General features: G+C 45.4%; 2 protein-coding genes across 2 annotated transcripts; both read right to left on the bottom strand.

Annotated features, from left to right (window-relative positions):
• Positions 1 to 349: 349 nt before the first annotated feature.
• Positions 350 to 26,147, bottom strand: LOC139228661 (zinc finger protein 3-like). Its single transcript, XM_070859890.1, has 2 exons — positions 26,048 to 26,147; positions 350 to 1,154 (listed from the first exon to the last, which is right to left on the bottom strand). The coding sequence occupies exons 1-2, from the start codon at positions 26,145 to 26,147 to the stop codon at positions 517 to 519; spliced, it is 738 nt and encodes a 245-aa protein (XP_070715991.1). The 3' UTR covers positions 350 to 516.
• A 1,578-nt stretch (positions 26,148 to 27,725) lies between these two features.
• On the bottom strand, positions 27,726 to 39,734 carry LOC139237932 (zinc finger protein 271-like). The gene is made up of 2 exons (XM_070867256.1): positions 39,687 to 39,734; positions 27,726 to 29,269 (listed from the first exon to the last, which is right to left on the bottom strand). The coding sequence occupies exon 2, from the start codon at positions 29,158 to 29,160 to the stop codon at positions 27,871 to 27,873; it is 1,290 nt and encodes a 429-aa protein (XP_070723357.1). The 5' UTR covers positions 29,161 to 29,269; positions 39,687 to 39,734; the 3' UTR covers positions 27,726 to 27,870.
• Positions 39,735 to 60,948: the final 21,214 nt, after the last annotated feature.

Below are 60,948 nucleotides of genomic sequence, written 5' to 3'. Positions count from 1 at the left end.
ACCACATTTAAAAAGTACTTGGATGTGCACTTGAAGTGCTGTAACCTGCAGATTACGGACCTGGAGCTGTAAAGTGGGATTAGGTTGGATAGCCTCTTGATGGCCAGCACGATGGGCTGAAATGGTCTCCTTCTGTGCTGTAAATATCTATATTTCTATCTATGATTAACCCGAGTCACTAATTTTAGTGATGTGTATTTGTACTTTACTTGTGTTAGCCACTTTCTCGTCATTTAGCGCTAAACCCAACATAAAAGGAGCATTTCTTTTTCAACAGACGTATATACAGAATATTAAACTCCAGCATAATTATTCGGGTTTATTATCAGCATCAACAAACCCCCTAAAATACCATAATTATCATGGATCATTCCTATGTGTGATTAATTGCAGAATCAGACCACTGCAGTGAAGTGTGAACTCGCTGGGGTCTCAGCAGGTCAGATGGATTGGTGAATCGCTTTTCACTCAGGACACAGGAGAACAGCCTCTACCCAGTGTGAATGTGCTTATGTTTCAGAAGGTGGGATGATTGCGTAAACGTCTTGCCTCAGTGAGAGCTTTGGAGCTTTCGAAGCTCTTCTCACTGTTGGAACATTTAAACGGTTTGTCCTCGCTGTGAACTCGCTGGTGTCTCACGAAGTTCAATGACCTCCAAAACTTCTTCCCGCAGTGAGAGCAGGTGAAGGGCCTCTCCCGGGTGTGAACGCGTTGATGCACCTTCACCTCCTCAGTGCTTTTAAAGCTCTTCTTGCACTCAGGGCATTTAAAGGGTCTCTCGTCAGTGTGAACTCGCTGGTGCACACGCAAGTAGGATGAACGAGCGAATGCCCTCCCACACACGGAGCAGGTGAACGGCCTCCCCTCAGTGTGAATCTGCTGGTATTGCAGCAGGGCGGATGACTGAGGGAATCCCTTCCCACACAAGGAGCAGCTGAACGGTCTGTCCTCAGTGTGAGCACACTGGTGTATCACCAGGGTGGATGACTGAATGAATCCTTTCCCACACATAGAGCAGCTGAACGGCCTCACCCCGGTGTGAACTCGCTGGTGCTGCATCAGGTTGCTCGACCTTTTAAAGCTCTGCTCACAGGTCTCTCCTCGCTGTGAACCCGCTCCTGTGACAACAGATTGCAAGACTGGGTAAACCTCTTCTCACAGTGAGAGCAGGCGAAGGGCCTCTCCCCGGTGTGAACTCGCTGGTGTCTCAGCAGTTTCCCCGAGTGGTTAAATCCCTTCCCGCACACGGAGCAAGTGAATGGCCATTTTCCAGTGCAACTGTGTTGAGTTTTCAGCTGAGATGCAGAATTTACTCCTTCCCACATTGACAGAGTCTCTCCACAGTGTGACTGCACTTGTGTCTCTCCAGGCTGGACGATCGGCTGAAGGAGCATCCACACAGGGAACACGTGTACAGTTTGTCTGCTCTCTGATTGCTGCTTTCCCCTTCCATATTCCGACAATATTCAGGCCCTGATGATCGAGTGACTCTGTCAGCTCTTGATGTGATCTTTGCTTCAAGCTTCCCTCCTGCACATCCTCTACTTGCAATGCCCTGACAAGTTAATATCACGAATTACTGTAAGTGCAGGAGAGAATTTCAGAATAAACAATTTTCAATCTTACATTTTCTTTTTGTTCCGCCCTAAATCGCTCTCCCTCCTCTCTGCGCTGAAATCAAGATCTATCACAAAGCCACTGTCCATTTAACAACAACAACTTGTATTTATATAGTACCTTTAACATAGTAAAGCATCCCAGGCACTTCTCAGGAGTGTTACAACACAAACAATTTGACACCGGGCCACACAAGGAGAAATTAGGGCAGTTGAGGTAGGTTTTAGGAAGCATCTTAAAGCAGGAAAGAGAGGTAGAGAAGCAGAGAGGTTTAGGGAGGGAATTCCAGAGCTTAGGGCCTAGGCAGCTGAAGGCATGGCCACGAATGGTTGAGTGATTATAATTAGGGATGCTCAAGAGGGCAGAATTAGCGGAGCGGAGATATCTCAGTGGGGGTGGGGGGGGGGCGAGGGTTGTAGGGCTGAAGGAGATTACAGAGAAAGGAAGAGGCAAGGCCATGGAGAGATTTGAAAACAAGGAGGAGAATTTTGAAATCGAGGTGTTGCTTAACCGGGAACCAATGTCGGTCAGCGAGCACAGGGGTGATGGGTGAATGGGACTTGGTGCGAGTTAGGACATGGGCAACCGAGTTATGGATGACCACAAGTTTATATTGGGTAGAACGTGGAAGGCCAGCCAGGAGTGCATTGCAATAGTCAAGTCTAGAGGTAACAAAAGCATGGATGAAGGTTTCAGCAGCGGACGATGTTACGAAGGTGGAAATAGGCGGTCCTAGTTATACTGCGGATATGTGGTTGGAAGCTCATTTTGGGGTTAAATATGGCACCGAGGGTACGAACAGTCTGGTTCAGCCTCAGACTGATGCCAGGATGGAGTCAGTGGCTAGGGAGTGGAGTTTGTGGCGGGGACCGAAAACAATGGCTTTGGTCTTCCCAATATTTAATTGGAAAAAATTTCTGCTCATCCAGAACTGGATGTCATGCAAACAGGCTGACAATTTAGAGACCGTGGAGAGGTTGAGAGAAGTGGTAGTGAAGTAGAGCTGGGTGTCATCATATGGACACTGTCGCTTTATTTTTGGATAATGTCGCCAAGGGGCAGCATATAGATGAGAAATAAGAGAGGGCCAAAGATAGATCCTTGAGGGACACTATATGTAATGATGCAGGAGCAGGAATTACAAAGGATATACAACACAGAAACAGGCCATTCAGCCCAACCAGACCATGCCGGCATTTATGCTCCACTTGAGCCTCGTCCTGTCTTTCCTCATCTAAATCTATCAGTATAACCCTTTATTCCCTTCTCCCTCATATGCTTGTCTAGCCTCTCCTTAAATGCATCTGTTGTGGGAAATCACCACTCAGAGTCAGATGTTAAGTCCAATTGAACCAACCTTTATTACAAGTTAGCAGGGGAGCGGTATGACTGTCTGCCTCCACCGTCTCAAACACAATTATAGCTTCATTCTTATAGAGATTACACTGTACATTTTCCATACCATATATGGGCACGTTCCAGTTGATTGTGTGCACAAATAAGTTTTGAGTGCAAAAGCTAGGTGCTGTCCAACAAGCTGTCCTTGGAGCTGGTGAGCCCATCACCAACTGTCATGGTTGAACAGCTGATTCCTTACACTTTGACAGTCCCTGTCATTCTGTACTTGTCCCCTGACTCCACATTCTCTGATCTTGTTCATCTCTCTATTATGGGGCACCTTATCGAAGGCCTTTTGAAAATCTAGATAAATTATATCTGCTACATTACCATTGTCTACTCTCTGTTAACTCTTCAAACAATTCAGTGAGATTGGTCAAGCAAGGTTTTCCCTTTTCCAGCAGCGGATAAAAGAGCAGTGGCGACCAGCGCAGGACCAGCAGGGGAAAAAGAGCAGCGCCAACGGACCCACGAGGGGTGAGAAGTAGAAAGAAATCAAAGTGTGACATCACAGGAAAGCACGTAAGTGATTGGTTGGTCAGTATTTGTCTCTTTTTTTCTAAACTTGGGCAATGGTTTAAATTAAGGGCCAGGATTAAAAACTAAACATAGATAATTGATATTTCCAAACTTGAAAACTGAATTAATTCAACAAAAATATATTAGAGATGCCAGGGCAGACGATGTGTTGCAGCTGCAGCATGTGAGAGTGGGTGGACACCAGTGTGACCCACGGCGACCACATCTGCAGTAAGTTTTGGCAGCTCGAGGAACTTCGGCTCCGAGTTGCTGAGCTGGAGTCCAAGCTTCAGACACTGCGATACATCGGGGGAGGGGGAAGAGTTACCTGGACGCTATGTTCCAGCAGAGAGTCACACCCCTTCGGTTAAATAATTCAAATTTGGTCCATGGTCAGGGACAGGAGGATGTGACTACGAGTAAGGAAGGTATGGGGACTCAGCATGTAATGATGGAGGAGCCTCGGCCCTTGCTCTTGTCCAACAGGTAGGAGGTTCTTACTCCCTGTGTGAGCGAGAGCAGGGGCTGCAGGGAGCATGAGCAAACTGACCACATCACCATGGTACAGGGGCCATTCAAGTGGGGGGAGTAAAAATAAATTTTGTAATGGCAGGAGACAGTATCATTAGGGGGATAGATACTGTTCTCTGCAGCCGAGAGCATGAGTCCCGAAGACTGTGTTGCGTGCCCGGTATCAAATTTAAGGGCATTTCCTCTGGGCTGGAGAGGAACTTGGAGTGGGAGGGGCAAGATCCAGTTGTCGTGGTCCACTCAGGTACCAATGACATAGGTAGGATAAACAAAGAGGTCCTGCTGAGGGAATATGAGCAGCTAGGGGCTAAATTAAAAAGCAGAACCACAAAGGCAATAATTTCTGGATTACTACATGAGCCACAAGCAAATTTGCATAGGGTAATTAAGATCAGAGAGATGAACGCATGGCTCAAAGATTGGTATGGGAGAAATGTGTTTCGATTCATGGGGCACTGGCACCATTCTAGTATAAGAAGGAGCTATTCCGTCGTGATGGGCTGCACTTGAACCAGGTTGGGACCAGTGTCCTGGCGATTCGCATAATTAGTGCTGTAACTAGGGCTTTAAACTAAATAGTGATGGGGGTGGGATCAGGTGAGTGGAAATTTAAAAAGTCAAAGAGAAAGGAGAAGGTAATAGTGCAGGGTAGCGATAGGGGTAATGATAACCAGAGTGTGACAGGAAAGGACAGAGCGTATAAACATAACAGTGCATCAGAAAGTGGGGTCAGAGCAGGGATAAATGGTAAAAAGACAAAATGAAAAGCTCTTCATCTGAATGCATGCAGCATTTGTAATGAGATAGATGAGTTGACGGCACAAATAGAAATAAATGGGTATGATCTGATAGCCAACACAAAGACAAGGTGCAAGGTGACCAAGGCTGGGAACTGAATATTCAGGGGTATTTGCCATTTCGGAAGGATAGGCAGGAAGGAAAAGGAGATGGGGTAGCTCTGTTAATAAAGGATGAGATCAGTGGAGTAGTGAGAAATGATATTGGCTCAGATCAAGATGTAGAATCAGTTTGGGTGGAGATAAGAAATAATAAGGAAAAGAAGTCACCGGTGGGAGTAGTCTATAGGCCCCCTAACAGTAGCTACTGTGCTACACTGTCATGGTCCACGTCGGTACCAATTACATAGGTAGGGAAAAAAAAGAACTTCTGCTGAGGGAGTATGAGCAGCTAGGGGCTAAATTAAAAAGCAGAATAAATGTAGCACAAAGTATAAATCAAGAAATAATAGAGGCTTGTAAGAAAGGTACGGCAATAATCATGGGTGATTTTAATCTTCACATTGATTGGACAAATCAAATTGGCAAAGGTAGCCTTGAGGAAGAGTTCATAGAGTGTATTCGGGATGGTTTCTCAGAAGAATACGTTGAGGAACCAACCAGGGAGCAGACCATTTTAGATCTGGAATGTGTAACGAGTCTGGATTAATTAATGATTTCATCCTCTTGGGAAGACCGCCCGAAGTGGAGGAAGAGCATCCGGGAGGGTGCTGAGCACCTAGAGTCTCGTAGCCGAGAGCATGGAGAAATCAAGTGCAGGCAGCGGAAGGAGCGTGCGGCAAACCAGTCGTCCCACCCACCCTTTCCTCCAACAACTGTCTGTCCCACCTGTGACAGAGACTGTAATTCCTGTATTGGACTGTTCAGTCACCTAAGAACTCACTTTGAGTGGATGCAAGTCTTCCTCGATTTCAAGGGACTGCCTATGATGATGATGTCATTGGAAAATGCTGGAGTCCATTATTAAGGAAGTAGTAACAGGACATTTAGAAAATCATAATACAGAGTCAGTATGGTTTTATGAAAGGGTAATCATGTTTGACAAATTTGCTGGAGTTTTTTGAGGAAGTAACGAGCATGGTGGATAAAGGAGAATCAGTGGATGTCTTATATTTGGATTTACAGAAGTCATTTGATAATGTGCCACATAAATGGTTACTGCACAAATCAGCGTTCATAAGAACATAAGAAATAGGAACAGGAGTAGGCCATTTGGCCCCTCGAGTCTGCTCCGCCATTTAATAAGATCATGGCTGATCTGATCATGGACTCAGCTCCACTTCCCTGCCCGCTCCCCATAACCCTTTATTCCCTTATCGCCCAAAAACCTGTATCTCTGCCTTAAATATATTCAATGACCCAGCCTCCACAGCTCTCTGGGGCAGAGAATTCCATAGATTTACAACCCTCAGAGAAGAAATTCCTCCTCATCGCAGTTTTAAATGGACGGCCCCTTATTCTGAGATTATGCCACCTGGTTTCATGTTCCCCTATGAGTGGAAATATCCTCTCTGCATCCACCTTGTCGAGCACCCTCATTATCTTATGTTTCAATAAGATCACCTTTCATTCTTCTGAACTTCAATGAATATAGGCCCAACTTACTCAACCTATCTTCATAAGTCAACCCCCTCATCTCCGGAATCAACCTCGTGAACCTTCTCTGAACAGCCTCCAATGCTTCCTTAAATACGGAGACCAAACCTGTACACAGTATTCCAGGTTTGTCCTCACCAATACCCTGTACAGTTGTAGCAGGACTTCTCTGCTTTTATACTTCATCCCCCTTGCAATGAAGGCCAACATTCCATTTGCCTTCCTGATTACTTGCTGTACCTGCATACTAACTTTTTGTGTTCCATGCATAAGGACCCCCAGGTCCCTCTGTACTTCAGCACTTTGCAATTTTTCTCCATTTAAATTATAATTTGATTTTCTATTTTTTCTGCCAAAGTGAATAACCTCACATTTTCCCACTCACTTATCCTGTTCCTTTGCAGGGTTTTTGTGTCCTCCTCACAATTTGCTTTCCCACCATCTTTGCATTACACTCAGTCCCTTCATCCAATCATTAATATAGATTGTAAACAGTTGAGGCCCCAGCACCGATCTCTGTGGCACCCCACTTGTTACTGATTGTCAACCGGAAAATGAAACATTTATCCCAACTCTCTGTTTTCTGTTAGTTAGCCAATCCTCTATACATGCTAATATATTAGCCTCAACCCTGTGAACTTTTATCTTGTGCAGTAACCTTTTAGGTGGCACCTTATCAAATGCCTTCTGGAAATCCAAATACACTACATCCATTGATTCCCCCTTATCCACCCTGTTTATTACATCTTCAAAGAATTCCAGCAAATTTGTCAAACATGATTTCCCTTTCATAAAACCATGCTGACTATGCTTGATTGAATTCTGCTTTTCCAAATGTCCTGCTACTGCTTCCTTATAATGGACTCCAGCATTTTCCCAACGACAGATGTTAAGCTAATCGGTCTATAGTTTCCTGCTTTCTCACTGCCTCCTTTTTTAAAATGGGGGCGTTACATATGCGGTTTTGCAATCCACTGGTACCTACCCAGAATCCAGTGAATTTTGGTAGATTACAACCAATGCATCCACTATCTCTGCAGCCACTTCCTTTAAAATCCTAGGATGTAAGCCATCAGGTCCAGGGGACTTGTCCGCCTTTAGTCCCATTATTTTACAGTGTATTACTTCTTTAGTGATAGCGATTGTATTAAGTTCCTCGCTCCCTATAGCCCCTTGATTATCCACTATTGGGATGTTTTTAGTGTCTTCTACTGTGAAGACCGATACAAAATATTTGTTCAAAGTCTCTATCATTACCCTGTTCCCCATTATTAATTCCCTAGTCTCATCCTCTAAGGGACCAACATTTACTTTAGCCACTCTTCTCCTTTTTATGTTCCTATAGAAACTCTTCCTATCTGTTTTTATATTTTGTGCTAGTTTACTTTCATGATCTATCTTCCCTCTATTATTTTTTTTCGTCGTTCTTTGCTGGCTTTTAAAAGTTTCCCAATCCGCTGGCCTACCACTAGTCTTGGCTACTTTGTATGTCCTTGTTTTTGATTTGATACCATCCCTTATTTCCTTAGTTAGCCACGGATCCCTTCTCTTACAGTCTTTCCTGCTCATTGGAATATATTTTTGTTGAGGGTTATGAAATACCTCCTTAAAAGTCTGCCACTGCTCATCAACCATCCCACACTTTAATCTATTTTCCCAGTCCACTTTAGCCAACTCTGCCTTCATACCTTTGTAATCTCCTTTATTTAAGCGTAGGACTCTGGTTTGAGAACCAACTTTCTCACCCTCCAACTGAATTTGAAATTCAACCATGTTATGGTCACTCATCCCTAGAGGATCCTTTACTAGGAGATCATTTATTAATCCTATCTCATTACACTGTACCAGATCTAAGATAGCCTGCACCCTGGTTGGTTCCGCAACATACTATTCAAGGAAACTATCCCGGATGAACTCTTCCTCAAGGCTACCCTGGCCAATTTGCTTTGTCGAATCAATATGAAGGTTGCCCATGATTATTGCCCTTCCTTTTTTACAAGCCTCCATTATTTTCTGATTTATACTCCATCCTCCAGTGTAGCTACTGTTAAAGGGCCGATATACTACGCCCACCAGCGACTTTTTTCCCTTATTATTCCTTATCTCCACCCAAAATGATTCAACATCTTGATCTTCTGAGCCAATATTGTTTCGCACTATTGCACTGATCCCATCCTTTATTAACAGTGCTACCCCACCTTCTTTTCCTTTCTGAATGTCCTTCCAAATTGTCAAATACCCCTGAATATTTAGTTCCCAGCCTTGGTCACCTTGCAACTACGGCTCTGTAATGGCTATCAGATCATACCCATTTGTGCCGTCAACTCATCTATTTTGTTACGAATGCTGCGTGCATTCAGATAAAGAGCTTTTAAATTTGTTTTTTTACCATTTTTTGCTGCTTTGACCCCACTTTCTGATACACCTTTATGTTTATGCATTCTGTCCCTTCCTGTCACACTCTGGTTTTCAATTACCCCCAATTGTGCCCTGCTCTATTGTCGTCTCCTTCTTCTTTGACTTTTTAAATTTCCGCTCACCTGAACCCTCCCCCTCCCCCAACTAATTAGTTTAAAGCCCTCTCTACAGCCCTAGTTATTCGATGCGCCAGGACCCTCATCCCAGTATGGTTCAAGTGGAGCCCAACAGAACAGTGGTGCCCGTGTCCCACAAACCAAAACCAATTTCTCCCACACCAGTCTTTGAGCCACGGGTTTAATTCTCTGATCTTATTTACCCTATGCAAATTTTCTCGTGGCTCAGGTAGTAATCCAGAGATTATTACCTTGGTGGTTCTGCTTTTTAATTTGGCCCCTAGCTGCTCATAATCCCTCAGCAGAACCTCTTTGTTTGTCCTATCTATGTCATCGGTACCCACGAGGACCACAACAACTGGATCTTCCCCACTCCCACTCCAAGTTCCTCTCCAGCCCAGAGGAGATGTCCTTAACCCTAGCACCAGGTCGGCAACACAGCCTTCGGGACTCATGCTCTCGGCTACAGAGAACAGTATCTATCCCCCGAATGATCCTGACCCCTACCACTACAATGTTTCTTTTTACTCCCCCCATTTTAATGACCCCCTGAACCACGGTGCTGTGGTCAGTTTGCTCATCCTTCCTGCAGTCCCTGCTCTCGTCCACACAGGGAGTAAGAGCCTCGAATGTGTTGGACAAGAGCAAGGGCCGAGACTCCTCCATCACTCCATCCTGAGTCCCCATACCTTCCTCACTTGTAGTCACATCCTCCTGTCCCTGACCACGGATCGAATTTGAATTAATTAATCTAATTGGTGTAACTTGCTCCTGGATCACACGTCCAGGTAACTCTCCCCCTCCGTTATGTGTCGTAGTGTCTGCAGCTCGGATTCCAGTCATCAATGCAGAGCCAAATTTCTTCGAGCTGCAGACACTTGCTGCAGATGTGATCACCGTGGACCTCAATGGGGTCAACCAGCTCTCACATGCAACAGCAGAAACGCATCTCCTGTCCTGCCATCTCTAATGTATTTAATTAATTAAGTTTTTAAGTTTTGTTTTTAATCCTAGCTCTTAATTCAAACCAATGCCCCAGAAAAGAGAGAAAAACTCACCAACCAATCACTTCCCTTCTTTCCTGGGACATCAGACTTTGATTTTGATTCTTTTTACTTCTTATCTTCAGGCGAGTTGATGCTGTTTGGGCTGGCTGCTTGTTGTGCTGCTCCTGCCAATTTCACACCCTTTTATCTGGGCCCTGATCTCCCGCTGCTTGTTGTGCTCACGGGGTTGGGGGTAATATATTAGCATGGATAGAGGATTGGCTAACTAACAGAAAACAGAGAGTCAGGATAAATGGGTCATTTTCAGGTTGGCAACCAGTAACTAGTGGGGTGCCGCAGGGATCAGTGCTGGAGCCTCAACTATTTACAATCTATATTATGACTTGGATGAAGGGACCGAGTGTAATGTAGCCAAATTTGCTTATGATACAAAGATAGGTGGGAAAGCAAGTTGTGAGGATGTAAATAATCTGCAACGGGTAATAGATAGGCTAAGTGAGTGGGCAAAAATTTGGCAGATAGAGTATAATGTGGGAAAATGTGAGGTTATCCACATTGGTAGGAAAAATAAAAAAACAAATTATTTAAATGGGGAGAGATTACAAAATGCTGAGGTACAGAGGGATCTGGAGGTCCTTGTACATGAAACACAAAACGTTAGCATGTAGGTACAACAAGTAATTAGCAAGATAAATGGAATGTTGGCTTTTATTGCAAGAGGGATAGAGTATAAAAGTAGGGAAGTCCTGCTACAACTGTACAGGGCATTAGTGAGACAACACCTGGAGTACTGTGTACAATTTTGGTTCCTTATTTAAGGAGGACTATAATTACATTGGAGGCAGTTCAGAGAAGGTTCACGAGGTTGATTTCTGAGATGAAGGCGTTGTCTTATTGATCTTATTGAAACATAAGATTATGAGGGGGTTTGACAGAGTAGATGCAGAGAGGATGTTTTCCCTCATAAGGGAATCTAGAACTAGGGGGCATAGTTCAAGAATAACGGGTCACCCATTTAAAACAGAAATGAGAAGGAATATTTGGAATTCTGTGCCCCAGAGAGCTGTGGATGCTGGGTCATTGAATATATTGAAGTTGGAGATATAAGATTTTTGAGGTATAAGGGAGTCAAGGGTTATGGGGGTAGGCAGGGGACTGGAGTTGAGGCCCAGATCAGATCAGCCATGATCTTATTGAATGGCGAAGCAGGCTTGAGGGGCCAAATGGCATACTCCTGCTCCTATTTATGTTCTTATGAAAAGTTTCCTCATGATGACCTGCAGTGAAGTGCCTGTTTGAGTTTCTAACTTGGGCTAACTTCTCTTTCCCAGAAGGGCCACATTACAATTCTAAAAGAACAAAGAGTGTTAAAAAAAACAAGCCTAAAGGCTCTGTGTCTCAATGCGAGGAGCATTCTTAATAAGGTGGATGAATTAACTGCGCAGATAGCTGTTAACAGATATGATGTAATTGAGATTACAGAGACATGGCTCCAGGGTGACCAAGGCTGGGAACTCAACATGCAGGGGTATTCAACATTTAGGAAGGATAGTCAGAAAGGAAAATGAGGTGGGGTAGCATTGCTGGTTAAAGAGGAGATTAACGCAATAGTAAGGAAGGACATTAGCTTGGACAATGTGAAATCTGTTTGGGTAGAGCTGCGGAACACCAAAGAGCAAAAAACACGAGTGGAAGTTGTGTACAGACCACCAAACAGTAGTAGTGAGGTTGGGGATGGCATCAAACAGGAAATTAGGGATGCGTGCAATAAAGGTACAGCAGTTATCATGGGTGACTTTAATCGACATATACATTGGGCTAACCAAACTGGTAGCAATACGGTGGAGGAGGATTTCCTGGAGTGTATAAGGGATGGTTTTCTAGACCAATATGTCAAGGAACGAACTAGGGAGCTGGCCATCCTAGACTGGCTGTTGTGTAATGAGAGAGGATTAATTAGCAATCTTGTTGGTGCGAGACCTCTTGGGGAAGAGTGACCATAATATGGTAGAATTCTTCATTAAGATGGAGAGTGACACAATTAATTCAGAGACTAGGATCCTGAACTTAAAGAAAGGTAACTTTGATGGTATGAGACGTGAATTAGCTAGAATAGACTGGCGAATGATACTTAAAGGGTTGACGGTGGATAGGCAATGGCAGACATTTAAAGATAACATGGATGAACTTCAACAATTGTACATCCCTGTCTGGCGTAAATATAAAATGGGGAAGGTGGCTCAACCATGGCTAACAAGGGAAATTAGGGATAGTGTTAAATCCAAGGAAGAGGCATATAAATTGGCCAGAAAAAGCAGCAAACCTGAGGACTGGGAGAAATTTAGAATTAGCGGAGGTGGACAAAGGGTTTAATTAGGAGGGGGGGAAATAGAGTATGAGAAGAAGCTTGCAGGGAGCATAAAAACTGACTGCAAAAGCTTCTATAGATATGTGAAGAGAAAACGATTAGTGAGGACAAATGTAGGTCCCTTGCAGGCAGAATCACGTGAATTTATAATGGGGAACAAAGAAAAGGCAGGCCAATTGAACAAATACTTTGGTTCTGTCTTCACGAAGGAAGACACAAATAACCTTCTGGAAATACTAGGGGACTGAGGGTCTAGCGAGAAGGAGGAATTGAAGGAAATCCTTATTCGTCAGGAAATTGTGCTAGGGAAATTGATGGGATTGTAGGCCGATAAATCCCCAGCGCCTGATAGTCTGCATCCCAGAGTACTTAAGGAAGTGGCCCGAGAAATAGTGGATACATTGGTGATCATTTTCCAACATTCTATAGACTCTGGATCAGTTTCTATAGATCAGAGGGTAGCTCATGTAACCCCACTTTTTAAAAAGGAGGCAGAGAAAACAGGGAATTAAATGTCGGTTAGCCTGACATTGGTAGTGGAGAAAATATTGGAATCAATTATTAAAGATGTAATAGCAGCGCATTTGGAAAGCAGTGACAGGATCGGTCCAAGTCAGCATGGATTTATGAAAGGGAAATCATGCTTGACAAATCTTCTGGAATTTTTTGAGGATGTGACTAGTAGAGTGGACAAGGGAGAACCAGTGGATGTGGTGTATTTGGACTTTCAAAAGGTTTTTGACAAGGTCCAACACAAGAGATTGGTTGCAAAACTAAAGCACATGGTATTGGGGGTAATGTATTGTCGTAGATAGAGAACTGGTTGGCAGACAGGAAGCGAAGAGTCGGAATAAATGGGTCCTTTTCAGAATGGCAGACAGTGACTAGTGGGGTACCGCAAGGTTCAGTGCTGGGACCCCAGCTATTTACAATATACATCAATGATTTAGAAAAAGGAATTGAATGTAATATCTCCAAGTTTGCAGATGACACTAAGCTGAGTGGCAGTGTGAGCTGTGAGGAGGATGCTAAGAGGCTGCAGGGTGATTGGAACAGGTTCGGTGAGTGGGCAAATGCATGGCAGGTGCAGTATAATGTAGATAAATGAGGTTATCCACTTTGGTGGCAATAACAGGAAGGCAGAATATTATCTGGATGGTGACAGATTAGTAAAAGGGGAGGAGCAACGAGACCTGGGTGTCATGGTACATCATTCATTGAAAGTTGGCATGCAGGTACAGCAGGTGGTGAAGGCGGCAAATGGCATGTTGGCCTTCATAGCGAGAGGATTTGAGTATAGGAGCAGGGAGGTCTTACTGCAGTTGTACAGGGCCTTGGTGAGGCCACACCTTGAATATTGTGTTCACTTTTGGTCTCCTAATCTGAGGAAGGACATTCTTACTATTGAGGGAGTGCAGCGAAGGTTCACCAGACTGATTCCCGGGATGGCAGGACTGACATATGAAGAAAGACTGGATCCACTAGACTTATATTCACTGGAATTTAGAAGAATGAGGGGGGATCTCATAGAAACATATAAAATTCTGACTGGATTGGATTGGATTGGAAAAATGTTCCCGATGTTGGGGAATCCAGAACCAGGGTCACAGTCTAAGTGCCCTCCGTCCCGCTGGGGAGGGACACTTCTGTGGAGACTGTCCAGGGCGTGTCTCTTCCACCATTGCACGCGCCGCGCAAGCTCCAAACCCAGCCAGGGCCCGCGCCTGCGCACTGAACTCCTGTAGTCTGGGTGCGGCACATTCTGCCCCGCAGGGCTTGCTGGGTACATAAGACCATGAGAAATAGGAGCAGGAGTGGGCCACCCGGATCCCTGAGCCTGCTTCCCATTCAATAACATTTGACGGGACAGTCTAGAGGGAGCTTTACTCTGTATCTAACCCGTGCTGTACCTGTTCTGCAGTGTTTGATGGGACAGCGTACAGGGAGATTAACTCTGTATCTAACGAATGCAGTATCTAACCTGGGAGTGTTTGGGACAGGCTAGAGGGAGATTTAATCTTTATGTAACCCGTGCTATACCTGCCTTTGAATGTCTGATGAGACCGTGTAGAGGGACCTTTACTCTGCATCTAACCTGTGTTGCAACTGCCCTGGGATTGTTTGTTGGGACAATGTAGAGGGAGATATTACTCTGTATTTATCCCGTGCTGTTCCTGCCCTGGAGTGTTTGGGGTAGATATACTCCATGTCTAACTGTGCTGTACCTGCCCTTGGCCTGTTTGATGGGACAATGTGGAGGCAGCTTTATTCTGTATCTAACCTGTACTGTGCATGCGCTGGGAATGTCTGGTGGGTCAGTGCAGAGGGATCCTTACGGTGTATTTAACCTGTGCTGTCCTGCCATGGGAGCGTTTGATGGGTCAGCTTACAGGGAGCTTTAAATTCCTTGCCGTACCTGCCCTGGGATTCTTTAGGACAGTGCAGAAGCAGCTTTACTCTGTACCTGCGCTGGGACTGTGTAGAGAGAGATTTACTCTGTGTTTAAACTGTGCTGTACTTCACCTCAGAGTGTTTGATGCGACAGTATAAAGGGAGCTATACTCCGTACCTAACCCGTACTGTACCTGCCCTTGGAATGTCTGGTGGGACAGTGTCGAGGGAGCTTTACTCTGTATCTAAGCAAGGCAGGTGTGTCCTTCCTTCGATGGGGAGACTGGGACTGTGCACAGTACTCCAGGTGTGGTCTCATCAAGGCCCTGTACAATTATAGAGAGAGATTAGAGAGAGAATTACACTGTATCTAAATTATGTTGTGCCTGCCCTTGGAGTGTTTATTTGGACAGTGCAGAGGGAGCTTTAATTGTATCTAATCAATGCAGTACCTATCCTGGGACTGTCTGGTGGAATATAGAGGGAGATTTAGTCTGTATTTAACCCGTGCTGTACCTGCCCTGGGAGTATTTGATGGGACAGGTTAGAGGGAGCTTTACTGTGCAACCGAGACTCCAGGATGGTATGTTGCCTCCCTGGTGCAAGGGTCAAGGATGTCTTGGAGCGGGTGCAGGACATTTTGAAGAGGGAGGGTGAACAGCCAGTTGTCGTGATGGATATAGGTAAAAAACGGGATGAGGTCCCACAAGACAAATTTAGGGAGCTCGGAGCTAAATTTAAAAGTAGGACCTCAAAAGTACTAATCTCAGAATTGCTACCAGTGCCACGTGCTAGTCAGAGTAGGAATCGCAGGATAGCTCAGATGAATCCGTGGCTTGAGGAGTGATGCAGAAGGGAGGGATTCAAATTCCTGGGACATTGGAACCGGTTTTGGGGGAAATGGGACCAGGACAAACCGGACGGTCTGCACCTGGGCAGGACCGGAACCAATGTCCTCGGGGAAGTGTCTGCTAGTACTGTTGGGGAGGGGTTAAACTAATATGGCAGGGGGATGGGAACCTAGGCAGGGAGACAGAGGGAAGTAGAATGGGGGCAGAAGCAAAAGATAAACAGAAGAAAAGTAAAAGTGGAGGGCAGAGAAACCCAAAGCAAAGAGCAAAAATGGCCACATTACAGCAAAATTCTAAAGGGGCAAAGGGTGTTAAAAAGACAAGTCTGAAGGCTATGTGCCTCAATGCGAGGAGTATTCGGAATAAGGTGGATGAATTAACTGCCCAGATAGCAGTTAACGGATATGCTGTAATTGGCATCACGGAGACATGGCTCCAGGGTGACCAAGGCTGGGAACTCGACATCCAAGGGTATTCAACATTTAGGAAGGATAGACAGAAAGAAAAAGGAGGTGGGGTGGTGTTGCTGGTTAAAGAGGAAATTAATGCAATTGTAAGTAAGGACATTAGCTTGGATGATGTGGAATCTGTATGGGTGGCGGTGCAGAATACCAAAGGGCAGAAAACGTTAGTGGGAGTTGTGTACAGACCACCAAACAGTAGTAGTGAGGATGGGGACAGCATCAAACAAGAAATTAAGGATGCGTGCAATAAAGGTAAAGCAGTTATCATGACTTTAATCTACATATTGACAGGGCTAACCAAACTGGTAGCAATGCAGTGGAGGATTTCCTGGAGTGTATTAAGGATGGTTTTCAAGACCAATATGTCGAGGAACCAACTAGAGGGCTGGCCAAGTTAGACAGGGTGTTGTGTAATGAGAAAGGACTAATTAACAATCTTGTTGTGCGAGGCCCCTTGGGGAAGAGTGACCATAATATGGTAGAATTCTTCATTAAGATGGAGAGTGACACAGTTCATTCAGAGATTAGGGTCCTGAACTTAAGGAAAGGTAACTTCGATGGTATGAGATGTGAATTGGCTAGAATTGACTGGCGAGTGATACTTAAAAGGGTTGACGGTGGATAGGCAATGGCAAACATTTAAAGATCACATGGATGAACTTCAACAATTGTACATCCGTGTCTGGAGTAAAAATAAAATGGGGAAGGTGGCTCAACCGTGGCTAAAAAGGGAAATTAAGGATAGTGTTAAATCCAAGGAAGAGGCATATAAATTGGCCAGAAAAAGCAGCAAACCTGAGGACTGGGAGAATTTTGTAATACAGCAGAGGAAGACAAAGGGTTTAATTAGGAGGGGGAAAATTGAGTATGAGAGGAATCTTGCTGGGAACATAAAAACTGACTGCAAAAGCATCTACAGATATGTGAAGAGAATAGGATTAGTGAAAACAAACGTAGGTCCCTTGCAGTCAGATTCAGATGAATTTATAATGGGAAACAAAGAAATAGTGGACCAGTTAAACAAATATTTTGGTTCTGTTTTCACGAAGGAAGACATAAATAACCTTCCGGAAATACTAGGGGACCGAGGGTGTAGTGAAAAGGATGAACTGAAGGATATCCTTATAAAGAGGGAAATTGATGGAATTGAAGGCCGATAAATCCGCGGGGCCTGATAGTTTGCATCCCGGAGTATTTAAGGAAGTGGCCATAGAAATAGTGGACGCATTGGTGATCATTTTCCAACAGTCTATCGACTCTGGATCAGTTCCTATGGACTGGAGGGTAGCTAATGTAACACCGCTGTTTTAAAAAGGAGGGAGAGAGAAAACGGATAATTATAGATCTGTTACCCTAACATCAATAGTGGTGTAAAATGTTGGAATCAATTATTAAAGATGAAATAGCAGCGCATTTGGAAAGCAGTGACAGGATCAGTCCAAGTCAGCATGGATTTATGAAAGGGAAATCATGCTTGACAAATCTTCTGGAATTTTTTGAGGATGTAACTAATAGAGTGGACAAGGGAGAACCAGTGGATGTGGTGTATTTGGACTTTTGACAAGGTCCCACACAAGAGATTGGTGTGCAAAATCAAAGCACATGGTATTGGGGGTAATGTACTGACGTGGATAGAGAATTGGTTGGCAGACAGGAAGCAAAGAGTCGGGATAAATGAGTCCTTTTCAGAATGGCAGGCAGTGACTCGTGGAGTGCCACAGGGTTCAGTGCTGGGACCCCAGCTCTTTACAATATACATTAATGATTTAGATGAAGGAATTGAGTAATATCTCCAAGTTTGCAGATGACACTAAGCTGGGTGACGGTGTGAGCTGTGAGGAGGACGCTAAGAGGCTGCAGGGTGATTGAACAGGTTAGGTGAGTGGGCAAATGCATGGCAGATGCAGTATAATGTGGATAAATGTGAGGTTATCCACTTTGGGGGCAAAAACACAATGGCAGAATATTATTTGAATAGCGGCAGACTAGGAAATGGGGAGTTGCAACGAGACCTGGGTGTTATGATTTATCAGTCATTGAAAGTTGGCATGCAGGTACAGCAGGCGGTGAAGCAGGCAAATGGTATGTTGGCCTTCATAGCTAGTGGATTTGAGTATAGGAGCAGGGAGGTCTTACTGCAGTTGTATAGATCCTTGGTGAGGCCTCACCTGGAATATTGTGTTCAGTTTTGGTCTCCTAATCTGAGGAAGGATGTTCTTGCTATTGAGGGAGTGCAACGCAGGTTCACCAGACTGAATCCCGGGATGGCAGGACTGACATATGAGGAGAGACTGGATCAACTGTGCCTTTATACACTGGAGTTTAGAAGGATGAGAGGGGATCTCATAGAAACGTATAAGATTCTGACGGGACTGGACAGGTTAGATGCGGGAAGAATGTTCCCAAGGTTGGGGAAGTCCAGAACCAGGGGACACAGTCTTAGAATAAGGGGTCGGCCATTTAGTACTGAGATGAGGAGAAACCTCTTCACTCAGAGAGTTGTTAACCTGTGGAATTCTCTACCGCAAAGAATTGTTGATGCCAGTTCATTAAATATATTCAAGAGGGAGTTAGATATGGCCCTTAGAGCTAAAGTGATCAAGGTGTATGGAGAGAAAGCAGGAAAGGGGTACTGAGGGAATGATCAGCCATGAACTATTTGAATGGTGGTGCAGGCTTGAAGGGCCGAATGGCCTACTCCTGCACCTGTTTTCTATGTTTCTATGATAAGGGGTAAGCTATTTAGAAACATAGAAAATAGGTGCAGGAGTAGGCCATTCGGCCCTTCGAGCCTGCACCACCATTCAATAAGATCATGTCTGGTCATTCACCTCAGTACTCCTTTCCTGCTTTCTCTCCATACCTCTTGATCCCTTTAGCCCGTAAAAGCATATCCAACTCCCTCTTGAATATGTCTAACAAACTGGCATCAACTCTCTGCGGAAGAGAATTCCACAGGTTAACAACTCTCTGAGTGAAGAGGTTTCTCCTCATCTCAGTCCTAAATGGCTTACACCTTAGCCTTAGACTGTGTCCCCTGGTTCTGGACTCCCCCAACATCGGGAACATTCTTCCTGCATCTAACCTGTCCAGTCCCGTCAGAATTTTATATGTTTCTATGAAATCACCTCTCATTCTTCTAAACTCCAGTGAATACAGGCCAAGTCGATCCAGTCTCTCCTCATACGTCAGTCCTGCCATGCCGGGAATCAGTCTGGTGAACCTTCGCTGCACTCCCTCAATAGCAAGAACGCCCTTCCTCAGATTAGGAGACCAAACGGAGCATAATATTCCAGGTGAGGCCTCACCAAGGCCCTGTACAACTGCAGTAAGACCTCCCTGCTCCTATACTCCAATCCCGTAGCTATGAAGGACAACGTGCCATTTGCCTTCTTCACCGCCTGCTGTACCTGCATGCCAACTTTCAATGACTGATGTACCATGACACCCAGGTCTCACTGCAGCTCCCCTTTTCCTAGTCTGCTGCCATTCAGATAATATTTGCCTTTGTGTTTTTGCCCCCAAAGTGGATAACCTGACATTTATCCACATTATACTGCATCTGCTAGGCATTTGCCCACTCACCTAACCTGTCCAAGTCACCTTGCAGCCTCTTAGCGTCCTCCTCACAGCTCACACCGTCACCCAGCTTAGTGTCATCTGCAAACTTGGGAGATATTACTCTCAATTCCTTCATTAAATCATTAATGTATATTGTAAATAGCTGTGGTCCCAGCACTGAGCCCTGCAGCACCCCACTAGTCACTGCCTGCCATTCTGAAAAGGACCCATTTATCCTGATTCTCTGCTTCCTGTCTGCCAACCAGTTCTCTATCCACATCAATACATTACCCCCAATACCATGTGATTTAATTTTGCACATCAATCTCTTGTGTGGGACCTTGTCAAAAGCCTTTTGAAAGTCCAAATACAACACATCCACTGGTTCTCCCTTGTCCACTCTACTCGTTATATCCTCAAAAAATTCTAGAAGATTTGTCAAGCATGATTTCCTTTCCATAAATCCATGCTGACTTGGACCGATCCTGTCACTGCTTTCCAAATGCGCTGCTATTTCATCTTTAATAATTGATTCCAACATTTTCCCCAGTACTGATGCCAGGCTAACCAGTCTATAATATTCCGTTTTCTCTCTCCCTCCTTTCTTAAAAAGTGGTGTTACATTAGGTACCCTCCAGTCCATAGAAACTGATCCAGAGTCGATAGACTGTTGGAAAATGATCACCAATGTATCCACTATTTCTCGGGCCAGTTCCTTAAGTACTCTGGGATGCAGACTAACAGGCCCTCGAGATTTATCGGCCTTCAATCCCATCAATTTCCCGAACACAATTTCCAGACTAATAAGGATTTCCTTCAGTTCCTCCTTCTCGCTCGATCCTCGGTTCCCTAGTATTTCTGGAAGGTCATTTGTGGCTTCCTTCATGAAGACAGAACCAAAGTATTTGTTCAATTGGTCTGCGTTTCTTTGTTCCCCATTAGAAATTCACCTGATTCTGACTGCAAGGGACCTACGTCTGTCTTTACTAATCTTTTTCTCTTCATATATCTATAGAAGCTTTTGCAGTCAGTTTTTATGTTCCCGGCAAGCTTCCTCTTGTACTCTATTTTCCTCCTCTTATCCTCCTCTGCTGAATTCTAAATTTCTCCCAGTCCTCAGGTTTGCTGCTTTTTCTGGCCAATTTGTATGCCTCTTCCGTGGATTTAACACTTTCCCTAATTTCCCTTGTTAGCCACCGTTGAGCCACCTTCCCCGTTTTATTTTTACTCCAGACAGGAATGTACAATTGTTGAACTTCATCCATGTGCTCTTTAAATGTTTGCCATTGCCTATCCACCATCAATCCTTTAAGTATCATTCGCTAGTCTATTTTAGCCAATTCACATCTCATACCATCGAAGTTATCTTTCCTTAAGTTCAGGAGCCTAGTCTCTGAATTAACTATGTCAACTCTCCATCTTAATAAAGAATTCTACCATAATATGGTCACTCTTCCCCAAGGGGCCTCGCACAACAAGATTGCTAATTAGTCCTTTCTCACTACACATCACCCAGTCTAGGATGGCCAGCCCTCTAATTGGTTCCTCGTCATATTGGTCTAGAAAACCATCCCTAATACACTCCAGGAAATCCTCCTCCACCGTACTGCTACCAGTTTGGTTAGCCCAATCTATATGCAGATTAAAGTCGCCCATGATCACTGCTGAATCCTTATTGCACGCATCCCTACTTTCTTGTTTGATGCTATCCCCAACCTCACTACTACTGTTTGGTGGTCTGTACACAACTCCCACTAGCGTTTTCTGCCCTTTGGTATTCCGCAGCTCTATCCATACAGATTCCATATCATCCAAACTAATGTCCTTCCTTGGGCGTTAATTTCTTCTCTAACCAGCAACGCTACCCCACCTCCTTTTCCTTTTTGTCTATCCTTCCTGAATGTTGAATACCCCTGCATGTTGAGTTCACAGCCTTGGTCACCCTGGAGCCGTGTCTCCGTAATCCCAATTATATCATATTCGTTAATAGCTGCCTGCACAGTTAATTCATCCACCTTATTATGAATACTCCTCACATTGAGGCACCGAGCCTTCAGGCTTGTCTTTTTAACACACTTTGTCCTTTTAGTCTTTTGCTGTAATGTGGCCCTTTTTGATTTTTGCCTTGGGTTTTTCTGCCCTCCACTTTTACTTTTCTTCTTTCTATCTTTTGTTTCTGCCCCCATTTTACTTCCCTGTCTCCTTGCATAGATTCCCATCCCCCTGTCATATTAGTTTAACCCCTCCCCAACAGCACTAGCAAACACTCCCCCTTAGGACCGAGATGAGGAGAAACTTATTCACTCAGAGAAGTGTGAACCTGTGGAATTCTCTACTACAGCCAGTTCGTTAGATATATTTAAAAGAGAGTGACATGTGGCCCTTATGGCTAAAGGGATCAAGGGGTAGGGAGAGAAAGCAGGAATAGGGTACTGAAGTTGCTTGATTAGCCATGATCATAGTGAATTGTGGTGCAGGCTCGAAGGTCCAAATGGCCTACTCTTGCACCTATTTTTTATGATTCTATGTAGAGAAACAGGGGCACTTCTCATTAGAACAAAGCCAGGTGAGAGGAGATGTGAGCGAGGTGTTTAAACTTGATCAAGGACACAGACCAAAATATGAGAGACTCTCCCTGTCCATCAGGACCTGTGTCTAGAGAAGCTGATGGTTTATCAGATCATCTTTGGGTTACATGTTGTGCTCGTCGAGCTGAGCACCTCGTCTCAGCATTAAACACTTTCCAGTTGGGCACAGCACGGGTTAGATAGAGTGAACCCATCAGCCGCTCCCCGACACAGATACTGAGGGACAGGGAGTGTCCGGGACAATAACATTTCTCACCCAATAAGGTATAAATTGATCCTGTACCTCTCACCATTAATCCTGGGCCCCACATGGGTCGAATCCTGTTCCTGTTTCCCTTCCTGTAACAGCATTGAGCTAAACCCAGCCCATAATGAGCAGGGCTCAGGGAGGTTGGTTACTAGGCATTGCAGTGAGGTCATAAAGTAGGGCCATTCAGCCCAGCTGGTCCTCTCCTTGTTCCTTTAAAGGTGGAGAGCTGGGACATCCTGTCTCAAAACACATCCCACCTGCTCATACTGAGAATCCCCGGGGAAGGGCCGAGACCCAGGGTGTGGAACACAGCCAAGGGGGCAAAGAGGAGAGCTGGTGCAGTGTGGGAGAAAGGGGAGGAGTCTACTCATTCCCAGGGGCAGATCAGACAAAGTGCTTTGAGTGTTAGGTCCAGCAGTGAAACTGAAACCAAACCAAAGTGAACAAATAAAGATCCAATCCAAGGGAACAAGCAACGGGACAACGGGAAAAAACCACAACCAGCCCAAAATGATTCATTAAGCGAGCATTGACTGCTCATTGTGGGAGAGTTCCACACTTCTGCCATCCTTTGTGTGAAGAAGTGTTTCCAGCTTCTGTCCGGAATGGCCTGGCTCTGATTTTAAGGTAGTGTCCCCTCGTCCTGGACTCCCCACCAGCAGAAAACGTTTCTCGCTATCGACCCTAGCAATTGCTTTCAAAATCCTTAACATCAATCAAATCACCCCTTAACCTTCTATATTCCAGGGAATACACGGTTAATTTATGAAAGCTCTCCTCAATAGTTTAACCCTTGGAGCCCTGGTAACATGCTGGTGAATCTGTGCTGCCCTCCTTCCAAACCAGTATATTGGTTGTAAGGTACGGTGCCCAGAACTGTACACAGTACGCGCTCCAAACTGCTCTTCTGACAGTCCCATGAAGTCGGTCTTTTTTTGATTTGCCCACAGTTCCAACCAATCGAGGCTGGAGCTGTGGGCAAATTAAATTTTAAAAACTAGCCACCGCAGCAGCAGAGTCAAAAATGCGGAGGTCGGGACCAACGAGGTCCGGAGGTCGGGACCGGCGAGGTCTGGAGATAGGAAGCAGAGAGGAAGGACGGACGAGACACGGGGGAGCGGAGAAGTCAGAGCCCAGAGGTGAAGCAGCATTGGCAAGACCAAAGGAAGGCGCAGCATGGGCCAATAGCGAGGCCGAGAGGTCGTGAGGCTCACATTGCGTACTATGAATTCCACATAGAGAGAGGTCCTGTGGGAAGGAGGACAGTAGGAGTATGTTTGAGTTTGTGTGTATGTATTGGCACATGCGGCGGAGCCTGGTCTCCAGTCGTCTTGGATGCCCTTGCCACTGGACCAAGACCTTGCTCCATCAAGCCCGTGTGGTGGCTGGTGTACAACGGCCACCCCACGTTAAAAGAATTCACGCACAGGCATCTTCCACCATTTAAAATGAGTTCATCGGTCACCTGGGTACTCATTTTTGGCGTGGAAGCAAGTCATCCTCGACCCCGAGGGACTGCCTGTGGTGATGACACGGTACGCCAGATTGGTTTATATAGTTGTAGCAAAACTTCCTCCCCTTTATATTCTAGTTATAAAGATTCATATTTCATTAGCCATTTTGTTTATATTTATTTTAAAGACTCTCAGAGCAGATAGAGTACAGGTTAGATACATGGTAAAGCTGCTTCAACACCGTCCCATCAAACACTCCCACGACAGATACAGCACAGGTTAGATACAGAGTAAAGCTCCCTCTGCACTGTCCCATCAAACACTCCCAGGGCAGGTACAGGGGTCTGTTACAGATACCTTCCCTGGATACCAAGGCTAGGAGAGGCAATCTGAAATGTATGGGGAGCTGGGATTTTGCATGAGTAACCGAAGGTATGGGAACTGAAATAATCTAGAGTAATGATCAGGTGTTAGTTGTTGCTCAGTGGTAGCATAACACTCTGAGTCAGTCGGTTGTGGTTTGCACCTCCAGAAACGCGAGTCCAACATCTTGGCTGGCATACTAATGCAGTACTCAGGGAGCGCTGCAATGTCAGAGGTGCCACCTATCGGATGAAACGTTCAAGCGAGGCCCTTTCTGCTCTCTCTGGAATGTAAAAGATCCCATGACGTTATTTTGAAGAGCAGGGGAGTTCTCCAACATTTATCCCCGACGCAACATCACTAAAATAGATTATCTGGTCTATCACACTGCTGTTTGTGGGCGCAATGTGGCTGTCGTGTTTCCTACATTACAGCAGTGACTGCACTTCGAAAATACTACATTGGCGCTTTGTGACATCCCGAGATTGTGAAAGGCACTATATAAATACAAGTCTTTCTTTTACAATGGAGAAAAGGCCAAAATGGAACAGGACATCAATTAGTCTCCTCTTATCATAGAAACGTCAAGGACTCGATACACTACGTGTTTGAAACCAAGCATTTATTTGACATATATCCAGAATATTAAACTCCAGCCCAGTTATAGGGTTATCAGCAGAAACAAACTCCAACTGTCAGAATGAACATGTTTCAGTCCTGGATGTGTTTAACAGCAGCAACAGCAGAATCCAACCCTTGCAGTCACTTGTGAACTCGCTGCTGTCTCAGTGAATCCCTTCCCCCACATACAGCTTGTGAACAGCCTCGCCCCAGTGGGAGCTGTATAGAGCTCTGGTTAGAATCCATCTGGAGTACTGCGTCCAGATCTGGGCACTGCATCTCAGGAAGGATATATTGTCCATGGAGAGGGTGCAGCATAGATTCACCAGAATGTTATCAGTGCTAAATGGGTTAAATTTCTTCAAAAACTGAAGCTAGTTTGTAAGACATGACCTTGTTTTCCAGAAGCCATGTGAATATCTCAAATGGCCCCTTCCCTTTCCAAGTGATCATAAACAGCATCTCTTAGGGAAGATGCTTGAAGGGATCCTATGACCAAGGTCACACTGATGAGTCTTTAGTTCCTGGCTCAGATTTGTTCCCGATTTCAAAAATGGAAACTACGTGAGCTGCCTTCCAATCTCATGGTACAATCCAGACTCTATTGAGCTGTTGAAGATATGGCCAAGGGGCTCACAGAGCACCCGTCCCATCACTTTAAACACCCTTGGGTGGGTATCATCTGGACCTGGAGCACCAGTTTATTTCAGATTTCATATTTTATCCAAGATGATAAATATTAAAATAGAACGGGATTGTGATGTTATTGTCGACAGCACATCCCACAACTGGAACCTGAGCATCATCCACAGGAGTGTAGACTGATGTGATAGTCATTTAGCAGCTCTGTCACAGCCTAGGAATCTGTTTCAGTCTGTCCTGAAGTCTTTCAGTGGCCCTAAACCATCTTTAATGGCCTTCTGTCTCCTGACGTAGCTAAAAAAGCTTTTGCTATTATTACCACAATCGTGCACCATCTTCATTTCAAAGATCTCTTAGCTTCTCTAATGGCTGCTTTTGCTCCAATTGTGGGTGATATTTGTCCCTATTCTCCAATAAACTGAATTCATCTTGTTCCAAACTGGATTCAACTTAGGACAGTTCGGGGAGTCAGGAATCACTCTGCCAGAGACCTACGCTGGCCGGTAAAACCCCAGACGGTTCCTTCGTAAGGATTCCTCTGGTTCCTCGGTATATATTTATCAGGATACCGAAAACCAGCTTTCTTACAGTCCATTCCTGGAGGCCTCACTCCCTGAGCCTACAACCTTCAGCAGGGCCAGTGGTGGAGTTCCGCAGCAGGAGTGATCCCAGAGTAACTAACGGGATCGCAGCCAAGTGGATGTTCCTGGTCATGTATTTTTAGTTATCCTGGTGTCGAACACACACACATCAATAAAACAGGGAATTCCTGGAAACATGCTGCAGGTCCTTCTTTATCTCATCATCATCATCAGAGGCAGTCCCTCGAAATCGAGGAAGACTTGCTTCCACTCTAAAAGTGAGTTCTCAAGTGACAGTCCAATACGGGAATTACAGTCTCTGCCACAGGTGGGACAGACAGTGGTTAAAGGAAAGGGTGGGTGGGGAGTCTGGTTTGCCGCACGTTCCTTCCACTGCCTGCGCTTGTTTTCTGTATGTTCTCGGTGATGAGACTCAAGGTGCTCAGCGTCCTCCCAGATGCTCTTCCTCCACTTCGGGTGGTCTTTGGCAAGGGGCTCCCAGGTGGCAGTGGGAATGTTGCACTTTATCAAGGAGGTTTTGAGGGTGTCCTTGAAATGTTTCATCTGCCCACCTGGGGCTTGCTTGCCGTGTAGGAGTTCCGAGTAGAGTTCAGAGTAGACCTAATCCACGTCCGGAGTCAAGCAGGGCTGCGACATCGCGCCAACCCTCTTCTCGATCTTCCTCACTGCAATGCTCCATCTCGCGCTCAACAAGCTCCCCTCTGGCGTGGAACTAAACTATCGAACCAGTGGGAACCTGTTCAACCTTCGTCGCGTCCAGGCTAGATCCAAGACCATCCCATCCTCAATCATCAAACTACAGTACGCGGACGACGCTTGCGTCTGCGCACATTCAGAGGCTGAACTCCAAGTCATTGTCAACATCTTCACTGAGGCGTACGAAAGCATGGGTCTTACACTAAACATCCGTAAGACAAAGGTCCTCCACCAACCTTCTTTATCTGGAGATCAAATGTCTGTTGTATAATTGTACCAGCAGTTAACGGGCTCCTGTGAATTCCTCTGTCTGCTATTTTAGTACAGACTTTAACCAATTTATTTTAAACGGGTTTATTTTAAATAAGTTAACTTGCCTTAAAATGGTAGACTTAGGACTGCCACGCACACGTTATAATTATTCCACAAAGATTTTCAGAGTACATTTTAGACTGGAAACTTAAACCTGCCGTTTCATTTTCAGTTAGGAACAGATCGCAGTTTTACACCAATCTCTGATTTGACAGCACATTTCCAGCATACACTGTTGTTCTTCCTGACTCTAAATACAGTTGTAAAGGAGCCTTCTGTTCCGTGCCTAGGAGCTCTGAACCATGGAAGAGCGCGGCTGGGACACATTTCTTACACACCTCAGGATTAATCCACACGGGGACTTTGTTGTCAGTGAAGAGAGACGAGAAAGACCAAAGTACTGTTTGCCCCTCTCAGTGTGACCCTGAAGGACTGTGACCAGGCTGAAGTTCTGTTCCCGTCATATGATCCTCCGCCCCCCCACCCCCCCCCGCATTGTCCTTTCTGAGCTCCAGCTAGGTGATGCTAAACACTCAAGTGGGAAAGACAAAAATCTGCAAGAATGAATTGAAAATAAAGCTGATTTATTGGACATATATCCAGGATATTAAACTCCAGCTCAGTTATAGGGGTTATTAACATCAGCAGAAACAAACCCCAACTGGTTCAGTCCTGGATGTGATTAACAGCAGAATCCAACTGCGGCAGTCACTTGTGAACTCTCTGGTGTGTCAGCAGGCTGGACCATTGATTAAATTCCTTCCCACACTCAGAGCAGGTGAACGGCCTCTCCCCAGTATGAATGCATTGGTGTGTCAGAAGATCCTTTTTGCTTTTAAAACTCTTCTCACAGTCTGAACATTTAAACGGTTTCTTATTGGTGTGAATAAGTTGGTGAGCGAGTAGGTGTGGTGACTGAGTAAATCCCTTCCCACACACAGAGCAGGTGAATGGCCTCTCCCCAGTGTGAACTCGCTGGTGTGTCAGCAAGTCCTTTTTGCTTTTAAAGCTCTTCTCACAATCAGAACATTTAAACGGTCTCTTATTGGTGTGAACAAGTTGGTGAGCGAGTAGGTGTGGTGACTGAGTAAATCCCTTCCCACACACAGAGCAGATGAATGGCCTCTCCCCGCTGTGAACTCGCTGGTGCGTCAGCAGGCTGGATGACTGAGTGAATCCCTTCCCACACACGAAGCAGGTGAACGGCCTCTCCCCAGTGTGAACTCGCTGGTGTACAGAGAGTTCAGATGATCGCCTGAACCCAGTCCCGCAGTGAGAGCATCTGAACGGTCTCTCGTCAGTGTGAACACGTTGATGGCACATCAGTTCCCCAGAACTTTTATAGCACTTCCCACAGTCCAAGCATTTAAAAGGTCTCTCGTCGGTGTGAACTCGCCGGTGCTTCAGCAGATTTGATGACTGAGTAAATCCCTTCCCACACTCGGGGCAGGTGAACGGCCTCTCCCCAGTGTGAACCCGCTGGTGCGTCTGCAGATCACGCGATCGCCCAAACCTCTTCCCGCAGTGAGAGCAGCTGTACGGTGTGTAACCGGTATGAATGTGCTGATGCTCCGTCAATGCCTCAGGGCGTTTAAAGCTCTTCTCACAGTCGGAGCATTTAAACTCTTTCTCGTCAGTGTGAACCCGTTGGTGCCTCAGCAGGGCAGAGAAATGAATGCATCCCTTCCCACACACAGAGCAGGTGAACAGCTTCTCCTCGGTGTGAATGTGCTGGTGTGTCAGCAGGGCAGATGACTGAGTGAATCCCTTCCCACACACGGGGCAGGTGAACGGCCTCTCCCCAGTGTGAACGCGTCGATGAATATCCAGCTCAAATGGGTAATTGAATCCTTTCCCACAATCGCCACATTTACACGGTTTGTCCCCGGTGTGACTGCGCTTGTGTCTCGACAGGCTTGATGATCGGGTGAAGCCTCGTCCACACACAGAACACGTGTACGGTTTATCCCCGCTGTGAATGGTGCTTTTTGCTTCCATGTTCAAAGGTCGATGATATTCAGGTTCTTATGAATGGAGTGACTCTGTCAGATCTTGATGTGATGTTTGGTTTGAGTTTCCTAACTACAAGTTCTCCCCTTCTCATACCCTGTAAAATTAATTTAAAACAGGAAAGAGAGCGTGAAAGAGACAAAAGTACAAAAGGAGGTTGTGAAATTGAGCTTGATGAATCTGGTCATTTGAGAGGCTGGCACTTGAAAAAGGTGACTGTGAGCTGCCAGATTGTTGTAAAAACCCAATTGGTTCATTGATGTCCTTCAGGGAAGAGAACCCGCCACCCAGTCTAGGCCTACACAAGGCTCTGGCCTCTATGGGAGGAGAGAGGTTGGAGGGGAATGGTGAAGGAGACACTCTTTTTTCATCTGCAACTCAACCAGAACTTTGACAGAACCTCCCAAACCCACGACCTCCACCACCATGAAGGACAATGTGTATGGGGACACCATCACCTCCCAAGATCCCCACCAAGTCACACACCATCCTGACTTGGACATAGATCGTTGTTCCTTCATCCTCAGTGGGTGAAAGTCCTGGAACTCCCTCCCCAATAGCACCGTGGGAGTGCCTTCACCACACAGACTACAGCGGTTCGATAGGCGACCCACCACCATCTTCTCAATGACAATTAAAGATGGGCGCTGGCCTTGCCAGCAACACCCACATCCCGGAATTAAAAGCCTCTAAAGAAATACTTGTTCCTAAAACAATTCTCTTTTACATTGTGCGGACAGTGTCTGTTTAACAAACTAATCTCCCCCAGAATCCACCTCCCTGGATAATCCTACATGGGAAACTGTTGGTCCTACTGGGCTCAGAAATACTGGGGGTTAAACCCAGCAGCTTTTCCTCCATCTCTACTCCAGCTCAAACTGATGCAACAAACAGACCCACACAGGAGGCCAGGGAGCGACTTCCGTATCCAGTGCCCACCCCAATACAGAGCGGCCCGGAATTGCTGGGCCTGCTGTATAAATGCAAGCTGTTGTTTTCCTTGTGTGGGGGAGGCGCTGCCCCCTGGGTTTCCTGGTGCCGTGGCCCTGGCCGCATGTCCGGCGGCTCTGACTCGGGGCCTGAGACCTGCACTCAGTGTTGCTGAGGCCGCTCTCGCTCCGCTCAGTCTCCGGGAGCCGCTCCGCGCAGGAAGGCAGTCTCCGGGGACCAGCCCTTCCCACGTCTGCGCATTGCACCCCTGCTGATGGAGATAGGCAGTACTCCACCGCAAGGAGCACTCTGGGTAAGAGCATCCGCCATTGTAAGTATTACGTTTCCCTGGAGTTCCTATTCTAAGTTTCAGACACTCCTGTGCCACGTGGACCAGGCGTTTAAAGGCCATTAATTTCCCTCGTTCCATGTTGCTGTTAGTTAGTTAAAGGTACAGAGATTGATTTCCCCTCATTGTGTATAGACTTCAAGAGGACATAGACAAGGTAGTGGAATGGGCAGACACGTGGCAGATAAAATTTAGCGCAGAAAAGTGCGGAGTGATAAATTTTGGTAGGAAGAACGAGGAGAGACAATATAAACTAAAAGGTACAATCTAAAGGGGTGCATGAACAGACAGAAGTGCATAAATCGTTGAAGGTGGCAGGGCAGGTTGAGAAAGCAGTTAAAAAAGCATACAGGATCTTGGGTTTCATAAATAGAAGGCTAGAGTACAAAAGCAAGGAAGCTATGATGAACCTTTATAAAACACTAGTTTGGCCTCAACTGGAGTATTGTGTCCAATTCTGGGCACCACACTCTCGGAAGGATGCGAAAAATTTGGAGAGGGTACAGAGATATTTACTAGAATAGTTCCAGTGATGAAGGATTACAGTTAGGTGGATAGACTGGAGAAGCTGGGGCTATTCTCCTGAAAGCAGAGAAGGCCAAGAGGAGACTTGATTGGTGTTTTGAATCATGAAATGTTTAGATATAGTAAATATAGAGAAACTGTTTCCAATGGCTGATGGTTCGATAACCAGAGGAAACAAATTTAAGGTGATTGGCAAAAGAATCAGAGGCGACATAAAAAAATCTTTAATGACACAGTGAGTGGTTAGGATTTGGAGTGCACTGCTTGATGGGGTGGTGGATACAGATTCAATAGTAGCCTTCAAAAGGGAACACCTCAAAAATTGAGTTGATCAGAGAGAGCACCTGATTGAATTTATTTGAGGAGTGGACAGTAGTGGGCAAGGGAGTGTCAATGGATGTTTAAAAGGACTTCCAGAAAGCATTTGATAAAGTCCCACATAAGAGATTGTTATCTAAGGTTCAAGTCCATGCAAATGAGGGCAAATTATTGACCTGGTCAGGAAATTGGCTGAGTGGCAGGAGACAGAGAGTAAGGATAATAGAGTATAGGTACTCAAATTGGCAGGATGTGACTCGTGGTGTCCCACATGGATCTGTGTTGGCGGCCCAACTATTCACAGTATTTATTAACAATTACACGATGGCATAGAAAGTCATATATCCAAATTTGCCGATGACACAAAGATAGACAGCACTGTAGGCAGTGTAGATGAAAGCATAAAATTACAAAGGGATATCGATAGATTAAGTGAATGGGCAAAACTGTGGCAAATGGATTTCAGTGTAAGCAAATGTGAGGTCATCCACTTTGGAGCTAAAAAGGATAGAATAGGGTACTTTCTAAATGGTGAAAAGCGAAAAAAAAGTGGAAGTCCAAAAAGACTTGGGGGTTCAGGTACATAGATCATTAAAATGTCATGAACAGGTACATAAAATAATCAAAAAGGCTAATATAATGCTGGGCTTTATATCTAGAGGACTAGAACACAAGGGGGTAGAAGTTATACTGCGGCTGTACAAAACCACACCTGGAGTACTGTGAGCAGTTCTGGGCACCACACCTTAGGAAGGATATATTGGCCTTGGAGGGAGTGCAGCATAAGTTTACCAGAATTATACCCGGACTCCAAAGGGTTAAATTACGAGGAGAGATTACACAAATTAGGGTTGTATTCCCTAGAAATTAGAAGCTTAAGGGGTGATCTGATCGAAGTTTTCAGGATATTAAGGGGAAAAGATAGGGCAGATAGAGAGAAACTATTTCTGCTGGTTGGGGAGTCTAGGACTATGGGGCAGAGTGTAACAATTAGAGCCAGAACTTTCAGGAGTGAAATTAGGAAACACTTCTACACACAACGAGGAAGGAGGCATTGCAGGACCTGGTTCTGGGGAATACGGAGGGTCAAGTAGAGCATGTGTCAGTGGGGGAACATTTAGGGAACAGTGATCCTAGTATCATAAGGTTTAGACTAGCTATGGAAAAGGACAACAACTTGTATTTATATAGCGCCTTTAACGTAGTGAAATGTCCCAAGGTGCTTCACAGGAGTATTATGAGATAAACAATTTGGCACCGAGCCGCATAATGAGAAATCAGTGCAGGTGACCAAAGGCTTGGTCAAAGAAGTAGGTTTTAAGGATTGTCTCAAGGAGGAAAAAGAGGTAGAGAGGTGAAGAGGTTTAAGGAGGGAATTCCAAAACTTAGGGCCAAGGCAACAGAAGGTATGGCCAGCAATGGTTGAGCGATTATAATCAGGGATGCTCAAGAATGCAGAATTAGAGGAATACAGACATCTCGGGTGGGGGAATGGGGGCGGTTGTGGGGCTGGAGGAAATAACAGAGATAGGGAGGGGCGAGGCCATGGAGGGATTTGAAAACAAGGATGAGAATTTTGAAATCGAGGCATTACTTTAATCGGGAGCCAATGTAGGTCAGCGAGCCATGGGGTGATGGATGAGCGGGACTTGGTACGAGTTAGGACATGGGAAGCCGGATCACCTCTAGCATACGTAGGGCAAAATGTGGGAGGGGAGGCTAGTCAGGAGTGCGTTGGAATATTCAAGTCTAGAGGTAACAACGGCATGGATGAGGGCTCCAGCTGCGGATGAGCTGAGGCAAGGGCGGCATGGATGAGTCTAGGGAGAAATCTAGAGTAAAAATACCCAATTGGAAGAAGGTCAATTTCAGTGGGTTGAGAATGGATCTGGCCCGGGTAACTTGGAAGGCTGGCAAAACTGTAATCGAACAATCGGCTGCCTTTAAAGAGGAGATGGCTTGGGTACAGTCGAGGTACATTCCCACGAGTAATCAGTGGAGGGGAGCGTGATAGACTTTAGGAAGACTGGTGAAATGGCAGATGAAATACAACACAGAAAAATGTGAAGTGATGCATTTTAGTAGAAACATAAGAACATAAGAAACAGGAGCAGTAGTAGGCCATACGGCCCCTCGAGCCTGCTCCGCCATTTAATACGATCATGGCTGATCCGATCATGGATTCGGGTCCATTTCCCTGCCCACTCCTCATAACCCCTTATTGGTTAAGAAACTGAATAAATTTAAGACCGAGATAGACAATGTCCCAGCTTCCACAGCTCTCTGGGACAGAGAATTCCATAGATTTACAACCCTCAGAGAAGAAATTCCTCCTCATCTCAGTTTTAAATGGCTGGCCTCTTAAGATTATGCCCCCTAGTTCTAGTCTCCCCTATCAGTGGAAACATCCTCTCTGCATCCACCTTGTCAAGCCCCCTCATAATCTTATATGTTTCGATAAGATCACCTCTCATTCTTCTGAATTCCAATGAGTAGAGGCCCAATCTACTCAACTTTTCCTCGTAAGTCAACCCTCTCATCTCCAGAATCAACCTAGTGAACCTTCTCTGAACTGCCTCCAAAGTAAGTATATCCTTTCGTAAATATGGAAACAAAACTGTACAGTTGTGGCCTCACCAATACCTTGTATAACTGTAGCAAGACTTCCCTGCTTTTATACTCCACCTCTTTTGCAATAAAGGTGAAGATTCCATTGGCCTTCCTGATCACTTGCTGTACCTGCATACTAATCTTTTGTGTTTCATGCACAAGTACCCTCAGGTCCCGCTGTACTTTGCAATTTTTCTCCATTTAAATAATAACTTGCTCTGTAATTTTTTTTCTGCCGAAGTGCATGACCTCACACTTTCCGACATTATACTCCATCTGCCAAATTTTTTCCCACTCACCTAGCTTGCCTATGTCCTTTTGCAGATTTTTTGTGTGCTCCTCACTCATTGCTTTTCCTCTCATCTTTGTATCAGCAAACTTGGCTAAATTACACTCAGTCCCTTCTTCCAAGTCGTTAATATAGATTGTAAATAGTTGGGGTCCCAGCACTGATCCCTGCAGCACCCCACTAGTTACTGATTGCCAACCCAAGCATGAACCATTTATTCCGATTCTTTGCTTTCTGTTAGTTAGCCAATCCTCTATCCATGCTAATATATTACCCCCAACCCCGTGAACTTTTATCTTGTGCAGTAACCTTTTATCTTGTGTAGTAACCTTTTATCTGGCACCTTGTCAAATGCCTTCTGGAAATCCAAATACACCACATCCACTGGTTCCCCTTTATCCACCCTGTTCGTTACATCCTCAAAGAATTCCAGCAACTTGGTCAAACATGACTTCCCCTTCATAAATCCATGCCTGAATGAAACTTTTCCAAATGTCCTGCTACTGTTTCTTTAATAATGGATTCCAATATTTTCCCAACCGCAGATGTTAGGCTAACTGGTCTATAGTTTCCTGCTTTTTGTCTACCCCTTTTTAAAATAGGGGCGTTACATTTGCAGTTTTCCAATCTGCAGGGACCTCCCCAGAATCCAGGGAATTTTGGTAAATTACAATCTATGCATCCACTATCCCTGCCGCTACTTCTCTTAAGACCCTAGGATGCAAACCATCAGGTCCAGGGGATTTATCTGCCTTTAGTCCCATTATCCCACTGAGTACCACCTCCTTAGTGATTGTGATTGTAAAAGTTCCTCCCCCCTATAGCCTCTTGACTATCCACTGTTGGGATATTGTTGGTCCTCTACCGTAAAAACTGATACAAAATATTTGTTCTGAGTTTCTGCCATCTCCATGTTTCCCATTACTAATTCCCTGGTCTCATCCTCTGAGGGACCAACATTTACTTTAGCCACTCTTTTCCTTTTTATATACCTGTAGAAACTCTTGCTATCTGTTTTTATATTTTGTGCTAGTTTACTTTCATAGTCTATCTTCCCTTTCTTAATCATTTTTTTAGTCATTCTTTGCTGGCTTTTAAAAGCTTCCCAATCTTCTGTCCTCCCACTGGTTTTGGCCACTTTGTATGCCCTTGTTTTTAATTGGATACCGTCCTTTATTTCTTTAGTTAGCCACGGATGGCTATCTTTTCTTTTACACCCTTTCCTCATCACTGGAATATATTTTTCTTGAGTTGTGAAGTATCTCCTTAAATGTACGCCACTGTTCATCAACCGTCCTACACTTTAATCTATTTTCCCAGTCCACTTTAACCAATTTCTTCCTTCATACCCTCCTTTATTTAAGCTTAGTACGCTGGTTTGAGATCCAACTTTCTCACCCTCCATCTGAATTTGAAATTCAACCATGAAATCATTCCAAGGGGATCCTTTACTAGGAGAAAGAATGAGGCGAGGACATATAAACTCAATGGTACAATCCTAAAGGGGGTGCTCCAACTGAGAGGTCTAGGGGTATGTGTGCATAAATCGTTGAAAATGGCAGGGTAGGTTGAGAAAGCAGTTAAAAGGCTTACGGGATCATGGGCTTCATAAATAGAGGTATAGAATACAAAATTATGGAAATTATGATGAACCTGAAAAAACACTGGTTCAGCCCCAACTGGTGTACTGTGTACAATTCTGGGCACTGCGCTTTAGAAAGGATGTGAAGGCCTGAGAGAAGGTGCAGAAAAGATTTACGAGAATGATTCCAGAAATGAGGGACTTCAGTTACGTTGATAGACTGGAGAAGCTGGGGGTGTTCTCCTTGGAGCAGAGTAGGTTGACAGATTTGATCAAGCTGTTCAAAATCATGAGGGGTTTAGACAGGGTAGATTGAGAGAAACTGTTCCTATTGGCAGAAGTGTCGAGAACCAGAGGACACAGATTTAAGCTGATTGGCAAAAAAACCAAATGCGATGCAAGAAAAACCTTTTTTTACTCAGCGAGTGGTTAGGATCTGGAATGCACAGCCCGAAAGGGTGGTGGAGGCAGACTCAACTTTAGCTTTCAAAGGGGAGTTGGATAAATATCTGAAGGATAAAAAATAGCAGGGCTACGGGGAAAGAGCAGGGGAGTGGGACTAGCTGAGAGTCGGTACGGGCTCAACGGGCCGAATGGCCTCCTTCCGTGCTGTAACCATTCCACGATTCTAGGGTGAGAGCAAGAAACTGCAGCAATAGTCATCAATGTACTGGAAAAAGAGAGGGAGGGGACCTGAACAGGACTGGACAAAGAATGTCCCAAGGCCCCAAACAGTCCTTCCAGGTGAAACAGCAATTTACACATACTGATTGCAATTTAGTATGTTGCATTCGCTGCTCACTTTGTGGTCTCCTCTACATTGGAGAAATCAAATGCAGATTGAGTGACCGCTTCATGGAAAACCTGTGTTCAGTCCATAAGGGTGACCCCGAGCTTCAGTCACCTGTCACTTTAATTCTCCACTCCACTCCCACCCTGAATTCACCGTCCTCAGCCTCTTACACTGATCCAATGAAGCTCGAGGAACAGTACCTCATCTTTCGATTAGGCACTTTACAGCCTTCTGGACTCCACATGGAGTTCAACAATTTAAGACTATAACCTCTGCCCCTATTTTTTCAGGCAGCAGCTGTTGATAATTCTGCCATTCACACTTGCAGAATTTAACCACTTAGGAAATAAGGGATGGTATCAAATTGAAAACAAGGGCATACAATGTGACCAAGACTAGTGGGAGGCCAGAGGATCGGGAAACTTTTAAAAGCTAGCAAAGAATGACTAAAAAAGAGAGAGGGGGAAGATAGATTATGAAAGTAAACTAGCATGAAATATAAAAACAGATAGCGAGAGTTTCTACAGATACAGAGTGAACCGCCATTATCCGGAACCCTCGGGACCTGGCCTGTTCTGGATATGGGATTTTTCCAGACGAGGCATGGTCATGTTAAATTGGATGGTACAGGTCCGGAGCAAGGGGATATCAGGGCTGGCTGGCTTGGGGCTGGGGGTGTGGCAGAGAGATCATGGGGGGAGGGGGGCGGGGGATGCGGTGGATCGCGGGGTCAGGCCAGTGATTGTGGGAGTTGACAGCGAGGAAGAACTTCAATTTGTTCATGTCGGAGTTCTGCGCCTGCGCCACCCTGTGGCCGGGAATGTCCCGCTACTGCTTCCTTAATAATGGATTCCAGCATTTTCCCAACAACAGATGTTAGGCTAACTGGTCTATAGTTTCCTGCTTTTTGTCTGCCACCTTTTTTAAATAGGGGTGTTACATTTGCGGTTTTCCAATCCACAGGGACGATCCCAGAATTGTTTTAATGATCTGGACAAGGGGTGTTCTGGATAAGGGGGGTTCAACCTGTACATAAAAAGGAAAAGTGGCTAAAGTAAATGTTGGTCCCCCAGAGGATGAGTCTGGGGAATTAATAATGGAGAACAGGGAAATGGCAGAGATGCTGAACAAATATTTTGTATCAGTCTTCACAGTAGAAGACACTAAAAACATTCCAATAGTGGATAATCAAGGGCTAAAGGGAGGGAGGAACGAACTTAATACAATCACTAAAGAAGAAGTACTCATTAAAACAATGGAACTAAAGGCAGACAAGTCCCCTGGACCTGATGGCTTACATCCTAGGGTCTTAAAAGAAGTGGCTGCAGAGATAGTGGATGCATTGGTTGTAATCTAACAAAATTTCCTGGATTCTGGGGTGGTCCCTGTGGATTGGAAAACCGCAAATGTAACACCCCTATTTAAAAAAGGTGGCAGACAAAAAGCAGGAAACTATAGACCAGTTAGCCTAACATCTGTTGTTGGGAAAATGCTGGAGTCCATTATTAAGGAAGCAGTAGCGGGACATTTGGAAAAGCATAATTCAATCAAGCAGTCAGCATGGTTTTATGAAAGGGAAAATCATGTTTGACAAATGGAGTTCTTTGAGGATGTAACAAGCAATGTGAATGAGGGGGAACCAGTAGATGTGGATTCCCAGAAGGCATTTGATAAGGTGCCACATAAGAGGTTACTGCACAAGATAAAAATCACAGGGTTGGGGGTAATATATTAACATGGATAGCAGATTGTCTAACTAACAGAACACAGAGTCAGGATAAATGGGTTATTTTCCAGTTAGCAAACAGTGCCGCAGGGATCGGTGCTGGGCCTCAACTATTTACAATTTACATTAATAACGTGGATGAAGGGACCGAGTGTAATGTAGCCAAGTTTGCTGATGATACAAAGATGGGTGGAAAAGCAAATTGTGAGGATACAAAAAAATCTGCAAAGGGATATAGACAGACTAAGTGAGTGGGTAAAAATTTGGCAGATGGAGTATAATGTTGTAAATTGGCAGAAAAAAATAGAAGCGCAAATTATAATTTAAATGGAGTTAAATTGCAAAGTGCTGCAGTACAGAGGGACCTGGGGGTCCTTGTGCAAGAAATACAAAAAGTTAGTATGCAGGTAAAGCAAGTAATCAGGAAGACAAATGGAATGTTGGCTTTTATTGCAAGGGGCATAGAGTATAAAAGCAGAGAAGTCCAGCTACAACTGTACAGGGTATTGGTGAGGCCACACTTGGGAGTACTGCATACAGTTTTGGTCTCTGTATTTAAGGAAGGATATACTTGCATTGGAGGCAGTTCAGAGAAGATTTACTAGGTTGATTCTGGAGATCAGGGGGTTGACTTATGAAAATTGAGTAGTTCAGAGGAATGAGGGGTGATCAAAACTTAAGATAATGAGGGGGCTCGACAAAGTGGATGCAGAAAGGATATTTCCACATAGGGGAAACTAAAACTAAGGGACATAGTCTCAGAATTAAGAAAATGAGAAGGAATTTCTTCTGAGTTGTAAATCTGTGGAATTTGCTGCCTCAGAGAGCTGTGGAAGTTGGGACATTGAATAAATTTAAGACAGAAATTTTGAGCGATAAGGGAATAAGAGGTTATGGGGAGCAGGCAGGGAAGTGGAACTGAGTCCATGATCGTATCAGCCATTATCTTATTAAATGGCGGAGCAGGTTCGAGGGGTCGTATGGCCTACTCCTGCTCCTATTTCCTATGTCCTTCTGTTCTGCCTTCCACCCTATCACAGACCGTCCCTTTTGTTCCTTCCTCCCCTCCCCCGCTTAAAATCTGTTAAATCTCTAACTGTTTCCAGTTCTGACCAAGGATCCCAGACCTGAACCGTTAACTCTGTTTCTCTCTCCACAGAGGCTGCCTGTCCCGTCCCGTCTCGCTGAGTGCTTACAGCATTTTCTGTTTTTAATGCTGGAAATACTATGACAGGGATGGAGTAAATATTGCAAACTGGAACAGCAGAATCACCCACTGGGCCCTGGGCTGCAGGCTGCCGCTCGGTGTTGGTGGGTGAAGAGCCGCAATCACTGAAGGAAAGGGAGTTTTCCCCGGAATCAGAGGGGTAAAAACTAAAGGCAAATCCAAACCTGAGAGTCCGCCGATCGGCACCCCGAGCTGAGCTTTTTCAATTTGATGGAGCGCGCTCGAGCGACATGTGACAGTCTGATTGACGGGAGTCTTCGACCAATAGGGAGCGAGTGGGGCGGGTCTGGAGGAGTTTCCGACCAATGAGATCACGGGAGCAGTGGGAGGACGGCGGCAGGTGTCGTGTGGGACGTGTTGACGTCATGAAAGGTGCAGACGTCATGACGTAAATGCAACTTGGTTCTCCTGAGTGAGGGAAGCTGGGGGGGTAATGGTTGATTGACATGCTGTGCTGACCCTTGACCTCCCTTGCTGCTGCGTCCCAGTGCAAACCAAGACAGGTTGCACATTACGGTTGCACCCTGTGAGGGTTGTCAGTTGATCCCAGCCTGGGCTGCAGTTGGGGAGACTGCAGTTAACCTCAGTGCCCTGGGCTCCTGTTACTGATCACTGTCCAGTCACCCCAGCAGCAAAGGCCAAGTCTGCAAAGGGGCATTTTTTTGGACCGTGATGTCCCAAGGTTGAATAGATTGCCAACAATCACTGCATACCTTCACACATTGGCTCTTCAGAGGGGCATTAGAAGGCAACCAGAGACCTTCACTATAAAGGAATAGGAGGATATGTTGAGGGGGTGCGAGGAGGATTGTGTGGAGTATAAACCCTGCCATGGACCAGTTGGGTGAAATGGCCTATTTCTGTGCTGTACATTCTATGTAAAACCATGAAAGGGCACATCAAGTGAATCGTCAGCAACAATACTTTAAAACTGTAATTAATAGTGGCAGTTAACTGACAGTCATCAGAAATTGTCTAGGTGTTAATCATAGTGAAAAGGTGAGTCAACACTTGTAAATTGAGTGTAGCTCCTAAGGGCATAAAAGTCAACCATTTTTCAGAGCACAAAGTGATCTAAGCAGAATGTAGTTAAACAGAGTGGTTTATTCGGGAATTTGGAAAGAGGGGAAGATTAATTTTAAAACTACAAATAGGTAAGTGATATTTCACTGAGGCAGCGAACCTGCATGGGAGCAGCAGCGGGAGCTGAGGCAGAGGCTTAAAAGGCAAGACTCAACAGGCAACATTTGAAAGGGACCTCAGAGTTTAAAAGTGACATTGGCACAAGGGAAGTAGCTGATTGGTGAGGTTTTTTTTCCCTGTTAAGTTAGTACTTAATCTTTAAATAAAAGTTAGTGTAATGTCTGTAAGCTTGAATTGTTTGTCGCTCCACACTGTGGATGTGGACGTATTGTGTACTGCAACTGCATAGTTAATAATAAACAGAACCAGGCAGATTTCCAGAGGCTTCCGAGAGAGCTGCCTGCCATGTAGGAAGCTGTGTGTGCTTGTGCTCTGTGAATATATCACATTTGGCGGCGAGATGGGATTTTTCGGATGATTTAAAGCTTAAATTTTGTTGGTGAAGGATTCAGCCAGCCAACAGAGAGACTTTGGAAGTTTCTTTCTTTGGAAAAAGCTACAAAATCCGAGGTAAAATACAGCACATGGTGTGAACAGCGAGAGATTAAAATGGCAGGTGTTATCTGACATTTGAAAGAATATAGACACGACTGGGAATGTTTTAAAGCGTATGTGGATTGGCTAGAAATGTATTTCATTGCAAATAACATAATCGAAGTTCCAGACAATGCAGTCCAGAACCGGGATGTGTTGGAATGTAAGAAAGCGATCTTCTTATCAGAGGCAGGTCCGGCATTATATAACACTCTTGTAAATCTGCTTGTGCCTGACGAGCCAAAGGACACAATGCTTAAAGAGATTTTAACAAAGCTGGTGCAGCACTATAACCCCAAACCGTTAGAAATTGCTGAAAGCTATCGTTTTGGGATTCGGAATCAAAAGACTGATGGAAGAATCAGTGATTACATCGTAGCATTAAAAAAAGCTATCGATGCACTGTAATTTTGGAAACTTTCAAAACTGAGCATTACGGGATCATTTTGTTTGTGGGGTGAAAAATGATGCGATCAGAAGGAAGTTATTGACGACGGATGACTTGACTTTTGAGATTGCTTGTCAGACAACGAGGTCGATGGGCATGGCCGAACAATATTCCCAAGAATTAAATAATAATTATGGTTGTCAGTCAACCAAGGTAAATCACCTGCAGGTTCAAGGTAAAAGATGGTGGGGGCCCAAAGTCTCAGAAACTGGAAATTCTAACAGAGCGTCGAAGTCATGCTATAGGTGCCTGGGACAACACATTGGTCAAAGTTGTCCATACGTGAAGGCAGAGTGTTTCTTCTGCAGAAAGACTGGGCATCTTGCGAAGGCATGCCGATTGAAAGGTAAACCAGTTTTTAAAGCTATAAGTCCAGCGTTCAAAGCTATGAGTAGAAATCACAAGAGACTACATAGCATGGAAGAACAACAACAGGACGAGGAGATGTTAGAGTTACACATCATCAGGAGCACGAGGTTAACGGACGGCGATTCGGAAAGCATCCACACAGATGTTGCGGGATTCAAGATACCAATGGAAATTGACACAGGTGCATCCATGAGTGTAGTACCGGAGTCGCTGTACCTCGACAAATTGCGTGATTTCCAACTGGAGAAATCCAAGATAGAGCTGCGAGGCTACTCGGGAGAGAAAATTCCTGTGGTAGGTCGTATCAACGTACCGGTGAAATATAAAGATCAATTTCAGAACTTGCCTCTAATAGTAGTGAAAGGAGATAAGCCTGCCTTACTAGGAAGAAATTGGTTGAGCTCACTGAAGCTGGATTGGAGTAAGATTTTCTGTGTGGAAGCAAGATTTTCATCAACGGATGAAGTTATCAAGAAGTATCTGAAGATGTTCTGCAAAACGGGCAGTCCGATCCAAGGCTTCAAGGCGAGTGTCAGGGTACAGAAGGACGCTAGATCGGTTTACTACAAGCCACGTTCCACACCATATGCACTCAAGGAGAAAGTTGAGCAAGAATTCAAAAGACTAGAGACTGAGAACATTATTTGTAAGATAGATCGATGTAATTGGGCTACACCCATTGTTGTTGTACCTAAGTCCGATGGTAAGGTAAGATTGTGTGGTGATTATAAAGTAAATGTAAACTAGGTTCGAGAGGGTAATGTTCCCAATACATTGCCGAATGCAGAAGATTTGTTCACAACACTGACAGTTGGTCAGATCTTCTCAAAACTGGATCTTACGAATGCATGCTTACAGCTTGAACTAGATGAGGAGTCCAAGTCATAGAACATAAGAACATAAGAATTTGGAACAGGAGTAGGCCATCTAGCCCCTCGAGCCTGCTCCGCCATTCTACAAGATCATGGCTGATCTGGCCGTGGACTCAGCTCCACTTACCCGCCCGCTCCCCGTAACCCTTAATTCCCTTATTGGTTAAAAATCTATCTATCTGTGACTTGAATACATTCAATGAACTAGCCTCAACTGCTTCCTTGGGCATAGAATTCCACAGATTCACAACCCTCTGGGAGAAGAAATTCCTTCTCAACTCGGTTTTAAATTGGCTCCCCCGTATTTTGAGGCTGCGCCCCCTAGTTCTAGTCTCCCCGACCAGTGGAAACAACCTCTCTGCCTCTATCTTGTCTATCGCTTTCATTATTTTAAATGTTTCTATAAGATCACCCCTCATCCTTCTGAACTCCAACGAGTAAAGACCCAGTCTACTCAATCTATCATCATAAGGTAACCCCCCTCATCTCCGGAATCAGCCTAGTGAATCGTCTCTGTACCCCCTCCAAAGCTAGTATATCCTTCCTCAAGTAAGGTGACCAAAACTGCACGCAGTACTCCAGGTGCGGCCTTGCCAATACCCTATACAGTTGCAGAAGGACCTCCCTGCTTTTGTACTCCATCCCTCTCGCAATGAAGGCCAACATTCCATTCGCCTTCCTGATTACCTGCTGCACATGCAAACTAACTTTTTGGGATTCATGCACAAGGACCCCCAGGTCCTTCTGCACCGCAGCATGTTGTAATTTCTCCCCATTCAAATAATATTCCCTTTTACTGTTTTTTTCCCAAGGTGGATGACCTCACACTTTCCGACATTGTATTCCATCTGCCAAACCTTAGCCCATTCGCTTAACCTATCTAAATCTCTTTGCAGCCTTTCTGTGTCCTCTACACAACCCGCTTTCCCACTAATCTTTGTGTCATCTGAAAATTTTGTTACACTACACACTGTCCCTTCTTCCAGGTCATCTATGTATATTGTAAACAGTTGTGGTCCCAGCACCGATCCCTGTGGCACACCACTAACCACCGATTTCCAACCCAAAAAGGACCCATTTATCCCGACTCTCTGCTTTCTGTTAGCCAGCCAATTCTCTATCTAAGCTAATACATGTCTTCTGACTCCGCGTACCTTTATCTTCTGCAGTAACCTTTTGTGTGGCACCTTATCGAATGCCTTTTGAAAATCTAAATACACCACATCCATCGGTACACCTCTATCCACCATGCTCGTTATATCCTCAAAGAATTCCAGTAAATTAGTTAAACATGATTTCCCCTTCATGAATCCATTCTGTGTCTGCTTGATTGCACTATTCCTATCTAGATGTCCCGCTATTTCTTCCTTAATGATAGTTTCAAGCATTTTCCCCACTACAGATGTTAAACTAACCGGCCTATAGTTACCTGTCTTTTGTTGCCCCCTTTTTTAAACAGAGGCGTTACATTAGCTACTTTCCAATCCGCTGGTACCTCCCCAGAGTCCAGAGAATTTTGGTAGATTATAACGAATGCATCTGCTATAACTTCCGCCATCTCTTTTAATACCCTGGGATGCATTTCATCAGGACCAGGGGACTTGTCTACCTTGAGTCCCATTAGCCTGTCCAGCACTACCCCCCTAGTGATAGTGATTGTCTCAAGGTCCTCCCTTCCCACATTCCTGTGACCAGCAATTTTTGGCATGGTTTTTGTGTCTTCCACTGTGAAGACCGAAGCAAAATAATTGTTTGCGGTCTCAGCCATTTCCACATTTCCCATTATTAAATCCCCCTTCTCTTCGTCGAAGGGACCAACATTTACTTTAGTCACTCTCTTCCGTTTTATATATCGGTAAAAGCTTTTACTATCCGTTTTTATGTTTTACGCAAGTTTACCTTCGTAATCTATCTTTCCTTTCTTTATTGCTTTCTTAGTCATTCTTTGCTGTCGTTTAAAATTTTCCTAATCTTCTATTTTCCCACTAACCTTGGCCACCTTATACGCATTGGTTTTTAATTTGATACTCTCCTTTATTTCCTTGGTTATCCACGGCTGGATATCCCTTCTCTTACCGCCCTTCTTTTTCACTGGAATATATTTTTGTTGAGCACTATGAAAGAGCTCCTTAAAAGTCCTCCACTGTTCCTCAATTGTGCCACCGTTTAGTCTGTGTTTCCAGTCTACTTTAGCCAACTCTCTCCTCATCCCACTGTAGTCCCCTTTGTTTAAGCATAGTACGCTCGTTTTGAGACACTACTTCCTCACCCTCAATCTGTATTACAAATTCAACCATACTGTGATCACTCATTCCAAGAGGATCATTTACTCGGAGATCGTTTATTATTCCTGTCACATTATACAGGACCAGATCTAAGATAGCTTGCTCCCTTGTAGGTTCTGTAACATACTGTTCTAAGAAACAATCCCGTATGCATTCTATGAATTCCTCCTCTAGCCTACCCCGTGCGATTTGATTTGACCAATCGATATGTAGGTTAAAATCCCCCATGATTACTGCCGTTCCTTTTTCACATGCCTCCATTATTCCCTTGATTATTGCCCGCCCCACCGTGAAGTTATTATTTGGGGGCCTATAAACTATACCCACCAGTGACTTTTTCCCCTTACTATTTCTAATTTCCACCCACAATGATTCAATATTTTGTTCATTAGAGCCAATATCGTCTCTCACAACTGCCCTGATATCATCCTTTATTAACAGAGCTACCCCACCTCCTTTCCCTTCTTGTCTATCTTTCCGAATCGTCAGATACCCCTGTATGTTTAATTCCCAGTCTTGGCCACCCTGCAACCACGTTTCTGTAATGGCCACCAAATCATACCCATTTGTAATGATTTGTGCCGTCAACTCATTTACTTTATTTCGAATGCTGCGTGCGTTTAGATAAAGTGTTTTAATACTAGTTTTTAAACCATGATTTTTAGTTTTGACCCCTCCTGCAGCCCCTTTATATTCAATGGCCCTTTTTGTTTTTTGCCTTGGGTTTCTCTGCTCTCCACTTTTACTCATCTCCTTTCTGTCTTTTGCTTTTGTCTCCTTTTTGTTTCCCTCTGTCTCCCTGCATTGGTTCCCATCCCCCTGCCATATTAGTTTAACTCCTCCCCAACAGCACGAGCAAACACTCCCCCTAGGACATTGGTTCCGGTCCTGCCCAGGTGCAGACCATTCGGTTTGTACTGGTCCCACCTCTCCCAGAACCGGTTCCAATGCCCCAGGAATTTGAATCCCTCCCTGCTACATCACTGCTCAAGCCACGTATTCATCTGAGCTATCCTGCGATTCCTACTCTGACTAGCATGTGGCACTGGTAGCAATCCCAAATGTCAAATGTTTGACTATAAGTACTCATCTAGGCCTATATCAATTTAATAGGCTACCGTTTGGAGTGTCTTCTGCCCCTGCCATATTCCAAGGGGTGATGAACCAGATTTTGCAAGGTATTGAAGGGGTAGTATGTGATGTGGATGACATACTAATTTCAGCACCAAATAGGCAAATTGATAATAACATATTGAATGACGTCCTCAAATGGCTAGAGAAGCACAGAGTACGAGTGTCTGCTCGTAAGTGTGAGTTATTTAAAAACTCAGTGGAGTACTTAGGGTACAGAGTAGACAAAGATGGTTTACATCCAACCATGGAAAAATTGGATGCAATTAGAAATGCACCCACTCCCAGGAACGTCACTGAACTCTGTTCCTTCTTGGGTCTTTTGAACTATTATGGGAAGTTCCTACCAAATTTGGCTACAGTATTACATCCACTGAATGAACTTTTGGAAAAACAGGTCCATTGGAAGTGCTCAAAAGAATGCGATACAGCATTCAAGTAGTGTAAAAGCAACTTGGTAGAGAGCACCATGTTAGTTCACTATGACATATCTAAGGAGATTAAGCTAGCATGTGATGCTTCTCCGTATGGAGTTGGGGCAGTAATCTCTCATGTATTAAGTAGTGGGGAGGAGAGACCAATTGTTTTTGCTTCACGCACTCTCAGTGCCAGTGAGAGTAATTATGCGCAAATTGAAAGGGAAGCTTTGGCATTAATTTTTGGGGTCAAGAAGTTTCACAAATACTTGTATGGTCGTAAGTTTACCATCGTTACGGACCATAAGCCCCTAATAGCAATCCTCCATCCAAAGTCCCCAGTTCCAACATTAGCTGCAGCCCGAATGCAGAGATGGGCTTTGATTTTGTCAGCATATACATATGATATTGAATACAGACGATCAGCTGATCACAGTAATGCTGATGCAATGTCTAGATTGCCTTCCCCATCACAAGTTACACCCGATAGGGAAAAAGTTTTTTTATTTTTCATACATTGATGAACTGCCAGTCACAGCTGAAGAGATTGGTAGAGCAACCAAACGTGACCCAGTGATGTCAAAGGTGTATGAGTATATTGCAAATGGATGGCCAAACCAGGTAATAGACAAAGATACACATCCATTCTTCATTTGTAGGAATAAATTATCAGTCGATAAAGATTGTATCATGTGGGGTGCAAGAGTATAAATTCAGGTCCAAATTATTAGGAGACCTCCATGACCAGTGCCTGGGAATGTGCTTGACCAAGAATTTTGCAGGCAGTTATTTATGGTGGCCAGGTCTTGATAAAGATATAGAGTACAACATGAGTCAGTGTACGACATGTCAATCGGTAAGCAAGCAATTACCACCAGTACCATTACAGCCATGGAAATGGCCTCCTAGGGTGTGGCAAAGGCTACATATTGATTTTACTGAGTTAGAAGGACAACAATTGTTCATTGTGATTGATAGCCATTCGAAGTGGGTTGAGGTGTTTCCAATGTGGAAAATAACAAGTAAAACATTGGACATTTTACGAAAATTATTTTCTTCATTTGGCCTCCCTGAAGAAATTGTTTCGGATAATGGACCACAATTTCGTTCAGAAGAATTTGCACAATTCACGAGCAAAAACAGCGTGAAAAATAACAAGGTTCCACCGCCTGTGAGGAGGCGAGAGTCCAGGGTCGGAGGCCTATAAAAAGGTCGCGAGATCAGGAGTCGGGCAGCGTCGGTGAGGAGGCGACAGTCCGGGGTCGGAGGCCTATAAAAAGGTCGCGAGATCAGGAGTCGGGCAGCGTCGGTGAGGAGGCGAGAGTCCAGGGTCGGAGGCCTATAAAAAGGTCGCGAGATCAGGAGTCGGGCAGTGTCGGTGAGGAGGCGACAGTCCGGGGTCGGAGGCCTATAAAAAGGTCGCGAGATCAGGAGTCGGGCAGCGTCGGTGAGGAGGCGAGAGTCCAGGGTCGGAGGCCTATAAAAAGGTCGCGAGATCAGGAGTCGGGCAGCGTCAGTGAGGAGGCGACAGTCCGGGGTCGGAGGCCTATAAAAAGGCTGCGAAATCATGAGTCGGGCAGTGTCGGTGAGGAGGCGAGAGTCCGGGGTCGGAGGCCTATAAAAAGGCCGCGAGATCATGAGTCGGGCAGTGTCGGTGAGGAGGCGAGAGTCCGGGGTCGGAGGCCTATAAAAAGGCCGCGAGATCAGGAGTCGGGCAGTGTCGGTGAGGAGGCGAGAGTCCGGGGTCGGAGGCCTATAAAAAGGCTGCGAGATCATGAGTCGGGCAGTGTCGGTGAGGAGGCGACAGTCCGGGGTCGGAGGCCTATAAAAAGGCCGCGAGATCAGGAGTCGGGCAGTGTCGGTGAGGAGGCGAGAGTCCGGGGTCGGAGGCCTATAAAAAGGCCGCGAGATCAGGAGTCGGGCAGTGTCGGTGAGGAGGCGACAGTCCGGGGTCGGAGGCCTATAAAAAGGCCGCGAGATCAGGAGTCGGGCAGTGTCGGTGAGGAGGCGACAGTCCGGGGTCGGAGGCCTATAAAAAGGCCGCGAGATCAGGAGTCGGGCAGTGTCGGTGAGGAGGCGACAGTCCGGGGTCGGAGGCCTATAAAAAGGCCGCGAGATCAGGAGTCGGGCAGTGTCGGTGAGGAGGCGACAGTCCGGGGTCGGAGGCCTATAAAAAGGCCGCGAGATCAGGAGTCGGGCAGTGTCGGTGAGGAGGCCAGCCGGTGCAGCTGAAGGGAGAAGGCAATAAAGAATAGAAAGAAAGCGAAAGGTGACGTCACAGCCAAGGGGGTAAGTGATTGGCTGGTGATTGGTAAGTAGCTTTTCTTTTTCTTTCTTTATCAGCAAGTAACATTTAGCATTGTTGTTGCCAAATTAAGTTTATCTAATGGTTAAGTCATGGCAGGAGAGCTCGGACACGTGTTATGCTCCTCCTGTACTATGTGGGAACTCAGGGACGCTTCCGGTGTCCCTGACGACTACTTGTGTGGGAAGTGTATGTGCCTGCAGATCCTGACAGACCACATTGCGACACTGGAGCTGCGGGTGGATTCACTCTGGAGCATCCACGATGCTGAGAATGACGTGAATAGCACGTTTAGCGAGTTGGTCTCACCACAGGTAAAGGGTACACAGTCAGATAGTAAATGGGTGACCAACAGGAAGAGCAGTGCAAGGAAGGTAGTGCAGGGGTCACCTGCGGTCATCGCCCTGCAAAACAGATACACCACTTTTGGGGACTGTTGAGGGGAATTACTCATCAGGGGAGGGCAGCAGCAGCCAAGTTCATGTCACCATGGGTGGCTCTGCTGCACAGGAGGGCAGGAAAAAGAGTGGGAAAGATATACTGATAGGGGAATAGATAGGCATTTCTGCGGCCGCAACCGAGACTCCAGGATGGTATGTTGCCTCCCTGGTGCAAGGGTCAAGGATGTCTCGGAGCGGGTGCAGGACATTCTGAAAAGGGAGGGTGAACAGCCAGTTGTCGTGGTGCACATAGGTACCAACGATATAAGTAAAAAACGAGATGCGGTCCTACAAGACGAATTTAGGGAGCTAGGAGCTAAATTAAAAAGTGGGACCTCAAAAGTAATAATCTCAGGATTGCTACCAGTGCCACATGCTAGTCAGAGTAGAAATCGCAGGATAGATCAGATGAATACGTGGCTTGAGGAGTGGTGCATTGGAACTGGTTCTGGGGGAGGTGGCACCAGTTCAAACCGGATGGTCTGCACCTGGGCAGGACCGGAACCAATGTCCTAGGGGGAGTGTTTGCTAGTGCTGTTGGGGAGGAGTTAAACTAATATGGCAGCGGGGTAGGAACCTGTGCAGGGAGGCAGAGGGAAATAAAAGGGAGACAAAGGCAGAAGATAGAAAGGAGAATCGTAAAAGTGGAGGGCAGAGAATCCCAAGGCAAAAAACAAAAAGGGCCAGATTACAGCAAAATTCTAAAGGGGCAAGGTGTGTTAAAAAAACAAGCCTGAAGGCTCTGTGCATCAATGCAATGAGTATTCGGAATCAGGTGGACGAATTAACTGCGCAGATAGCAGTTAACGGATATGATGTAATTAGCATCACAGAGACATGGCTCCAGGGTGACCAAGGCTGGGAACTCAACATCCAGGGTATTCAACATTTAGGAAGGATAGACAGAGAGGAAAAGGAGGCGGGGTGACGTTGCTGGTTAAAGAGGAAATTAATGCAATAGTAAGGAAGGACATTGGCTTGGATGATGTGGAATCGGTATGGGTGGAGCTGCGGAATACCAAAGGGCAGAAAACACTGGTGGGAGTTGTGTACAGGCCATCAAACAGTAGTAGTGAGGTTGGGGACAGCATCAAACAAGAAATAAGGGATGTGTGCAATAAAGATACAGCAGTTATCATGGGCGACTTTAATTTACATATAAATTGGACTAACCAAACTGGTAGCAATGCGGTAGAGGAGGATTTCTTGGAGTGTATTAGGGATGGTTTTCTTAAGCAATATGTCAAGGAACCAACTAGAGAGCTGGCCATCCTAGACTGGGTGATGTGTAATGAGAAGGGACTAATTAGCAATCTTGTTGTGTGAGGCCCCTTGGGGAAGAGTGACCATAATATGGTAGAATTCTTTATTAAGATGGAGAGTGACACAGTTAATTCAGAAACTAGGGTCCTAAAATTCGACGGCACGAGGCGTGAATTGGATAGAATTCACTGGCAAATGATACTTAAAGGATTGATGGTGGATAGGCAATGGCAAATATTTATAGATCACATGGATGAACTTCAACAGTTGTACGTTCCTGTCTGGAGTAAAAATAAAACAGGGAAGATGGCTCAACCGTGGCTAACAAGGGAAAATGTTAGATCCAAGGAAGAGGCATATAAATTGGCCAGAAAAAGCAGCAAACCTGAGGACTGGGAGAAATTTAGAATTCAGCAGAGGAGGAAAAAGGGTTTAATTAGGAGGGGGAAAATAGAGTACGAGAGGAAGCTTGCCGGGAACATAAAAACTGACTGCAAAAGCTTCTATAGATATGTGAAGAGAAAAAGATTAGTGAAGACAAACGTAGGTCCCTTGCAGTCGGACTGAGGTGAATTAATAATGGGGAACAAAGAAATGACAGACCAATTGAACAAATACTTTGGTTCTGTCTTCACGAAGGAAGACACAAATGACCTTCCGGATGTACTAGGGGTGCGAGAGTCTAGTGAGAAGAAGCAACTGAAGGATATCCTTCTTAGACGGGAAATTGTGTTGGGGTAATTGATGGGATTGAAGGCTGATAATTCCCTGGGGCCTGATTGTCTGCATCCCAGAGTACTTAAGGAGGTGGCCCTAGAAATAGTGGAAGCATTGGTGATCATTTTGCAACAGTCTATTGACTCTGGATCAGTTCCTATGGACTGGGGGGTAGCTAATGTAACACACTTTTTAAAAAAGGAGCGAGAGAGAAAATGGATAATTATAGACCGGTTAGCCTGACATCAGTAGTGGGGAAAATGTTGGAATCAATTATTAAGGATGAAATAGCAACGCATTTGGAAAGCGGTGACAGGATCGGTCCAAGTCAGCATGGATTTATGAAAGGGAAGTCATGCTTGACCAATATTCTGGAATTTTTTGAGGATGTAACAAGTAGAGTGGAGAACCAGTGGATGTGGTGTATTTGGACTTTCAAAAGGCATTTGACAAGGTCCCACATAAGAGATTGGTGTGCAAGATCAAGGCACATGGTATTGGGGGTAATGTACTGGCGTGGATAGAGAATTGGTTGGCAGGCAGGAAGCAGAGAGTCGGGATAAACGGGTCCTTTTCGGAATGGGAGGCAGTGACTAGTGGAGTACCGCATGGCTCAGTGCTGACCCCAGCTCTTTACAATATACATTCATGATTTGGATGAAGGAATTGAGTGTAATATCTCCAAGTTTGCGGATAACACTAAACTGGGTGGCAGTGTGAGCTGTGAGGAGAATGCTAAGAGGCTGCAGGGTAATTTGGACAGGTTAGGTGAGTGGGCAAATGCATGGCAGATGCGGTATAATGTGGATAAATGTGAGGTTATCCATTTTGGTGGCAAAAACTCGAAGGCAGAATATTATCTGAATGGTGGCAGATTAGGAAAAGGGGAGGTGCAACGAGACTTGGGTGTCATGGTTCATCAGTCATTGAAAGTTGGCATGCAGGTACAGCAGGCGGTGAAAAAGGCAAATGGTATGTTGGCCTTCATAGCTAGGGGATTTGAGTATAGGAGCAGGGAGGTCTTACTGCAATTGTACAGGGCCTTGGTGATTCCTTACCTGGAATATTGTGTTCAGTTTTGGTCTCCTAATCGGAGGAAGGACGTTCTTGCTATTGAGGGAGTGCAGCGAAGGTTCGCCAGACTGATTCCAGGGATGGCTGGATTGACATATGAGGAGAGACTGGATCAACTGGGCCATTATACACTGGAGTTTAGAAGGATGAGAGAGGATCTCACAGAAATGTTTAAGATTCTGACGGGACGGGACAGGTTAGATACAGGAAGAATGTTCCCGATGTTGGGGAAGTCCAGAACCAGGGGACACAGGATAAGGGGTAGGCCATTTAGGACTGAGATGAGAAGAAATTTCTTCACTCAGAGAGTTGTTAACCTGTGGAATTTCCTGCCGCAGAGAGTCGTTGATACCAGTTCATTGGATATATTCAAGAGGGAGTTAGATATGGCCCTTACGGCTAAAGGGGTCAATGGGTATGGAGAGAAAGCGGAAAGGGGTACTGAGGTGAATGATCAGCCATGATCATACTGAATGGTGGTGCAGGCTCGAAGGGCTGAATGGCCTACTCCTACACCTATTTTCTATGTTTCTATGTTTCTGTACCATCCTGCTTCGAATGGTGCAGCAGAGCGCACTGTACAAATTGTAAAACGTGCCCTCATAAAATAAATGTTAGATCCAAATCCAAGGAAACGACAATTGTCATTGGATCACAAATTGGCTAATTTTTTGATTCCATATCGAAATACTCCTCATACAACTACTGGTAGAACACCAGCAGAGTTGTTTCTCAAACGATAGTCACAAACCAGATTCTCATTGCCAAATTTGGCACGGTCCGTAGAAGAGACACAATTAAGATAGAAAGAGAATCATGATAGAGGTAGAGTAAAAGAGAGAAGAGTGAAATTAAACAAGAAGGTGAGAGTGAAGAACCATCACCATAAATGGTTAAAGTGGTTACCAGGAAGAGTGGTGAAGATATGTGGTCCTCGCACATATTTGGTAAAGATGTTTGATAATGGACAGGTTAGGTTTGTTCATATTGATCATATTTTACCTACAGACATGGAAGGAGTTGAAGGTGGGAATGATTCAATTATTTCTGACTCATCAGATAGTTTTGATACACCAGTAGCAAATCCTAAATCCAATGTACTGGAAACAAATTCAGGAGAGAATCAGAATGAAAGTCTGAGCCCGAGTCAGGAAAACAAAGAGCCTGAAGTTAGAGTGAGTTCAAATGAAAATCAAGGAAATTCCATGGAGGAAAACGTTCCTCAGGATGAGCCTCGAATGAGTTTAGATTCAACACCATGTTTGGAAGGTTCTGTTCGAGAGCGAAGGTAACCTCTTCGAAATAGAAAACAAGTGGTAAAGTTAAATTTGTAAATATGGAAAAAAAAAGTTATATATCCTGTGTTATGTATAAACATGAAAGTTATGTATGATGTTTGTTATGATGGCTTCTTCATTAAGGAGGGAGAAGTGTAATGTCTGTAAGTTTGAATTGTTTGTAGCACCACACTGTGGATGTGGATGTATTGTGTACTGCAAGTGCAGAGTAAACAGAACTAGGCAGATTTCGGGAGGCTTCCGAGAGAGCTGCCTGCCATGTAGGAAGCTGTGTGTGCTTGTGCTCTGTGAATATATCACAGTTAGTTAAATCAGCTGTTTGCTGAGTAGTTGCTGGGTGTGCTTTGCTAAGGTTTAGAGTTTAGTTCTACTTGATAGTTGCGAGTGTAACTGGAGGGATGGCAGGGCAGCTCAGTCCCATGGATTGCACATCCTATGGCATGTGGGAAATCCCGGATGCTTCGTGCAGCCGGGGCAACCACGTGTGCAGGAGGTGTCCCAGCTGCACCAACTCGAGCTCTTCATTTTGGAGCTTGAGCGGCGGCTGGAGTCACTGCGGTGCATCCGCGAGACTGAGAGCTACGTGGGTAGCATGTTTCTAGAGGTGGTTCCCCGCAGCTTAAGAGTGTGCAGGCAGATAGGGAGTGGGTGACCGCCCGATAGAAGAGGAGGACTAGGCAGGTAGTGCAGGAGTCCCCTGAGTCCATCTCACTCCCCAACCGGTACTCTGTTCTAAGTACCAGTGAGGGCGATGGTGGCTCTGGGAAGTGCAGCCAGAGCCAAATCCATGATACCACGGGTGGCTCAGCTGTACAGGGGGGCGGGGAGAAAGAAGAATGGAAGAGCTATAGTGGTAGAGGATTCAAGAGTCAGGGAAGCAGACAGGCGTTTCTGCGGCCGCAGACGTGACTCCAGGATGGTATGTTGTCTCCCTGGTGCCAGGGTCAAGGATGACACTAAGCGGCTGCAGGGCATTCTGGGGGGAGATGGTGAACAGCCAGAGGTCGTGGTCCATATTGAGACGTAGGTAGAAAGAGGGATGAGGTCCTGCAGGCAGAGTTTAGGGAGCTAGGAGAGAGATTAAAAAGCAGGACCTCAAGGGTAGTAATCTCCGGATTACTCCTGGTGCCACAAGCTAGTGAGTACAGAAATAGGAGGATAAAGTAGATGAATGCGTGGCTGGAGAGAAGATGGTGCAGGCTTTAGTTTCCTGAGGCATTGGGACTGCTTCTGGGGGAGGTTGGACCTGTACAAGCCGGACGGGGGTTGCATCTCAACAGAGCCAGGACCAATACCCTCGCGGGGGGGTTTGCTATTGCTGTTGGGGAGAATTTAAATGAGCTTGACAGGGGGATGGGAACCTGAAAATAGATTCAGTATGGAGGGGAGTAAAGCTGGAATTAGAAAGCAAAAATAAAGAAAATGAGTTTGAAGAAGAGAGGAAACAAGCAGGAAAAAAGGGTAAAAATACAAATTTAAAGGCATTTTGTCAAAAGGCACATAGTATTCATAAGAAAATAGATGAGTTTACGGCACAAATAGATACAAATGAGTATGATCTGATAGCCATTACAGAGCAAGGTGACCAGGATTTGGAATTAAATATTCAGGGATATTTGACAATGCAGAAGGACAGACAGAAAAGAAAAGGAGGTGGGGTAGCTCTATTGATAAAGGATGGAATCACTGCAATAGTGAGAAATGATATTGGTTCAAATGATCTGGATGTTGAAAGAGTTTGGGTGGAGATAAGGAATAATAAGGGGAAAAAGTCACTGGTGGGCGTAGTCTATAGGCCCCCTAACAATAGCAACTCTGTTGGTCGGAGTATAAACCAGGAAATAGTGGAGGCTTGTAAAAAGGGAACAACAATAATCATGGGTGATTTTAACCTCCATATTGATTGGACAAATCAAATTGGTCAGGGTAGCGTTGAGGAAGAGTTCATAGAGTGCGTAAGGGACGGATTCCTTGAGCAGTATGTAACGGAACCAACCAGGGGGCAGGCTATCTTGGATCTGGTCCTGTGCAATGAGACAGGATTAATAAACAATCTCCTAGTAAAGGATCCCCATGGAATGAGTGATCATAGCATGATTGAATTTCAAATTCAGATGGAGGGTGAGAAAGTTGGATCTCAAACCAGCGTTCTAAGCTTAAATAAAGGAGACTATGAAGGTATGAGGGCAGAGTTGGCTAAAGTGGACTGGGAAAATAGGTTAATGTGTAGGACAGTTGATGAACAGTTAAGGAGATATTTCACAACTCTCAAGAAAAATATATTCCAGTGAGGAGAAAAGGGTGTAAGAGAAAAAATAGCCATCCGTGGCTAACTAAAGAAATAAAGGACGGTATCCAATTAAAAACGAGGGCATACAAAGTAGCCAAAATTAGTGGGAGGACAGAAGATTGGGAAGCTTTTAAAAGCCAGCAAAGCATGACTAAAAAAATGATTAAGAAAGGGAAGATAGCCTATGAAAGTAAACTAGCACAAAATATAAAAACAGATAGCAAGAGTTTCTATAGGTATATAAAAAGGAAAAGAGTGGCTAAAGTAAATGTTGGTCCCGTAGAGGACGAGAACAGGGAATTAGTAATGGGAAACATGGAGATGGCAGAAACTCTGAACATATATTTTGTATCAGTCTTTATGGTAGAGGACACTAACAATATCCCAACAGTGGATAGCCAAGGAGCTATAGGGGGAGGAACTTTTACAATCACAATCACTAAGGAGGTGGTACTCAGTAAGATAATGGGACTAAAGGCGGATAAATCCCCTGGACCTGATGGCTTGCATCCTAGGGTCTTAAGAGAAGTAGCGGCAGGATAGTGGATGCATTGGTTGTAATTTATACCAAAATGTGGCATTTGACAAGGCGCCATATAAAAGGTTACTGCACAAGATAAAAGTTCAAGAGGTTGGGGATAATATATTAGCATGGATAGAGGATTGACTAACGAACAGACCAACATTGGTCTGAAATCATAAGTATCACAGGCAATAACACCCAACCTCTGCCCACACCCCATTTTTCCACCGTTGACATAAATCACATGTTCAACATGTCCACCAACACAGAATACTTATGATACTTATGATTTCAGATCAATGTTGGTATTAAACTTTTGTTATTGAACATAACCTTGTTGCGCATTGTCTCAGATAGCTGGACAGATACATACTGGTGATTCCTTACCATGAAAGGGTTAAATACAACTTAACATCAATCAACATAAACTTTAATTGGCACCAAGGTGATGGGCACCATTAATGTCTGAGCTGTACACACACAGCAGTGAGTCAGTGTTGTCACTCACATCAGCGCTCTTTCAGGCAAATCTTTCCGATATCAGCTCCTCACGTAAGAGTGGGATTTAACAAATGCCAGCTACACCGCTGGCATTCGTTCCGGTTAGTTCCACTTTTTATGGCCGTTTTTTTTGAGCGAGTAATATTGTGGGCGATATGTGTGCGAGGTGGTGAAATTGACAATGGGCAATCTCCATGGTCGCTAGTTTGGGTAAATATGCTCTTTACGGCAAAAAACAGTGGGCGGGCTTTCATAATGAATCTCGGCGTTAATTCCATGTAGAAAGTAATGCTGAGCGATATTATGGGTGTTGACTTCGCCCATTCTACTGATTCCGCCCAAAAAAAGTGGGCAGGCAGTCATTTTTTTTTCCGGCGTTAACCCATTGGGAAAGCAGGAGCTTGGTCTCCAGCCCCCATACATTGCAACACATTGCATACACCCAGATGGAGATATAACACAGCCATCACCTGTGCACATGCACCTCACTTTCCTTCCCCCCCTCTCCTTCTCCCCACCTCCACCCCTTCCCCTCCTCGCTCCACGGCGCCTGGCCGAGGAGCTCCTCAGGCAGTGTCTCATTGGCGGGGGGTGAAGGCAGATGCAGTGCACGGGTACAGGAGCGGGGGGTGCCGAGGGGGCAACATTCTCTGATGCAGAAGCAGGATCTTGCTCTCATCTATCATTTGCAGTGGTGGTGTGGAACCTAGGGGTGGAGTGCCACGCTCGGGGACTACTGGGCGCTCTCTGCCACCAGAGTTCCTGGCTACCAGCTCCAGGGCCTCCTCCATCCCTTCCATGTTATTTCTTATTTGTTGGACAAAAACTTGGTGCCAACTATGTTCTTCGTGCTTAGTAGGCTTTTTGCTGCTGGTGAATCTCCGTCGTGCCTCCCACAACAGCCAGACAAGCACACACCACAGCCACACACGCTTTCAGTGTCTCTGAGCTCCTTTTCTTTCTGTCTCCTCTTCTGCGCATGTCATGATGATCCTTGAACTTCTGAATTGCAGGAATCGAGCGTTGTCATGCCGTTGCTAAGGATGGCCACATTTTACAGCAAAAGATCAAAAAAAATTAACGCTACCGCCCATTTGATATCGCTCGCGGTAACGCCCATTTTCAAAAATGTAAACGAAGTGTTTTGATAATGGGCGAGAAGCCAGCGATCTGAAAACCCTTTTTTACCACGCCGGAAATAATGCCCATTTTTGAGTGATAAGCACAAAAGTGGAGGTTCTAGCCCTTGGAGTGGGAGGGGGAAGATTCAGTTGTCGTGGTCCACGTAGGTACCAATGACATAGATCGGACATAGGAAAAGGTTCTGCTGAGGGATTATGAGCAGCTAGAGGCTAAATTAAAAAGCAGAACCACAAAGGAAATTGTTATGTATGAAGAAAGAGTCTGACTGGATACTGTGAGCTCAAAGTAAAGTGTGACCTTAGTCTTTTATTGCAGGCCTCTAGAGTGCCTCTCCAGTCTGTGAGGCCTCCTTGAGTACCTGTGCTCCCAAGGGATTATGGGATCCCTTCGGACTCCAGGGGATGAGCCCTCTGGTATATACAAGTTTACATATATAACAACACTCCCCCCCCCCCCCCCCCCAAGTCATCAGTGTAACTATTTACAAGGGGAGACGATCTGCGGTCTTTACCTGGTTGATTGTCTCGGTGCAGATGCTGGTATTGGTGAACCGTCTGTTGGGCCCTTGCTGGGCTGCTGTGCAGCTGGCCTTGTTGGGCTGGTCATGTTTGTAACCTTCACATAACTGTAACCTTTATGTAACAACACTGAACACTGTTTACACCTGAGTAATGCACACCTTGACCACAGGAGGTGAACTTGTGGGAGACAGTCTTCACCTGGTCATCCAGGTATATAAAGGGAGGTCCCACGCAGGGTCAGCACTTCTTGGTCCTGGGAATAAAGGTTCAGGTCACGTAATGACCTTGTCTGCAGTACATGCCTCGTGTGATTTTATAGTAAGGTGTAAGGACACTACATTTGGCGACGAGAAATGGGAATCAACGATCCATGAGGATGGCCACCGGTAGCACAAAGGAACAGTACTGTGTTGGTGAGGACTGGGACAATTTTGTTGAGAGAGTCCAGCAGAGCTTTGTCACGAAGGACTGGCTGGGAGAGGAAGCGGCTGGCAAACGGAGGGCGCATCTACTGACCAGCTGTGGATCCAAGACATGTGCGCTGACGAAAGACCTGCTCACGCCCGAGAAGCCGGCAGACAAGTCCTTTGAAGAGCTCAGCACTCTGATCGGTGAGCACCTCAAACCAGCGAGCAGTATACACATGGCCCGGCACCGGTTCTATACACACTGGCGTCGGGAGGGACAAAGCATATCGGACTTCGTTGCGGACCTTCGGCGTTTGGCCAGCCTCTGTAAGTTTACAGATACCTGCAGGGGGTAGATGTTAAGGGATTTCGTCATTCAGGGCATTGGTCATGCCAGGATTTTCAGGAAGCTTATTGAGACTAAGGACTTGACTTTGGAAAGGGCAACGCTGATAGCTCAGACCTTCATGGCAGGGGAAGAGGAGACCAAGATAATTTACGCACACAGCCTTGGTTCCAACGTGGCGATGGACCAAAGAGTTAACATTGTAAACGAGGCACAGAACCCCGCAGGCAGGCAAGGGCAATTCGACACTGCCCAGGCAGCAACAGGCTCTAGGGTGGGCCAGCAACAGAGACAACGGCAGGGGGATCGACAATTCACGCCATCACAAGGGACAATGCGTCCCGGGATGGGACCATTGACACTCAGCAATGGAGTGCTCAGGAGTAATCAAAGAGACAAACAGAGAGGAATGCCTGTTAACAGTTCCTTTGTTCACAACAATCTCAGCTCATGCTGGATGTGTGGTGGCAGACATGCTGCGAAAACCTGTAGGTTTCAACAATTTATTTGTAGAAACTGTAACTTCAGTGGACATCTGGCTAGAATGTACAGAAAGCCCGTCGTGAGGCTAGTTTACAAGGCAGAGGAGCCAGACGAGGTGTCTGCAAGGCAGGGTGATGCTTGGGACAAAGCTATGAATGCTGAAGTCCAGCGGGTTCATGTGGCAGACGACCACAGCTCGTACACCAAAATGCCACCTATGATGATGAAAGTTCTATTAAATGGCATCCCGGTATGCATGAAGCTGGACACAGGAGCCAGCCAGTTACTTATGAGTGCCCAACAATTTGAAAAACTATGGCCACTCAAAGCTAACAGGCCCAAAATGGAATGCATTGACACACAGCTATGGACGTACACCAGAGAGATCATCCCAGTGCTAGGCAGTGCAAACTTGGTGGTCACACACAATGGATTGGAGAACCTGCTGCCACACTGGATTGTCCCGGGGAATGGTCCCGCGCTCTTGGGGAGGAGCTGGCTAGCCGAGATGAACTGGAAATGGGGGGATGTGCACGCCATTTCATCTGTGGAGCGAAGTTCATGCTCACGGGTCCTACAGAAATTCGAGCCACTTTTTCAACCAGGTGTTGGGACCTTTAAGGGCACCAAAGTACTGATACGCATCACCCCGGACGCCAGACCAGTGCACCACACAGCCAGAGTCATGCCGTATGTGATGCGTGAGAGAATTGGAGTGAGTTGGACAGGCTGCTAAGAGAGGGCATAATTTTGCCTGTTGAATTCAGTGACTGGGCAAGCCCCATCGTTCCTGTCCTTAAAGCGGATGGCTTGGTCAGGATTTGTGGCGACTACAAGGCCACCATCAACCAAGAGTCACTACAGGACCAATACCCGCTTCCGAGAGTGGAGGATCTTTTTGCCACGCTGGCAGGTGG

Source organism: Pristiophorus japonicus, chromosome 2 (genome assembly GCF_044704955.1).
Source record: "Pristiophorus japonicus isolate sPriJap1 chromosome 2, sPriJap1.hap1, whole genome shotgun sequence".
NCBI classification, from domain to species: domain Eukaryota; kingdom Metazoa; phylum Chordata; class Chondrichthyes; family Pristiophoridae; genus Pristiophorus; species Pristiophorus japonicus.
Note: the sequence above shows the minus strand (reverse complement) of the source record. Positions and strands in the feature narration are given on the sequence as shown.

Excerpts from the sequence above, each read along its gene's own strand:
- LOC139228661 (XM_070859890.1), bottom strand. The coding sequence starts at position 26,147 with ATGGACTGTAAGAAAGCTGGTTTTCGGTATCCTGATAAATATATACCG. Across the intron at positions 1,155-26,047 it reads CTGGGGTTTTACCGGCCAGC|AAGAGGTTTACCCAGTCTTG; the intron begins GTAGGTCTCTGG and ends TCTCACTGTGAG.
- LOC139237932 (XM_070867256.1), bottom strand. The coding sequence starts at position 29,160 with ATGGAAGCAAAAAGCACCATTCACAGCGGGGATAAACCGTACACGTGT.